This window comes from Callospermophilus lateralis, chromosome 11 (genome assembly GCF_048772815.1).
Source record: "Callospermophilus lateralis isolate mCalLat2 chromosome 11, mCalLat2.hap1, whole genome shotgun sequence".
NCBI lineage: Eukaryota > Metazoa > Chordata > Mammalia > Rodentia > Sciuridae > Callospermophilus > Callospermophilus lateralis.
The window spans coordinates 35,081,361-35,153,449 of record NC_135315.1 but is presented as its reverse complement, the minus strand read 5'-3'; the positions used below and the strand labels follow the sequence as shown (position 1 = coordinate 35,153,449).

Here is a 72,089-nt window from a genome sequence, read left to right as displayed (position 1 = left end):
GCTTGCACAAGGTCCTGGGTTCTAATCCCCAGCCCCACAAAAAATATATATTTAAATAAATAAATAAAATAGGTGACAGGAAAGGAGTATACAGATTTGGAAAAGAACCAAATAGAACTTTCAGGAATCATGGATCATTCTTGGCATCGTGAAAAGAAATAACCAGACATATGTGCTTCTAGTTAAACGGTATTCTTTCAAAAACATGTAAACCCAAATCTGATCAAATTTCCAGATCTAAGGGATAGTTCTGGGGAACTGAGTAGCATATTAATTGACACCTCAAGGGTAGAATTAACAAATTACAGATGATGGGAAATTGCAGAGAAAACAGACCAGTTACTTTAATAAATAAACTGCAAGGGAAAGAAGAGAATAAGGTGACTTGGGAGGCTGAGACAGAAGGATTGGCTTGAGCCCACAGATTTGAGGCCTGGGAAACAATATGGAGTAATCCTTTTTTTTTTTTTTTTTTTTTGTACCAGAGATTGAAATCAGAGGCATTCAACCACTGAGCCACATCCCCGGCCCTATTTTGTATTTTATTTAGAGACAGGGTCTCACTGAGTTGCTTAGCACCTTGCTTTTGCTGAGGCTGGCTTTGAACTGGTAATCCTCCTGCCTCAGCCTCCTGAGCCTCTGGGATTACAGGCATGCACTACTGCACTCGGCTATGGAGAGATCTATTTTTAAAAGAGAAAGAAATAAAAATTCAGAGATCAGAAGAAACTTATGAGATCAAATAAGATGAGGACTGTGTTTGCATCTTAATTAGAACAATTATACAAAAACATTTTTAATCATTTTGGGAAATTTGAACACAGTCTGGTTATTTAATAATAGAAAGGAAAAATTGTTAATATTTTTAGGAGAGTGATAGCATTCTGGTTATATATTTTTAAATTTCTTTGTGTTTTAGAGATAACAGTGAAATATTTGTGGGCAAAATAATATGATGAGTGGAATTTGATTCAAAACAATACAGTGTTCAGCGGCAGGGTCAAGGCATGATTAGACAAGGGAATGGTCATAAGATTGGCCATGTATTTATAAACTGGATGATGAATTCAAGAAGAGATCACTATTCTAGTCTGTCTGATTTTATGTCTGATTGAAATTTTCTATAGTAGAAACTTTCAAAGGATTAGTCAAGCCATTGCCTTACTTTTACTTCTAAAAGAGCCATAATCCTCCTGGTTTAAAACAGAATCTTCAGTCCTAATGTTTGACCTTGAAGTTTACCCCAACATAGACCTTTCCCCTCAGAATTTTTTTTGTGTGTTCTTTTCTTGCAGTACTGAGAATTGACTCCAGGGACACTTTACCACTGAGCTTTACCCAGATCTTTTAATTTTGAGACAAGGTCTTTCTAAGTTGTCAATGCTGGCCTCAAATTTGCAACACAGGATCTTTTTCTGTAAGTCAGGAGGGGTAAAAGGGAAGACTGGAGTCCAAATCATGGCTTGACCTTCAGATAACTTACACATTCCCAGAGAACTGTGACAGGTGTGTCAGAGCCATGGGAAGAGCTCTGGAGTTGGGAAAAGGTCATGGAGTAGACAGGATTGGTACAGGAGCATCACTTATAAGCAGGAGCCTCCTGTTTAGAGAGACACTGTGAAAAGTCAACCAATCAGGCCTGAAATGCTCACCTCATGACCAACATAAACAATGCAAATTAAAAGAATGAGATTCTGGGGCTAGGCTTGTAGCTCAGTAAAAGAGCCCTTACCTAGAACATGTGAGGCCCTGGGTTTGATCCTTAGCACCATATAAAAATGACTAAATAAAATAAAGGTATTGGGCCCATCTATGACTTAAAAAAAAGATTAATAAATGAGATTCTACTTTAATACTCTGGCAGTGGAAAAAGAAATCACGAAGTCCAGTGTTCATATGGGTATGGAAAAATACTCTGATCACTGTGCTGTAATCTGAATGGAAATGGTGACAAGCTGGAAGCACGTGTGAAAATCTAGAGTTGACCAGGAATTTATGATAAGATGAGAATCAGAGGTGGGCACAGAACTTTAGAGTCAAGAATAGTCATCAGAGAGATGTTTACAGTAGGCAAAAACGGGGTGGGGGAAGAAAAAAAAACCACGTGTGTGATTTCCTGGGGCAAGTCATGAAAACCATCTCTGTGTTGAATCACTCCTCCTGGGGGAAGTCAGTTGCCACAGCTTGGAAACGCATAGCAACCCCATGGAGAGGAACTGAGACCTTCTGCTGACAGCCTGTGAATGAGCCGATACCTGCCTCTCTGGATGCCATCTTCATGCAGCCTCGCTGCATTCCTGCACCAGAACCACCCAGCTAAATTCTAGATCCGTAGGAGTTGTTAATAAATGTTTGTTTAAATCATTAAGTTCTGGGGTAATTTGTTATGCAGCAACAGAGGGTGCGTTAAATAGGTATCCTAACAGCATAGTGGCATGTATGTAGTTATTAAAAAATAACATTTTTCATATATATTTAATAGTGTGGGGAAATGGTCATGGTGGAAAGAAACATGAATATATGAAACATGAATGTGAAACAAATACACATACTCAGGGGGGAAAATGACAGTAAGAAAAAGTGCCAAAATACTAAAAGTAGTTACCTCTTGGTTACAAGGTTACAAATATTTTTTTAAAAAAATAGTAATTAGCCAGGCTTAGTGGCTCATGCCTGTAGTCCTAGTGGCTCAGGAGACTGAGACAGGAGGATCATGAGTTCAAAGCCAGCCTCAGCAAAAGTGAGGTGCTAAGCAACTCAGTGAGACCCTGTCTCTAAATAAAATACAAAATAGGGCTGGGAATGTGGCTCAGTGGCTGAGTGCCTCTGAGTTCAATCCCTGGTACTAAAAAATGAATAAATTAATTTTTTAGTAATTTCCAATACAATTTATATACACTACCTCTGTGAGAAACAAAACAAAACAAAACATTTGTTCATTGAGTTTTAAATGCCAGTTTAGCATCCCCATTATGCTCCATGGGGTTAATTCCTTTCTCCTCACGCCAGCTCAGAGATGGGGTACATATGGCTAGGTTAGGAAAGGGATTCCATAGTCTTCTCTTGAGGGTATTCCTAAAGCTCATGTGACCTCTTTTTTAAAAAAATTATTTTAATATATATGTTTAGTTGTTCATGGACCTGAACTTTATTCATTTATTTATATGTAGTTATTAGCTGGGCTCAGTGGCTGAGAATTGTAGTGCTGAGAATTGAACCTAGTGCCTCACACATGCTAGGCAAGCACTCCACCACTGGGCTACAGCCCCAGCCCATCATGTGACCTCTTTTTAAAAAAATTTATTTATTTTGTTTTTTATTCTGATTTGTTATATATGACAACTGAATGTATTACAATTCATATTACATATATAGAACACAATTTTTCATATCTTTGGTTGTATACAAAGTATATTTGCACCATTCACATCTTCATACATGTACTTTGGAAAATTGATGTTCATCACATTCCACCATCGTTTTCTAACCCCATGCCCCTTTGTTTCCCCTCCCACCCCTTTGCCCTATCTAGAGTTTGTCTATTCCTCCCATGCTCCCTCTCCCTACCCCACTATGAAAGAGCTCAATGATGGTTATTTTAATGAATCATAATAATAGCCATTATTTATCAGATGGATAGTATGCGCCCAATACTGTTAAAACACTTCATGAACTAGATTTCTTTTTAAAATCATGTTTGCTGAGATATAATTTATATATGGTACAATTTGCTCTATTTAGTTTTATAGTTATGAATTTTGATAACACAAATATAAAAAATGACAACATACATATATGAATAAATAGTACTACCATCAAGATACAGAATATGGGGCTAGGGATGGGCTCAAGCGGTAGCGCGCTTTCCTGGCATGCGCGGGGCGCTGGGTTCGATCCTCAGCACCACATAAAAATAAAATAAAGATGTTGTGTTCACCAAAAACTAAAAAATAAATATTAAAAAATTCTCTCTCTTTTTTAAAAAAAAGATACAAAATATGTTACCTTGTTCTTCTTCTTTTTTTTAAACAAATATAAAAATTAATTTTAATATATTTCCACATAACTCAATGGATTACCAACATAATTTGCAAAGAAAATAATTATTAGTAAGATATTTCATGTTCATTTTCTTTGTCCTAGTAATTCTTTGGGATCTTATCTATTTGACACATAGCCCACCTCACTTCAGACTAACACATTTCAAATACTCAGTAGCCTCTTGTAACCAATGGCTGCCATAGTGGCTCCTTTCTCCATCTTTCCAAACTTTTGGTGAGGCATATACTGTAGGCTACATGATAAGTCCCCTTGTTATGTGGTTTCTTGTTGAGTTCCACCAGAAAGGGACACCAAAGAGATGAACTTAGAATATACAAGAGTAGAGCAAGGTGTTTTATTCCTCCCTATAAGACTCTATTAGACTGTGAGTTGGTTTCTACATGCTTTTGGTGGGAATAACTTCAGTTAGGTCACCTTCTCCTGCAAGTTTTTCATAATGGCTCTCTCTTACTTCACCTCCTACCTCTCCAAGTTTATGGAAGGAAAGGTGCTTCATAAAATTTGTTAATTTCCCTCAACCTTGCCCTTACCTTTATTGTTTAATACCTTATTAAACAATTTTTACTCTGATATATCTTTTCATCCTTGAATCTTGAATAATAGATTTTAAATTATAAGAGTATAAAATATACCTCATCTCATATCACAGGAAATATATACACACATACCAGATTAATTATATATTAAAATATAACATAAAATGATAAAACATTTAAAGAAAATATTTGTATAATTTTGTGAATAGAAATAGAAAAAAAATACAAAATAAACAAAAACCTAAAAAATTAGACGATATTGCAGCTTGCCTGGGATGTGTGCGGCCCGGGTTCGATCCTCAGCACCACATACAAACAAAGATGTTGTGTCCGCCGAAAACTAAAAAATAAATATTAAAAAATTTCTCTGGGGGCTGGGGATGTGGCTCAAGTGGTAGCACACTCGCCTGGCATGCGTGCGGCCCCGGTTCGATCCTCAGCACCACATACAAACAAAGATGTTGTGTCCGCCAAAACCTGAAAAATAAATATTAAAAAAATTCTCTCTGTCTTTCTCTCTGTCTCTCTCTGTCTCTCTCACCTCTCTCTTAAAAAAAAAAAAAATTGACAATTTTGAAAAGGAAAAAAAAATTCTCTCTCTCTCTAAAAAAAGCAGTTTTTTAAAAAAAGAGTTGAAAGAGACATAAATTGTATTACAGGTCATTTTTGTTTATTTATTTTTTTAAAATTTTTTAAAAAAATTTAAACTTTATTCATTCATTAATTTCTTTTTAAATTTTTTTTTGAGAGAGAGAATTTTTTAATATTTATTTTTTAGTTTTCAGTGGACACAACGTCTTTATTTTATTTTTTTTTGTGGTGCTGAGGATCAAACTCAGCACCCCGTGCATGCCAGGCGAGCGCGTTACGGCTTGAGCCACATCTCCAGCCCTCATTCATTTATTTATTTATTATTTGTATGTGGTGCTGAGGAAGGAACCCAGGGCCTTGTGCATGGGAGGCGAGCACTCTAACGCTGAACCACAACCCCAGTTCCTTTTTTGTTTATTTTTGATATTAAGCTTGACTTGATTTCTCCTTTGATTGGCTTTTCCTTTATTGTAGTTCTTTCCTTTGCAGATTTCATTGTTCTACCTTGTTTTTCATTTCCTCCTCAATGGAATATTTTGCCAAGAATGTTCTGTAGTGCAGGATTTCTTGCTGTAAATTCTGTTAGCTTTTGTTTATCATGGAAGATTTTTATTTCATCATCAGATTTGAAGCTTAATTTTGTTGGATATTGGATTCTTGGTTTGAATCCATTATCTTTTTGAGCTTCCAGGATGTTGTTCCAGGATCTCCTAGCTTTGAGTGTTTGGGTTGAAAAATCTACTGAGATCCGAATTGGTCTTCCCTTATAGGTCATCTGATTTTTCTCTGTTGTGGCCTTTAAAATTCTATCCTTATTCTGTATGCCAGGCATTTTCATTATAATGTGTCTTGATGTAGATCTATTGTAATGTTGTACATTTGGTGTTCTATTGGCCTCTTGTATTTGATTTTCCAGTTCATTCTTCATGCTTGGGAAATTTTCTGCTATTATTTCATTAAAGAGATTGTGCATTCCTTTGGTTTAAATCTCTGAACCTTCCTCTATCCCAATGAATCTTAAATTTGGTCTTTTGATGGTATTCCATAATTCTTGAATATTCTGTTCATGATTTCTTACTATCTTCACTGTGAGGTCAACTTTATTTTCAAGATTGTGTATTTTGTCTTCATTATCTGAGGTCCTGACTTCCAAGTGATCTAGTCTATTGGTGATGCTAGCTATCTATTGAGTTTCTTAATTGGCTTATTGTTTCTTTCATTTCAAGGATTTCTATTTGTTTGTTTGTTTCCAGTATCTCTATTTCTTTCTTGAAGTGATCTCTTGCAACTTGTATTTGCCCTCTTATCTCTTTGTTGATGTGATCGATGGTTGCCTGAATTTGTTCTCTTGTCTCTTTGTTGGAGTGATCAATTTTTGCCTGTATCTGCTCACTTAGGTCATTCTTTAATTCCCAAATCATTTTAGTTATGTATATTCTGAACTCCTTCTCTGACATTTCACCTACTGTGCTATCTATGGATTCTATTGTTGTAGTATCTTGGTTTGTTGGGGGCACTTTCCTCCCTTGTTTTTTTTCGTGATGTTTATGAGTCTTCCTCTCTTGCAGTGTAGATCCAAAGTATGACAGCTTCTGCCTTATTGTCTTATAGTGTCCCTATAGTTTACCAATACCTCACTTTTAAGGGAGAGATCAATATTACAGCAGTCACTGTACCCAACGTGCAACCATATATCAGTTAGCTTCTGTTTTTATATTTACAGTTTGTCATTATAATCAGAAATCATGAGTTCAGTTATCTTCTACTTTATAGTCAATAGGTTTGTGAAATGGTTTACAGTAGAATGGGGGGTCTGGGGAGTTGGCTGAGATGTTTATGAGGTAGAATGAGAGAATATGGAGGTATTGGATTATATGACAAATGATAGGGTAATCATAAGAAGTTGGCTGTTAGTAGGAGAAACAAGAGATAGGCAACCCCATGCAAGACTTTCTTTTACCTCAGTAACAGGATAATTGTTAGCACCCCTAGTAGAGAAACCTCTGGTGCAGCCACGCCCACAGGGACCTTGGTGACTTCTTACCAAGTCCTTATTGTTATCCCTTGATAGAAGCGGAGATATCCCAGTTTTGTGGTCATGGCAGCCTCAAGCCTATATGTACCCTGATGTTGGGCTGTGGAGCCATGCTTTGGTGAAGAAGGAACCCCAGTGCGAGGTGGCACACCACATATCTCCAGGTGCAGGGCAGGCAGGCTTTCCCTCCGGAACTCATGTGATCTCTTTTATATTTTATTTCATTATACACAAAGACACTTGTTGCCTCCCCACCCCCCAGCATAATTTCTCCAAGTGTAGAAAGGTAGCTTTCTAGGTTCAGGGCTGAGGGTCTGCAGCCAGAGAGCTCAGTGGTATCTATAATGCCTTTATGAGTGATCAGCTTGTCCTGCCAAAAATGTGGGTGTTTTCCTGCTAAGTGGCAGATCTGGGATTTTAGTCTAGTTCCAAATGTGTGCCCACATTCTGCCCATGTCCTGCGTGGGGGGCAGTGAGTAACTGTAAGAGGTGTGGGCTGGCTGAGAAATAAAAGCTACGAAAGTAATATTAAGAAATAAATAGAGACAAAAAATGAAGGAAATTAATTGAAGCAGGGGCCAGATAGGTGGATAGACCTGATGGGTCTGATCCTAACAAAGAGAAAAGCCAGCAAATGCTTTATTTATAGCGGTATCAGTAAGGAGCTTCTTCAGGAAAACAGGTTGTTTGGTGCTTGGCAGATCCTAGGGCTGTGAGCTAAGGCAGGGTACCAGTGTGATCTGGGCTTTCTTAAATCAGGGAATTTCACCAAGGAGTTCCCAGAAAAGCAGCTTCCCTGCCTTAATGCCTCAAACAAAATCCATAGCTCATATATGGCTTTCAATACCCACAACCCTACTAGAGATGGTTCTGGGATGTCAAGCCAAAAGAAGTTAGGAAATGATGGAGGATATCCTTAGGGCAGAGAGATCCTTGGGAATGTGGGGGAGCCTCAAACTTGAGTGGATCTGTCTATGCTATCCTTCTGATCTGGGTGGTGCTAGTGATCTGTGAGCTCAAAGGTGAAATTTTTCTCAAGACTTCTACACTGAGACAATAAACAAGTTCTTTAGAAAAGAAGTCCACGTGTGGAATTTCAGTGGTTTTAACTATGTGACTTTGATTTCCTAGGATTTCTCAGCATTTCATTCAGAGCTCTTTTAGAAAGTACAAGGGAACCACGAAGTGAAATGCAAAATTTGGTTGGAGTGGAAGAAGAAATTATCCGTTTCTGTTTTAGACCATACCTGTAACATCCAGCTCTCCCCTTCACACTCCTAACTCAGTACTCTGGGCCTGCTGCTATCAGTGGGCCATACTCCACATTCTCTGCACTTGACTTGGATTTTTACCTCAGTATAATTTGAGTTACTGAACTTTCCCAAACCTTAACTTCCTTTTGTCAGAGGAGGATAATGTCCCCCTCACAGGTTATTATGAGGATGAAGACAGCATCCACACACTACCAAACACAATACTTAGCACAGTTTTACTCCTATCTTCAGAAACTATCTGTTCAACATAAGAAAATTCATCAGCAAATACTCTGAGACCAACACATGAAAACTAATAGAGATTAACCTTTTTCTATTCAGGTGAAGACCCTTTTTGTTCATTTTCAGAAGCTTCTCAAAAATGTATGGTTGGCTTTGTAGGCTGCTTCCTTCATCTTCTTATTTAGTCTTGCTAAATTGCTGAGGTTGGCCTCTAACTTGTGATCATCCTGCCTCAGACTTCTGAGTTGCTGGAATTATAGGCATGCGCCACCATGTCCAGCTTCTTTCCTTTCTTAATAGCATTCATCACTAAGAAGTAACTTATGTGAAGTGACTTCCATCATTAGGACCAACCTGCCAAAAGACAAGATCCACCTAATTTAACCTAATCCTTGACACACCTGACCTGAAACTAAAGAGCTTATCTCAACCCCATATATTGCCAAAACCCTGAGTAATGGCTATACTTTTTTTTTTTTTTTAAGAGAGACAGAGAGAGAGAGAGAATTTTTTTTTAATATTTATTTTTTAGTTTTCGGCGGGCACAACATCTTTGTTTGTATGTGGTGCTGAGGATCGAACCCGGGCTGCACTCATGCCAGGCAAGCACGCTACCACTTGAGCCACATCCCCAGCCCAGTAATGGCTATACTTCTTGGTACCAGCTGAGTCTTACGGATGCCATTCTGTAAGACTGTAATGCCATTTTGGCAGAAGGACTCATCTTATCTATATATGTACATCATTCTGTGTTTAGTGAAACTGAAGTTTTGAGTATAGTTTTCCCTCATGCAAGAAAAGAACAAACATTTTCAATGTCTATAATGGACCTAGTACTGATCTCAGCATTGCGTTAATTTTAATTGACCTTCATAATTACCCGAGACAGGTCGTGCAGTTCACAGATGAGGAGCCAGATTCAGAAAAGGAATATTTGCCACAGGTTCCACTTATGATAAAAGGCACTTCTTCTGAACTCTGAAGCCCTCAATTTCATTGTAAATACCCTGCCTCCCTCTCTACAGCCTCCTTCTAATAAAAGCTACCTTTAGCTAGGTAAATCATATTTCCAAAAGCTGAAAGTCTTGATTTGAATGATCAAATAAGTACTAAATTCATTACAGTAAAAAAAAAAAAAAAAAAAAAAAAAAGGTTGGGCTGGGGATAGAGCTCAGTTGGTAAAGTGCTTGCCTTGCATGCACAAGGACCTGGGTTAACCCCCCCCCCAAAAAAAACCACCTAAAAGTCCTTTTTTATTAAAATCAAACAAACAAATGAACAACTTTTTTAGGTGTAGATGAACCCAAAACTTTTATTTATTTACTTTTAGGTGGTGCTGAGGATCAAACCCAGTGCCTCACACATGCTAGGCAAGTGCTCTACCACTGAGCCCCAGCCTCAGTCCATATGTTTTGTTTTTATGGTACTGGGGATTGAACCCAGGGCCTCTGACATGCTACACAAGTGGTTTAGTACAGAGCTACTTCACCAGCCCATAAAGGTAGTTTTTTAATGACCAATTTCACTTTTTTCTCCCTCTTGTGTAAAGAGTTTTGATTTACTGATACCAATATAGCAGATGCAGAATATGGGTCCAGTAACTGTCGCAGCCAGTACCAGGAAGGAAAAATAAATTACATATGCAGAAATGAGTTAAAAATAACTTGACGTTAGGTTAAGAAAGAATTTAAATGCAAAGCAACTTTGACAGTTTATATCAAAGCTCTGATTAAGTAAATCACTCTAGAGATTTATCAGGGCACTGTCTGGAAGTGATCATAGTCCCCCCCACCCCGCCCCTCACCAAACTATATGTATTGTGGGGTATGGTTGTGTACAACTATAATCCCAGAGACTTGGGAGGCTGAGGCAGGAGAACTGCAAGTTCAAGGCCCGTCTCAGCAATTTAGTGAGATTCTGTTTCAAAAAACAAAACAAAACAAAACAAAAAACCCCCCAATGTCTAGGGATGTAGTTCAATGGTAAATTACCCCACTGAGTTCAATCCCCAGTAATGGGGAAAAAAATTAAAAACCACTATCAAACTAAATGTATCGTGACTGACTTAACTGTCTAAGCAAATTGAAAGCCATTTGTTGTCTTTTCTTGAAACTGTGGTAGACACAAAATTTACTCCCTTATCCTGGTACCAGGGATTGAACTCAGGGGCACTCAACCACTGAGTCACATCCCCAACCCTATTTTGGATTTTATATAGAGACAGGGTCTCACCGAGTTGCTTAGTGCCTCGCTCTTGCTGAGGCTGGCTTTGAACTTGCAATCTTGCCTCAGCCAGCAAGTGCTGGGATTATAGGCATGCACCATCACACCCAGCTGCTTTAGCCATCTTTAGGTATACAATTCACTAGTATTAGTTATATTCACATTGTTAGGCAAACAATCTCCAGAACTTTCATCATGTAAAACAATATCCATTAAGTAATCATTCCCCATTTTTCCTTCCCTGCCAGCTTCTACAACCACCATTCTTTCTGCTTCTATGGATTTGACTACTCTATAGACACCTCATGTAAGTGGAATCCTTAATGGTTTCTTTGTATTTGGTTCATTTAAAAAAATATATTTTTTAGTTGTAGTTGGACACAATACGTTTATCGCATCTATTTATTTATTTTTAAAATGTTTATTTTTTAGTTGTAGTTGGACACAATACCTTTATTTCACTTATTTATTTTTACGAGGTGCTGAGGATCGAACCCAGGGTCTCGTACGTGCGAGGCGAGCGCTCTACTTCTGAGCCACAACCCCAGCCCGCAGTTATTTATTTTTATTCGGTGCTGAGGATCAAACCCAGGGCCACGTATGTGCCAGGTGAGCGCTCCACAACCTCAGCCCCTGGCTTATTTAAATTTTTTTTTTTTTTAGTTGTAGATGGACACAGTACCTTTATTTATTTATTTTATGTGGTGTTAAGGACCCAGAGCCTCATTTGTGCAAGGCAAGGGCTCTATCACTGAACTACAACCCCAGCCCACGTTTGTCTTTTTTTTTGCTTAACATAATGTCCTTAAGATTGTAGCACATGTAAACATTTCTTTTAAAGGCTGAATAATATTTCATTTTCAATATACACCACATTATCTGTTTATTCATTGACACTGGAGTTGCTCCCATCTTTGGTTATTATTATGTTGCTATGAACATTGGTATACAAGTATGGGTTTTAAGCATACTTTTAATTAATTTGGATATATACTTTTTTTTATTCCAGTACTAGATTTTAACCCCTGGGCTCTCTACCACTGACCTACATCCCCAGCACTCCCCTTCTTCCCTCCCTTTGTTCCTGTTTTTTTTAAGACAAGGTCTCACTAAGTTGCTAAGGTTGGCTTCATACTTGCCATTCTCCTGCATCAGTCTCCTGAATCACTGGGATTACAGGTGCGTGCCAATATGTCCAGCAATTTAAAAACTTCTGAGGATCTTCATACATACGAAACTGTATGTGTCACTGGGTGTGATACAGTGATGCATAACATATGACCCATTTTATATCTCCAATAGTACAGAAGAGTTATGATGTCTCTACATCCTTGATAATACTTGTTTTAGAATACCATCCTAAAAAAATGTTCATCTCAAAATATTTTGGGCAAAGCCACCCTTGGCAACTTAGCAAGGCCCTGTCTCTAAATAAAATATAAAAAAGGGCTGGGGATATGGGATGTGGTCAAGCCCCACTTTGGGAGGGAGGGAGGGAGGGAGGGAGGGAGGAAGGAAGGAAGGAAGGAAGGAAGGAAATTTTGGGGAAGTCCTGGAGATTGACTCCAGGGCCTCACACATGCGAAGCATATGCTTTATCACTGAGCTACCCTGTCACCCTGTCTTGAATTTTACAACTATAAAATAAAAGTGTAAGCATCCGGGAAATAATTTTTATACTGCAAGTTATATCACTATATAGCAACTGGGTTAAACTTTTTTTTTTTTTTTTTGTGGGCGGGTACTATGGATAGAATCCCAGGGTGCCTTACCACAGATCAACATCCCCAGGACACCCCCCATCCCTTTTTGAGACAGTTTCTCTAAAATGCCAAGGCTGGCCTTGAATTTAGGATCCTTCTGCCTCAGCCTGCCAAGTTGTTGGGATTTTAGGCATATGCCACTGTACCCGGCTTGATATATATTTTTTCTGTGCACTCATTCATTCTATCAATATCTATCTACACATAGTTTTCTAAACAAAAATAAGGTGATTCCACTTTTTACATCCCCCAGTACTGGGGACTGAACCCCTGGGTGCTCTACCACTGAGGTAAACCTTCAGCCTTTTTTATTTTGTACTTTGAAACAAGGTCTCACTGAATTGATGAGGCTGGATTCAAATTTGCAACCCTCTTGTCTCAGCCTCCCAAACTGGGTGGGATTATAGGCATGTGCACCTGCACTCAGCTTTTAGTAAAATGTTAAATTACTAAGAAATGGCAAGTCAAACTTTAAGGGAAAGTTCCCATTAGCCTTTGAGCTCACAGATGGATAAGACCTTACCTAGGAAATTGCATTCCATACAGAAGAGGAAACAGTTGTGTGCAGAGTTTCAAAGTCATGGGGGATGTAAAAAGAAAAAAAAAACAACTGAATTTAGTATTGCTGAAGCAGAATGAAGCTAGAGCTATTACAAACAAAGGTGGGATTTTGTCTTAAAGTTTTTTTTTTTTGTGGTGCTGGTGATTGAACCCAGGGCCTTGTGCACGTAAGACAAGCACTCTACCAACTGAGCTATATTCCCAGGCCTAAAATATTTTCTTTATAATATCTTAAAATGTAGCTTCATTTCCACTATCTGTCTCAGCACTTATTAAAATTTATGTTGGGTTGGGCACTGTGGCGCACGCCTGTGATCCCAGTGGCGCAGAAGGCTGAGACAGGAGGATCTTGAGTTCAAAGCCAGCCTCAGCAATAGCAAGGCACTAAGCAACTCAGTGAGACTCTCTGTCTCTAAATAAAACATAAGATAGGGCTGGGGATGTGGCTCAGTGGTTGAGGGCCCTAAATTCAATCCCCAGTACCAAAAAAAAAAAAAAAAAAAAAAAAAATTATGTTTATTCATGGTGCTTTTTTGGTGAGTGGGATCAGGTACCAGGGATTGAACTCAGAGGCACTATACCACTGAGTCACATCCCCAGCCCTACTTTGTCTTTTATTTAGAGACAGGGTCTCACTGAGTTGTTGAGCACCTTGCCACTGCTGAGGCTGGTTTTGAACTCGAGATCCTCTTGCCTCAGCCTCCTGAGCTGCTGGGATTACAGGTGGTACACGGCTCGTGGTGCTTTTTAAAGACCTAACTTGACCTTGTCTTTCATGTGAGGTGAAACACAAAGAGGTTTGTAATAATATAACACAATTCCTACAGTGCAGAGGAAGAGCTGTAACTGAAACTCCAAACTTAGGATTTTTCTCCTTTTCCAGCAGAATTTTCCCAGGTCTCTTTATCTCCATCTTTAGGCTTTTAGAGCTGGAAGACTAGGGAAGAGTGATATGGTCACTTTCTTAGAGTCTAAAAAACTTGTTTCATTAGTCATTTTCAAAGTGACTTCTTGAACACCATCTCCAGATGCTGTTACGAGTCTTTGCTGCTATACATCTTAATTTTCTTGAATATGAGTGCTTTTGTTCTAGTTCCAACTGTTTCTCTCACAATGTTCTGTAATAAAAAGTCTGCAAAATGTAAATAATCCTGAGTCCCAACCAAAAGCAATCACAACTAAATTGGAAACAGACTATGAATGCAGGAACACTATATTTATTAGGTCAATAATTTGTTTTTAGCAATACAAGTACAGAATATATCACAATGCTGGTTACAAACATACTTAGTATGATTTAATAATTACAAATAATGGTGGGCACTACAAGTCAGTGAGAATGATATGAAAGGTCATTCTGACACAATGAACTGTCTTCAAAAATCTATTAACCTTAGTTATTTCTATAGAAATTACTGTGGCACTAGTAGTGGGGACTTTCATGTAAAGAATGTTAGTGATTTGTTTTTAATTGTTCGTTAAGAGCTTTTTATTTTGAGGCTATTAAACTAAAATCCCCTGTTGCTTAATAAAGTATAAAAATAGTACTGACCTGGTAATATTTAATAAAATGTAGCATTCACTCACATCATAAAACTAAATTGAAAAGTTTTAGTTACCATAGCAACATATCGTTCCATAAAAGGAATATACAGAAATGAGTGATGTTACACAAATGGTACCTGCAATGGTTATTTAATGATCCAACACTTAACTGTGCACCACAAACCAAGTTTTCTAGATATCTATATATAGCATATATATATTTAATCTTAAATTTTACTTTTGAAAAACATGTGCACTTCAACAAACTCACTAAGGCCACTCATGCTATAGATACCTAGGATTGCAATTAAGAATAGTATTATTTAATAAGTCCTAAAGCACACTCCTTCAGATCAAAAGGGTAAAACCAGCTTTCCACCTAAAACATTCCTGAGATTTGTGGACAAAAGAATTACAAGTGTTCAAATTGGAATTTAATCCAAATATCATATTTAAAAAAAAATGTCTTGGTAACTTGAAGTCCTCCAAAGTCAAGAGGTGAAATATGCATTAATTTTTAAAGCAAAAATAAAATTCTTAAAAACAAAAATTCTTTAAAGTATTTTTCCAGTAGTAACTTTGCCATTCAGAAAAAGAAGTCTGAAAACAACAAGGCTACAAATCCTGGGGAAAACATAAAAATAAGTGCTAATTAACAATGCCTGCTCTTAGCAAATCATTTTTTTAAAGTTTGTAAAGTTTTGGCCAAAAGCTTTCAATCATGTTTTAGGCATGTTTACCGATCAGCTTTCCGTCTGCACTATAAAGAGAAGCCAAATGGCATTCTGATTATTTCTAAGATTGCAGCCATTGTACTTAAAAATGGGGGTTTTGCTGTGTTGCCCATGGTGGCCTGGAACTTGTAAGCTCAAGTGATCCTCCCACCCACCCCAGCCTCCCAAATAGCTGGGACTATAGGCATGCACCACTACATGTGGCTTTCTGTACTTAATTTTTGCAAGACTGTGAAATCCTACAGGTTATGAACAAAGGTCTCTTGTTAAATCCTTTGTTTTTGCAATGCAACAATATTTGGGCAGGGGTTACTACAAAGCAATAGAGAGTGCATTCTTAACTAAAGAACAGGTTTGATAGCAGTAAAGGTCTTTATTCTTTAGGCAAAGTCCATTTTAGGGACCCATAAATATTATGCTCTAAAAAACTGAATAGGCTCTATTAAACTGAAGTTGAAAGTGAGTGACCACCTGTATGGCATGTGTGTGAGAGCTCCCTGATGCCCTCAATTTGAATAGCACCAATCTTTTTGGGTAGAACTCAGGTAATGATGAGACCAAAGGCCCTTATTTAACATTACTTCATTAAGCTTCCAGAAAAATATTTAAGTTGGCCAAGGCTTCCTTACACTGGACCCCATTATATGTAAAAAAGTTTAGTTATTATGGGTATAATTTTCTTACTTTTAGTTTTATTTCTTAATGTCATAAATCATGGTGGCATTCATTTCTCAAATTTGCCCTCAACATCTTTACTAAAGGGATAAATCTTATACTTAAAAATTATTAGGATATTATTATTATTGATCAGAATCAGAATAATGCAATTATTAAGTCATATCACTAACAAAACAGCTAGAGTGTATGTTTTATAAACACTTATGGACTTAAAGAAAACTACATTAAATTATCGGTAAAAAGGCAAAACTGCCAATAATGACATGGGGTAGGGGATGACACTGGCTGCCAGCTGACATTATCACCCTGTGATCCAAGTCTTCTAAATATTGTGTCACTTTATCACTGAGTGTGAGCTAAGTTGAATTCAAACTGAGTTAGGGAAGATAAGGCTTTAAAGTCTTTTGCTTGATTTTATCTTAGGAAATGTTGTATGTGCACAAACCCCCCTGCCCCCCCAAAAAAAGAAAAAACAAAAAGAAAAAAAAGAAAAAACAAAACAAAAAAAGATAAAAAGATAAAAAAAAAGAAACTTCATGTGGAAACATAAGTTTCAAAATATTTATTGAAAAACAATGTACCACAACATTCCTATACCAGAAATATACCATAGGACTCTAATAACCAATAAAAGTATACGAAGCCTATCCTGAAAATATCTTTGGAGGTATTAAATATATAGATCCATGAGGATAGAGCTGAGTAACTTAAAATGTTAGTCCTTGGTCACACAGACTATTTAGTAATTAATAAAGGCTGAGTCTTGGCATAAGACTGCAATTAACTGGGAGGGGGACCAGACTCATAAACTGCAGGCATGCCAATTTATTCTTTCCAGAATTTAAAGAGAATAATTTGAGGGAAAAAAATCCAGATTTCTAAATCACAAAGTTATCATCTTAGGGATCTGGGCTTGCTTATCTCTTCAGGTATACCTCTGAATAATTTAAATGCACTGGCTCATAACTAACAAAAATTCAAATAGCGGTTTCAAACAAGGTTAAAGTTGGGAAGTTAAAAAAAATATTTAAAATTAAATCACCAATTAGTTTTTCTGTACTCTATGTGAATTCAGGTTTATTTCCCCTCTCACCCAACATGCATGTTAAGAGAAAAACCAAAATTCAATACACACTCACGCACAGACTACTCCAAGCATTAGCTTGGAATAACATCTCTAATGGCCAAGTCATGAACCCCTGAAAATAGGGGAGAAACCCAGATTCTTAACTGTAGAGGCACCAGATGGGCCACTATAATAAGAATTGAGGTAATAGCAAAAGACCTTTATTTCTTGGTTTGCTACATGTCATAACTTCTCAAATTTGAACATTACCTCAACATTAAATAACCCAACTGACTTAATTTAAAAAATAAGAACAAGAAGAACAAAAAGATGAAAAAGAAAATTAGAACCCAATAAATGGAAAGACAAATTGGTGAAATACAACTATCATTAGGGGATCTTTCCATTTGACTACTGGGTTTCAGATAAAATGATGCTGTTTTATATACCATAAAAATAAAGGAATTTCTTAGAAGACATATTTCTGGGCATTCATTTTCCATTATCCCCACAGATAACACAGTAACCTAAAATTTCCACCTGGACATGAGCTATTTCACGACTCTTAGCCAATATATTTGTTTATTGTGTTGATTATTAGAGTAAATTTTAAATAATGGTGGCAGTTGCAGCAGGCATTATAGACTTGCTTATGGCATTGCCATCTATGTACCTTGACTAAAGATGTGCCACTAAAATTGCCAAATTTCCCTAGTTCGGTATCTATTATATGAATGTAGTTTGTGCATTATCATTTTCCCTTATAGAGCTAAATGAAATCATTCTATTGATAAAAGTATATGCAGGGGCTAAAATAATAATCTAAAGCCTCTGGTCCAAATAACCACCTTTTCTATTAGGCTGGTCCTTTTTAGATCCTCCTGGTCCTGTTAGCAAACGCTGTTAGAGCATCTTGCACTGTTGTACCAAAAACAAACAAACAAAACAAAACAAAAAAAATGAGTTAAAACCGCTGGTCTATCATATTTTCTATTACTTACAGATCAACACTGGTCCAGTTCAGATGAATCTGACAGTCCTTCTCTTATAATATAGTTCTAGAGTGGTTGTATCCACTTCTCTGGGAAAGGTGGCCAAACCTAAAGTCAGGATGTCCCTCTTTTATTAGTACTTGTGTTAACTTTTCTATACTGCATATAAAGATTTTCCCCATAAAATTTCTTTACAGTACAGTATTGAATACCTCCACATGGAAGAATTTTATGTTAAAAAGTTGTTAAGATCATCCTTACATAATAAGAATGCAACTCTTTTAAACTCTTAAATAGTTTTATTTAGGGGTTCTTTTTTTTTTTTCCTTTCAGGCTTTCTGTAAAACGAATTATTTTTTAAAAAGAAAGAAAAAAAAAAAAAAGGGGGGGGTTTTCTGTTGTTTGTTCTACTAGGTTGAGAATGTGGGCCAGACTACTTATACATGCGATACATGCTGAATATAACTGAATATATGCTTATTCTACGGACACTCTGCAAGATAGGGATTACCCAAAATAGGGCTTTCAATGGACTGGACCAGTGTTTCAATGCAAATTCCAGCCCCCAAAAACAACATGGTTTTGATTTCACAGTATGAATTCCCTGGAATCTGGGAAAAGATAATTGGTTAACTGAGGTCCTCCCTCAGCAACTTGGTCCCTCAATATTCTGAGAAATCAGGAAGGACTGCACCACTTCTTCAGTGGACTGGGGGCTGGTGTTAACGTCTTCAAGAGCATCGGTCACTGAATACTGCCGATCTCGCAACCGGTTCCAGTTAGACAGAACATTGTGATATTCGAACACTTTCTCATAATTTCCAATGGAGTTGTAAAGTTTAATGAGACCTCGGTAATCATATTCTAGTCCACTGTAGCCTTCACCAAAAAGTTTCTTCCCTGAAAATAAAAATAAATAAGTAAAGGAAAATTCTAATAACAAAATGAAAGTCTTTCAACACAAACTAAGTTTAATTATTTAAATAGACTGGCTTGGTTTTATTCCCCTAAAAGGAATAGATACAATTCTTATATCACTGCCAGGCAAGTGGCACATCCCTGTAATCCTAGCTACTCAGGAGGCTGAGGCAGGAGGACTACAAGTTCAAGGTCACCCCAGCAACTCAAGTGAGACCCTGTCTCTATTTAAAAAACAGAAAGGTCTGGGGATATATTTCAGTCCTCGGTTTGCCCCCCATCCCGGACCCCCCAAAAAATTCAGTTTGGAACATTCTTCTATCACCCCTCGGAACCATTTCCACCCATGTGCTATCTGAATTTTGAAGGACTGAATTTCTAAAGAAATCTCAAAGAAGAATGGCAGCATTTCCAACAACAGAAAAACACACGTACATAAGGCTATGCACAACAACAGTGACTGTTCTGGCAAAATATAGAAACAAATGAAAATATTTAGAATAGTTCAATTGTGGTATGATCACTTAACTGGCATAATGTTAAGCTATAAGCCAAGGAGGAAAGTTTCAGCACTCAATGAGCTCATATGCAGGGATTTGTAGGGTATGCTAAGTTAAAGAAAAAAAAAGTCAAAAAATAGTATCTATGTAGTATGCTATATGTTTGTGTAGGAAAATAAGAAAGTACATATTTATCTTTTATCTACATAGCAGGAAGTTGGGAATGGATAGAAGAAATGAGGGAATATTACATGTCCCTGGACAAACCTTTCTGTATGGTTGTGATTTTAAGAACAGTAATATTTCACATATTCAAAAAATACTTAACAAAATACACAGGGAGGGGGCAAATGTAATACAAAAATAAATGAATCTAATTGTTTTTCAAATTAATAACATATCCATATTGAAGAGGGCAGTGATAACTCCATCTGCTTTTGAACATAGTATTCTGAAAATACACTACTTTCAGGTTAAAGACAAAGAAAACTGTAAACAATGATAGAACTCTAAGTAGCAGGTTTGTTTTTTACAGGTGTATGGGTTACCAATTCTGAAACTACATGCATTTGGGGACTAAGCAAGTAAGTCAATATATGATGGCTAATGAGGGACACATGTAAATATGAATACATGATTTATGACAAGGGGAAAAAGACAATCTTTTGAAGACATGGTCTTGGGTCTATTGTATGTCCATATGGAAAAAAATGAAAAAACAATTTTTTAAATTATTTTTTAAGTTTGCTGTCTCATACTATAACATAAAGGGCTTCTGTTCTTTAAAAGGCACCCTTAGAAAAACAAGCAATAAAATGAAGGAAGATATTGGCAATATATGTAACCAACAAAAAGGGTTTGTTATATCTACAGTAAATAAAGAAGTTCTATAAATTAGTAAGAAAATGACAAGACAATCAATATGGAAATAGGCAAGAGGTATAAAAGGCACTTCATAAGATCGCAGCCATGACATCTTATTTTGTAATACCTTGAATTGGAAACTATCCAAATCTTCCATAAGTTCATTAACAGTGGAATGGACAATGACACACTAATCCAATAAAATATTACGTTATATAACATGAAGTTAACAAGTGAGAGTGAAATGCCATAATAAATACAGATATATTTTACAATTAAGGTTCATTAAAAGAAGTCAGATATAAAAATATCATGTAACTCCATTTACATAAAGTTCAAAAAACAGGTGAAGGATCTGTTTTGTGACATTAAAGAGAATAGAAGGGAGGTGTGGGAGAGATGGGGCAGTAACTACACTAGTCAAAAGCAACTATTTTTACCTACACTTGACACTCTTATAATAAGAGTCACACCTCTTACTATTGCTTCAATATCAAACAAGCGCCATTAGCAAAGTATTCCAGATGATGTCCTGGTGGTATCTGGATATCCTCTGCAATTCAGTAATAGTATTTCCCTTTTACAACATATTAAAAGACATGGTGACCCACTGGTCTTTGAATCAAATGACTAAAGGAAATTTAAAGGTAACATACCAATTGCTATAGATCGCAAATAAAGTTTCTCAGCATTTTCATACTGATTCATGTCATAATTATACAAAGAAGCCAGATGTCCCACTGAAAGGGCTACTTCATAATCTTCTTGACCAAGAAGTTGCTCTTTAATCTGAATTGCTTTAATGTGCATTTCTTCAGCTTCCTGTAAAATAATTATGTTAATTAATATACTTTACTTATGTCAACAATTCTTACCCAATGAGCAAAATTCTTCTAAATGTCAAAGACAGTTTATGAAAAGTACCATAAAGTAATAAGATCAAAAAATACACCAAGCTATTCCAAGAGCTGCCAATGGAAAACATTCCTGGTTTTTGGAAACTGTGTACATAAGGTGATAACAGTGATTAGTTTCTAATGCCAAAAGTAAAATAGAAATAGAAAATTGTTAAGAAAAAATTAACAAGGCATTTAAAAATAAAATTTAGTTAATACATTCCTAGATTTAATAACACCTCCTTTAATAGGAGGTGTTAATTCATACAAACATACACTTTGTTTTGGGGAATTTTGATAGTTTTTATCAGGCAAAAAGAACATCTTTTTAAAAAAAATTCTTAGGTGTATATAGATACAGTATCTTTATTTATCTATTTTTATGTGATGCCAAGGCTCAAACCCAGTACCACACCAATGTGAGGCAAGTGCTCTGCCACTGAACCACAACCTCAGCTCAAAATTGAACATGTTAAACTCATTCTTTCCTTCCTGTAAGCTCAAAATGGACAATATTAATACATTATAAGCCATAATTCTAAAAGAGATTCAAAATCAAAAATTTTATTGCTACAATTAAGAATATTTAATTATTAATGAGTAATTATACAATTACCTCTTGGTATTAATACCTGTTATTTCTTGCATATCAATCATGTGTCAGGCATTCTGCTATGAGCTGGACATACTTAAGTTAGCAAAGGATTATGTTTGAAGTCTTTTTAAAAAATTTATTTATATATGACAGCGGAATGCATTATAATTCCTTTTACACATAGAGAGCACAATTTTTCATATCTCTAGTTGTATACAAAGTATATTCACACCAATTTGTCTTCATACATGTACTTTGGATAATAATGATCATCACATTCCATCATCATTTATAACCTCAAGCCCCTTCCCTTCCTCTTCAACCCTTCTGCCCTATCTAGAGTTCATCTATTCCTCCCATGCTCCCTCTCCCTATCTCACTATGAATCAGCCTCCTTATATCAAAGAAAACATTCGGCATTTGGTTATTTGGGATTGGCTAACTTCACTTAGCATTATCTTCTCTAACTCCATCCATTTATCTGCAATTACCATGTGTTTGAAGTTTTTCTGTAAAAATCATATCAGACTTTTTGATTTGACCTGTTTCTTTTCCATGGTCCCAATTCTCTAATTTTATTTTAACGATTATGTTGTTTTATACTCACTGTTTGCTAAATTACTTTGTGAAATTAAGTAGAAATATAATGAATCTATGCTACCTTATTTAAAATTACTGAACATTTATTATTTAAGGAGAGAAAAATATGAAATATGTTTCTACCTTAAATTTTCTCATTGACTGATAAAGTCTTCCAAGGTTACCATAGTGTTTTGCAGTCTGTACATTAAATTCCCCAAAAGCTTTTTTAGCTAGTTGAAGTGAAGACAGGTGCAAATCATGAGCTTCTTGAAGCAGCCTCTGTTCAGTTTCCTTATTATGACAGTCAATAGCAATCTCCTCTAAAATAAGTGCTGAATAGAAAGCAACAAATTAGTGTACTTCAAAATCATTTACTAAGCTAAAGGAACATCTAAATGAAAAAAAAATAATAGCAATATTTATTGACTATATTTATATGTAATTATAATTTAGAACTGGTCAGGATCATAGGATTCCACTTCAACTGTACATTTTTGCAGAAATCATTCTATTTTAGATAGTATATTCAATTCAAATTTAAGAAAAACAATGGTATAACTCAAATTATTTTGCAGTATCAGTTTCTACTTTAATGGACTGTTTTACTTTACTGATAAGTGAGTATGTGTGTGTATTTTTTTAAAATTGTAGATAGGCACAATACTTTTATTTTATTTATGCGGTGCTGAGGATGGAACTCAGTGCCTCATTATTCGAGTCAAGTGCTCTACCACTGAACCACAGCCCCAGCCCTTGGTAAGTATATTTTTAAGGTAAATGTCAGGAAGAGGCAAACTTTTTAATCTTATGAAACTGTATCAAGGAGTACCTAAGCACTTTTGAAATTTTTGAAAGCAGTCTTTATAAAACATGACCTTTAAGTAAACACAACTAGAAGAACCGGCTTCTTCCTAATTTACTTGACCACTAAGTCAGGCCAGAAGATATTTTATTTTCAAAGCTGCATTCAAAAATTTAAAATTCCATCTAAAATCTTGAAGAAAAATACACACACACACACACACACACACACACAAACATGTATCAATTTCATTTCTTGAAAAACTGTCTACACAAAGGTGGGTAAAAGATTTACCTCACTGTAGCAATATTGAACAACAAAATGTTAAAGATACAAAGCGTCAGTAACAGAGGTGAGGTTAAATACACTTCTAGAAAAAAGGGTAAACAGCAACATATATTCAAATGGAAAAACTTTCATAATGCATTAGGTGAAAAAAGCAGGTTATAAAACTAAAAGAAATACTTATTCACTTAATTATCTTATTTAAAGAAAAAAGCTGAAATAACATCCATCAAAATGTTGACAGAAATAGTGGGGTTTCAGGTAACTTTTCTTTTTTTTTTAACTTGCTTTTAGTTTTTGAAATTTTCATGTACTTGAGTAACTTAACTGTCAACCTCAAGGAAGAAAAAGTCCAGTTCCAGAAACAAGGTAAAATTTATCCAAAATGCATGAAATCACCCTATCGATGACCAACATGTTAGCAAAATAAATGCATTAAATCAAAAATCTTTGGTGGGCTGGGTGCAGGTGGTATATCCCTATAATCCCAGAAACTCAGGAGGTAGAGGCAGGAAGATCCCAAGTTCAAAGCTAGTCTCAGCAATTAGTAAGACCCTGTCTCAAAAAAAAAAAAAAAAAAAAAAGTAGTTCCTGAGGTAGAATTTGCCTACCATGTTCAATCCCCCAATCCCTAATACTTAAAAAATACCCTCCTCTATCCTCTATAAAGCTAAAGCTATAAACCCATAAACCCATCTTCAGTATTTTACTCATGACTATGTAATCATTGTGTAACTCATTATTCTCATAAGAAATGCTTGTATTAATTTCTTGCATGCAAGAAAGAAAGAAAGGAAGGAATAAAGAAAGGAGAGACAGGAAAAAGGCACCTTAATAATATTATATGAGAGAAGTGAACAATCTTTCACCAAGAACCACTGGAAACTGTGAAGTGGAGTTGACAGAATTGGTTATTTTAGAAATACGGAGATACAGTCTAATTCTACTACCTCTGAGAAAATAAACACCCCTATTTTATGCCACACATTATCATTCTAAAATTATCTGAGACTGGATTACAAAGGGTACCTTTCACCCTCTTTGAAGAAGCCAAAAGAAGATGATCTTCAGGTAGGATGTGGGTAATGATACCAATAGCTCTTTCTGCATGAAATCTGCAATACAGATAAATAATAGTCTGGCATTTCTTTTTAGTTACAAATGATTTAAGCATTTAAAAAAAATCATGCTATAATACTGATAGAAAGTACTTATAAAACTATGGTAAATAATCAATTTTTTGTTTGTTTCACATTTTCAATCTATTGTGGACTAAGCTTTTAACTCTCTTACCCCTCCATCCACACAGGCCTACTTGATTCCTAGCATAAAAAGCATAGTCTCACCCTTGCATGTGATTTATCCTCTCTCTGCAATGCTCTTCCCCTGAATATTCACACGGCTTACTCTCATTGAATAGGCCTTTCCAGAATAGACTATATAAATGTCCCTAAAAATAATCTACTATCATTCTCTAAACTCAGTCTTCTTTATTCTTTACAAAGTATTCTTATCTGATATGCTTGGTTACTTGTTTTATCACCAAATAAAAGGTAAGCTATTTGTCTATTTTATCTGCCAATTTTCTTTCTTTCTTTTTTTTTTTTAAATTAGAAGTTTATTAAAGGACAGCAGAAAAGACTTCTCCCGGAGGAAGAAGGGGATCCAAGAGGTGGAATCCTTATCTGCCAATTTTCAAACAACTCTAAGTCTCCTATCTCCATTTCTAGTAATTCTAAATTTTCTCAAACCTATCTTCAAATTCACTAATTATCTCTCTCTCGTAATTAAACCTGATGTTTAACCTGAGTTTTTTTTTTTTTTTAAATATTTATTTTTTAGGTGTAGATGGACACAATACAATGCCTTTATTTTTATGTGGTGCTAAGGATGGAACCTGGGTCCTGCCCATGCTGAGCCACAATCCTAGCCTTGTCTACTGAGTTTTAATGTCAATGATTATTTTCCATTTCTAGCTATTCATTTTATTTTTTATAATAGGTCTTTTCCTTATGAAGATTTAATTTACATAACAAGTTATTCACCTATTTAAATAAATGTGTAACTCAGTGATTTTTAAAATATATTCCATTATACAGCCATCACCATAATCAATTTTAGAAATATTTTCATCACGTCAAAAGAAACCCAGGTCCATTAGCAGTCACTCCCCATTTCCCTCCAACTCCCAGCCTAAGTAACATTGATTTACTTTCTGTCTTTATGAATTTGCCTATTCTGGACATTTCATATAAATGGAATTATACAAGATGTGATCCTTTTTTACAAGCTTCTGTCACTTAGCACAAAATTTTCAAGGGGTCAACTGTGCCATAGCATGTATCAGTTATTTTATTTTGAAATCTAAACTGAGTACTTGTAGTCCTAGTCTTCTGAAGGCTAAGGCAGAGTGGCTTAAGCCTGGGAGTCCCAAGCCAGCCTGGGCAACATAGCAAGACCCAACTTGGGGGAAAAAAGTAAACACAATATTTATTTTCCCTCCAAAATATTACTGATTTTTTTTTTAATATTAAGATTGGCAAACTTTTTTTTTTTTTTTTTTGGTACTGGGGATTGAACCCAGGGGTGTTTACCCATTGAGCCACATCCCTAGCCCAGGGTTGGCAAACTTTTAAGGGGCCAGATAGTAAATATTTTAGGTTGTGTTGGCCACACATTCTTTGTCCTAACTATCTAATTCTGTTGTTGTGGTATGAAAGCATTCACAGAAAACAGATGAATAAATGAATGAGTAGGGCTACATTCCAGTAAAATTTTATTTTGCCTGCAGGTCACAGTTTGCTAACCCGTTTTATATCTTTAATCATTAAAGAATACATACTTCATAATATTTTGACTCAAGTTCAAAGGGTTCCAATCATTATGTTTGTTGACCCTCACTTATAGAAAAATGTTTCCTTATGTATTTTGTAATTTTTGGTGGTGACTTCACTTTAGGTAGAGCTCTATCTATGACATACTTGTAAGTGTTTTGGGTTTTCTCCCAGAAGATATCCCAAGAGAACTAGCAGCCTCACAGTGCTCTTCAATGTTTTTCTCAGTCTGTAGGTTCCTGCATGCATAATCCCCAGGCTCCAAAGTGATATAATCTGTAGTTAATACATTCCTCTGTGGCACTCCTTTAGTTTACTGTGAGCCCAAGCTCAGATAATGTTTCCTTGTCATGTCTCTGCTGTGGGGTAATTTTTCCTTCCCATTTGTCCTTTTCTTGAGGTATACTTCTTTTTTGTTTTTTTAAGTATTTATTTTTTAGTTGTAGTTGTCAATACCTTTATTTTTTTTACATGGTGCTGAGGATTAAACCCGGGCCTCACACCTGCCAGGTGAGCGCTCTACCGCTGAGCCATAACCCCTATCCCTGAGGGTATACTCTTGATCCTGGCTTCATGTGAGGGTTTCATTTCTAACTCAACAGCCAGTTACAGAAATTTCTAAGCTTTCCTACCACCCCTAAATGGTTTACACCATAGTTTGTGCCTTTGAATTTTTAATGTCCATTATTGATTAAGGATTTATCCTCATTCTTGCAAGCTCAGTTACACATTTTAAGAGATGACTGTAATATTTTATTCAATATTTCTGTGTGCTTTAAGCAAGATGTTTTTAGGTTTTTAAAACGGTCTAATATTTAGCCACAGGCTGCTGTATTACTCAAAGAAAAATTATTTAAGAAAATAATCAAAAGATAAATCATTTTCTATATAAAAATGTCTCAATATTAAACTATAGAGTCTAAATAAATAGCTTATAAATTGGTATGATTTTAAAATAACTTAAGAAACATTTTAGGCATCTTCTTAATGCTCTGGGAGAGAAATTTAATCCATAAACGAAATTAAATACTATTGTATTGGGGAAAAAAAATAAAACAAACAAATAAAAAATGGTATTTACTAATTTACTGAGAAGGAATGTGGAACTTACAGTGCATTGTCAAATTTTCCAGAGCTATACTGGTGAACATAAGAAGAATAAGCCAAGTCTTCATGTGCAGTTGCTACATGGATATTTTTGCCACCAAACACTGACTGTCGAATATCAAGGGCTGCCTGAAAAAGTAATAAAAATATTTAATAATATTGTCAGCCTTTAGAAAATACCACCTATCTTAAATTAAACATTTTAATATTTTATATACCCAATCTCATAAATTTAATTTCTAAAACATTAGTTTTTAAGCCTTCTATGTAATAGTAAATTAATGAGTGCTCTATAAAAGGAAGGCAGGGCTCAAAGAGTTTATTTTGAAATAGTGATTTATATACCACAAACAAACACAAGTCGGCAAGTCAATTTAGGGTGAAAAGAAAAAAGAACCATCAACATACCTGATAAATTGCAACAGACTGACAGATATTATCTACATTGAGTAAGTAGAACCCATAATCTAGCAGTGTATCAGAATATTTTGGGTGTTTGGATCCAAAATGATCCCTATAAAAAGATGAAAAACTATTAGTATATAATGGAGAGTAACAATTCAAAATGACATTTGTAAAAGACTTAAAAACAACATACTACAGGGACACAGCCACATGAATGTTTATAGAAGCACAATTCACAATAGCTAAACTGTGGAACCAACACAGATGCCCTTCAGTGGATGAATGGATTAAAAAAATGTGACATATATACACAATGGAATTTTACTCAGCAATAAAAGAGAATAAAATCATGGCACTTGCAGGTAAATGGATGGTGCTGGAGAAGATAATGCTAAGTGAAGTTACCCAATCCCAAAAAAACAAATGCCGAATGTTTTCTCTGATATAAGGAGGCTGACTCATAGTGGGCTAGGGAGGAATTGATGAATTCTAGATAGGGCAGAGGGGTGGGAGGGAAAGGAAGGGGGCAGGGGATCAGCAATAATGGTGGAACGTGATAGACAACATCATCCAAAGTACATGTATGAATACACGAATTATTGTCAACATACTTTATATACAGCCAGAGAAATGAAAAATTGTGCAGTATACATGTAATAAAAATTATAATGTATTCTACTGTCTTTTTAAAAGAAAAAACCAATAAAAATAAATAAATAAAATGACATTTGAAATAACCACCACCTACCGTGCCAAATACACTGCATGTTTAATTAACTGTTCTGCCTTCTTAAATTCACGTTTTACTACACAAGCCTAAAGATGATAAAATGAAAAATTGTCACCTTTTAAACAGTTCATTAGTGTGCTAAAATAAATGTAGTTTATATATTTTAGTTATAGTAGTAAGAAAAAAAATCTTCAAACAGAAAGATTCTATTTATAATTTTTTTATTTCCAAGTTATTTATAAACTATTATACACAGATCTGCATATAACCTAAAAAAAACATAAAGTTTAAAATTTTTACAGCCTTTTTCACTGCAAAACCATGACAAAGTTTCCTAACAAAGCTGGTATAACTACCTTCCTTATTATTAAAATAAAATAGTAGGAGGAGGGCTTACTGTAGTATTTTCTAAGGTACTTAGAAAGGTACCTTAAAGTACTTATCCCAGTTCTGGAGTGGCTTACAATGATCTTTCATAGTTTTCCTGTAATATATTTTTTCCTAAGCCTACAGCACCTGGTATTCCAGGTGCTCTCCCATGCAAGTGCAACCTAGGCCCAACCCTCACCTTAAGATATCAGATGAGATGGGGAGTATTTAGGGTGGTATGCCTTAGACTCAACTAATAATTTTTAAATACACAGATTTTCAAGTTTTTCTATTATTTCTCAAAATATTTTCAACCATGAGGATTGTCAGTAGTTTTAAGACTCTAAATACCATTTGCATATAGGAATATAAATCTTACATATTTACTGTCTTTATGTTAACTGAATATTTGATGTTTTTACATAATTAAAAACATACTAAGATCCCTTTTATAATGCTGATGATAACCTGAATATTTATGCTGCCATTTACTTGCTCCAAAATAAGTGATTTAATATTTGCAAAAATATTGCAGTCTTCTAGGATCCACAATTTTGTAATATTTTTTTCCAATTGAATTTCCGTAAGCCAAACTGATAAAAATGGAATATTCAAATTTGAGAAACTTCTAGAAAGACTATATGCAAAAAAGTACATTAATGCTTTAAGGCTTCAGTGAACCAAAGCAGTAATTTTTACCCTCCCCCACCTTATGCATACTAGGAAAGTACTCTACCAATGAACTACATCCTCAGATTCTAATGCAATAATTTTTAAATGCTACTAAGTGGTGAAGAATTAATGCCTTTGTTTTCAGAATAAGAAGAAACTACAGAAAGATTAAAAAAATAAACAAAAAAAACTACCTACCAGGTCAAGTATAGCAAGGTGTCTTGCTATGAGAGTGCAATATTACAGTAAAACACTTAATACTAGGTTATCCTTAAGGAGAAAAGTGAATTTAGCCCATATAGTTTTGGCCTAAAGAATTCAGATTACTCCACAGGTTTAAGAAAACCAAGAACTCAAATCAGAATAACCCCAAAATACCATAATCTGTACTTCAGTGAACTGAAACAATTATTAAAATGAATTATATCACAAGTTTTCTCAAAAAAAGAAAAGTAATTAAAGTCCATGTAAGATAGTTTGGCTTAAATACCAGGTTTCTAAAACTTGGCACAGAAACTTAGAATTTAGATCTTGGTAGTATATACAGTATACAATAACTAAGATGTTAAATAGTAAGTTAACTAAAACAAATTTAAATCCTGATAAATCCTATAATTCATTCAATAATTTTAACATGATATTCACCTTAGATGCTTGTCTCAAAACATCAACCACAACTTTAACTGGTAAGCCTGCTGTAATCTCTTTCATTGCTTCAATGCACCATTTGTATGCCTAAAAAACAAAAAATTTTTAGAAGAAAACTGAACAATTTGATAATTCAATTGACAGTACTTAACAAAATGATTGCAGATTTTTCCAATAAGCTATCAAGTACATAAATAACACACCAAATATTTACACTTAAAAAGTTTTGTGAGTCTTCATTTTCTTGAAAGTATGAATGTTACATTATTTTTACTCTTAATTATGTACAGGTTTTCTGAATCAGACCTTGCAGATATATGACATATGTTCAAGAAATGAGAGGCATGTGCTCTTTTGCCCAGAAGTCTTTATACATATTTCCTCTGTCTTAGAATACATTGTCTCTTCCTCTAACTCTTTAACACATCTAACTTGTCTTTCAGGTTTCAGTCCTAGTCTAAGTTTCTTGTATTTTACTTCCCCTATCTTAACACTTATTATTTTATATCCTGATCAGCCACAGTGGCACACAGCAACCTTAGTAATTTAAAAAAGACCTGTCTCAAAATAAAGAGGGTTGGGGATATAATTCATGGTAGAGCTCCCATGGGTTCAATACCTAGTACCAGGGAAAAAAAATCTTAATTTCCTGTTTAGTTAAAATGCTTATGTTGTGCTAGCTATTGTTCATAAAGTGCCTGTACTTTATGTTACACATTCAATCGACAGAACAAGCAGTCCTTCTTGCTCTCTGCTCCAAGATTTTTAATATTCCAGATAGATGTCCTAAATAAACCATAATGGGTCTTGAAAAAAAAGTAAGCATACTGTTAAGTGCAGCTGTAGTCATCCCAAGTATAAACAAAACAACAAGCTTTTATTGTTACAAACCACTGTTATTTTGAGATTGATATTGACTCCAGACGGCCTACCCTATTGTGACTAATAAGAATTTGGTGATAATTCATCACACTATATCCTCAAGATCTGCACAGTTTCTTGAAGACAGCAATGAAAAGTTTATTTATAAAAGAATACACTGTCAAATTATCCAAGAAACAACAACGAACTTAAACATTCCTCATGAATGTGCTAAGAGCTGCAAAGATCAAGAGTAAGGCATCATTTAAACTACTAAACCCAAAGAAATAACTGTCAATTAAGTAGTAATGGCTTAAAAGGAAAGAAAATGGAAACTGGTAAATAAAAGTCACCTGAGTAAAGAATGGCACAATACAAACTATGTAAGACGTAGGGGTGGGGGATGGGGGGGTGAGGTGGGGGGACATGACTACAGTGTTCTGGAAAGCAGTATGAGGGAAAAAAGAAAAGAAAGGAAATGATGAAAGAGGAAGCAGAGATGGCTGAGTTCCTATGCAAACATATAAAAAGATGTTGGTGCATCTAAGAACTGTTGTTTTTTGTTTTTGTTTTTTAATTTTTAAATTTTTTTTTAGTTGTCATTTTATTTATTTATTTATATGTGGTGCCGAGAATCAAACCCAGTGCCTCACACATGCTAGGCAAGCGCTCTACCACTGAGCTACAACCCCAGCTCAGCATCTAAGACTTTTAAAGACAGGTATTACTTAATATCTATTGTTAACCTCACTCTCATTTTCCATGAAGTCAAGTATCTGCACAAAGATCTTCTGTGAATGGAGCTGTTTTCTTGTGTGTGAGAATTAGAAAAAGGGGCCAAGCCCTACATCTAAGTTGATAAACAACTATGCATCACTCATTGCACATAAGGGGCAATAAAACAATCCCCCCACAGAACAAATTTAGCAGACACAGGATTTCAACATCAAAAAATTACACATACACTTATTTCCCGAAAAACTATAGGCATGCTGATATGGATTTTAAATTTTTACATGTCAGTCTTAAGTATTCTTACATAAATATTAAAAAGGCACAAACATCCTTTTTCAACTATGAGAATCGAACCCAGTGCCTCACATATCACACATGCTAGGCAAGCCCTCTACCACTGAGCCACAACCCCACCCCTGTCAAATGAATTTTACACACACGCACACACACAAATACACGGGGCTGGGATTGTGTGGCTCAGTGGTAGACAGCCTGCCTAGCATGTATGAGGCACTGGGTTCAATTCTCAACGCTACATATAAATAAATAAATAAATAGATAGATAGATAAAGGTCCATCAACAACTAAATAAAAATTTTAAAGAAATCCATTTGATAAATATTTCTTTAATATTATCTTAAGTAAATTTAATATTATCTTAAGCTTTAAGTAAACTTAATATGTGAAACTGAGATTTATAAAGCATATGAGAAGACTATTTGATTTATCTGTTTTATGGGCAATTATTGGTCACACTGACATATACCTCAAAACACTTACCTCATCATAATGACTTTTTGCAAATAGGAGTGCACACAGTTCCCCATAGAGTGCAGCTTTGTTTGCTTGTTGGCCATGTTTTGACAGTTTATCCATATATGTCTGAGCTAACTTGAATGTTTCTTCACCCAAATGATATTTGCAGTTGCCATTTCGTACATGAAGCAATCTGTAAAACACAAATAACTGTCCTTTATTTCTGGTATTCCAGCACATATAACCTGATAACTTATAATTACTATGTAATGCTTAAATAACTGAAGATAGATGAAAGAAATGAGGCAACATCAGAAAAAAATTGGCCTAGACTAGGGTTAATTAAGGCCCATAAAAAGTATAATACAGGCCAGACGTGGTGGCGCACACCTGTAATACCAGCAGCTTGGGAGGCTGAGACAGGGGGATCACGAGTTTAAAGCTAGCCTCGGCAACAGTGAGGTGCTAAGCAATTCAGTGAGACTCTGTCTCTAAATAAAAAATACAAAATAGGGCTGGGGATGTGGCTCATTGGTTAAGTGCCTGAGTTCAATTCCCAGCACCAGAATAAACAACAACAACAAAAAAAGTAGAATACATGTTCTTCCAAGAAGCTTCACATAATTAACCCGATCCAATTTTGATTTCTTATCTTCTGTAAGTATTTTGTACACTTTGTGTACTCAGCATGTACTATTAAAAAAAAAATTACTTTTTTGGTTCCAAATCCAAAAGTAATAGTTTCAGTATAAGAAATCTGAAAATAGCCAGGTGTGGTGGTACACACCTGTAATCCCAGTGGCTCAGGAGGCTGAGGCAAGAGGATCTCGAGTTCACAGTCAGCCTCAGCAAAACAGAGGTGCTAAGTAACGCAGTGAGACCCTGTCTCTAAATAAAATACAAAATAGGGCTGGGAATGTGGCTCAGGGGCTGAGGGTCCCTAAGTTCAGTTCCAGGTATTAAAAAAAAAAAAAAAGAGGGCCAGGGATATAGCTCAGTTGGTAAAGTGCTTGCCTCGCATGCACAAGGTCCTTGGTTCAATCCCCAAGAAAGAAATCTGGACAATAGACCAGATGTGATGGCACACACCTGTAATCCCAGCTATTCCAGAAGGCAGAGGCAGGAGTATCCCAAGTTCAAGGCCAGTCTAGGCAACTTTGAGACCCCTGTCTCAAAATAAAAATAAAATGGACTGGGGATATAGTTCTCAATGGTAGAGCACTCCTGGGTTCAATTCTCAATATTGGGGTGGAGGGTCAAGGAAAGGAAAGGAAAATAATGAAGGAAACAAAAATCAGTCTGAGATACCATTACCCACCATTACTTTTCATTCTTATTTTAGTATATTTGCATTATACTTGGTCACTGATTTCACGAATGCTCATTTTTGCTTATTTTATCGGAAATAGCAGTATATCAGTTACTGCTAACCTTTATCCTTGGCGGCAGAAAATACAGTGTTCTTTACATAAAGTAACTGTACAGCCCATCAATCAACTAATGATATTCAAGAATACTAAAACACTTTAGATCAGAATAAAGTCTAAATAGCAATAGACTGTACATCTATATAACACATGAGCACAATGTTAGGACTAAATAAGCACAATGTTAGGACTAAATAAATATCTCTTATTATAATGATGGCTTGAACATTATGTCAGGGCAATATTATTTTCTTTGTATTAGGCTAATGCAAATTTCTGATGCTCAGCTTGAAAAGGAACGAAAGTATAAAAGATATTTTAAATGAAAGCCAAATGACAGGTTCAGAGGCACAAACCTGTAATCCCAGTGTTTCTTTCTGAAGCAGCAGGAGAATTACAGGCTTAATGTTACCCTGCTTAGTGAGACCCTGTCTCAAAAAAATAAAAGAGGCTGGGGTTACAGCTCAGCAGTAAAACACCCCTGGGTTCATTTGGCTTGGGTAAATATTTAGGAGTGATGGATGGGTTGGATTGTAAGCATAGGAACATAACTTTAGAAGAAATAGTCATGGGTATGGTCACACCTGCCTAATCCTAGCTATTGGAGAGGCTGAGTCAAGAGAACTCCAAGTTTAAGACTAGCTTGGAAAATTTAATGAAAAATAAAAAATAAAATGGCTAGGAATATAGCTCAATAGTAGATCATACCTAGGTTCAACTCCCAGTATCCCCCCCACCCCTGCACCTCACATACACAAAAGAAAAAAAAGAAAAGAAATCCAAGTGGGCTGAGTGTAGCTCAGTGATAGAGCACTTAACCTAGCATGCACAAGATCCTAGCTTTGATTCCCAGCACCAAAAAAAAAGGGAGGTCGGGGGAGAAAGAAGGGAGCAAGTACGGAAAGGTTGGGAAGCATTCTTCAGGGGTATCACAAGTAGAAACTTAAGATTTTTCTTTTTTAACAGGTTAATAACCCAAAATGAGAAAAATTCAATTTTTTCTCCTCTATCATTTCTTCCACAGGGAAACAGAACAACTTCAAAAAAAGCTAAGGACTACTGATTAGAAAGACATTTAATCAATAGGTGGTGTGTACACATACTATAGTGTAGTGCCAATAATCACCACATAGTTATCTTCATTTCAAAAAGAATAAAACCCTTATACAAAATAATATTCTAAGGTTATTCTAAAATTCCAAGTATCTCTTTTACAAGTCAGAGCCAAGTAAACTTGTAAAACTAATGGGTAACTCAATTGGATGGTTCCTTATCTTCAAAGAAAAATAGTGCTTGGGAAGGGAGTATTTCTTTTTATGGACAATGTGTAATCTGTACTTGATACCTGGCATTGGAGAGCTAGCCCAAAACAACACACTCACAACAGAAAACAGAAAGATGGAAAGAACTTATTTCCTTGATAATCTCCATGAATTCTGCATTAATCTGCACTCAATGGTGTATCATCTTTTTTTTTTCTTCCTCCTTTTTTGAGTTCAAACTAGGGATTGAATTTAGGGGCGTTACTGAGTCACATCCCCAGCCCTATTTTGAATTTTACTTAGAGACAGGGTCTCACTGAGTTGCTTAGCACCTCGCCTTTGTTGAGGCTGTCTTTGAACTCCTGACCCTCCTGTCTCAGCCTCCAGAGCAGCTGGGATTTCAGATGTGTGCCACCACGCCTGGTAACACTGTATTATCATTTTATCAAATGCTTTGTATTTTGAGGATGCACTGCTATTTGTGAATTACACAATCTATTATCAATATCCCTTTTGTACCAACTAAATCCCTTTTGTTTTTATCCTGAATTCTTCATTGTCAACATTATTGTTTTGGTGTGTCTCCTCTTAACAATATATGGCTAGATTTTATTTTAGCCCTTTTGGCAATTTGAGGAACTAAGAAGATTTACATGTATTATAATAATCATTATAAATGCTTATAATCTTTTCATCTTATTTTTATATATCATACTTAGTCATGTCTATATTTTCTTTCCTTATATCTAGTTGATCAAGTTTCTAATCCTTTTTTTTTTTTTAATATTTATTTTTTAGTTTTCGGCGGACACAACATCTTTGTTTGTATGTGGTGCTGAGGATTGAACCCGGGCCGCACGAATGCCAGGCGAGCGCACTACCGCTTGAGCCACATCCCCAGCCCCAAGTTTCTAATCCTTCTAACCCATGCTCCCTCCACTCAAAACTGGTATTTGGACATTAAATAATGATGCCCATTCCTACTTTCCCCACCAAGATGACACATTTATAATGCTGTTACTTCTCTATTCTCCCAAATGTATACTTAAAGAAATAGGCTATCATATATGCCTAATACAAGTAATTTCATTTTGCATCCAAAAATATTTTTGGTATCCTTGGGGGTCTTAGAACCAACTACTTTTGTATACTAAGGAAATAATGGCATAGTAATTCTGATTGTTTCTGGGCAGTGAGATTATGTACAACATTTATTTTATTAATAGTTAATAGTTTCTGTATTTTTAAATTTGTTTGGCAATAGACATGTATGAACAAAAAACTACAACAAAAACGAGTAAAGGGAAATAGGCAGAGTTTCAAAGGAATAAATAAAAAAAAAAAAAAACTACTTAAAAAAAAAAATGGTACCAAGTTTAACTACAGAAAGACCAAGAAGGCTCTCTGACATCTGCTCTATGTTTCAATGCCAGCCTTAGATTAGAAACTGACTTTATAATATTAAATTGAAGAACACACTTTACTCTTGCATCAAGCTCAAAAACCCTGAGATTAACCAAAGGATTCCATTAATATCTGTTCTGAAAAACATTTCTTTTCCAATTCAACTAAACACATGGTCAATTAAAACCCCAAATTTTCCCAAGCCTTAAACACATCTAAATTAGAAAAGTGTAATCTTTTTTTTAAAATTAATATTCAGTAGATGATTATATACTACATACTAACTATATTATATATACTTATATTGATGAAGAATTTGGCAAGGATAGTTGTGTAGAGGCAAATTTTTATTTTGAAATTTCTTTCAAAAAATATTTTTTAATATCCATATAACTTTTAGTTGTAAAAGGACATAATTCCTTTATTTTATTTGTTTTTATGTGGTGCTGGGGATCAAACCCAGCGCCTCACACATGCTAGTGAAGTACACTACCACTCAGCTACAACCCCAGCTCTGAAATTTCTAATTTGTAAGTACAAACTCACTTGTCCTAGTACACAGACAGTAAGCTGAAACTATAAATGCTATTGTTTCTTAGTCTAGACAACATTCTAATTTCCATGTGCTTGTTCCAAAGATATTATTTACTGTATTTTTAGCTACCTATTCACTATCCTCTTTCCTTTCTTTCTTAATGCAGACCCTGAATTCATTCAAGGTAGCTATATGCACAATTAAAAATGTTTTACTCCCTAGAACACCTTACATGGGTTAAAGAATATAATGAATCCTAGCTTTCCCGTTTAAGAAACAGGTAAGCAAAGGAAAGAAGGAGAAAGAAAAAAGCAGACTCAGCTGGAATGAGCCTTCTGCCCTTCCTTTTTCTCCTGAGAGAGAAAACCCCTTGCAACCCTAAAGATGTGAGCTACTTGCTAGAAATGACAAACAAGGAAGGAGAGAAAGTGCCCAGGTCCTGCAAGAAAACTAACCCAGTGTGTTAGGCTAAAGTAAAATTTATACAAAAGCTTTAAAAATTAGAAAAATTAGGTTATCTGGATGGAATAGATCTTCTGATCCTGTGAATAAAAATCAAGCACATGAGAAAAAAAAAATGTTAATAGCTTTTCTATTCCTAATAAACTAGTTCATACACATAGAAATATTCAACTTCCCACACCACTATGAGATGGTCTTATCTCCTATTCTTAAAAAGATAAAATAGGCGGAAAAAGGCAGATGACAGAAAGATTGTTTTCATCAGTACTACAGATTATAAACCCAAACACTAATCCCTTTATAGTTTCTGCACACAAATATCCCTATAATTTATCATATAGTACTTCTAACACACATATGGGCAATTATAAGCTTCCAACTTATATTTATAACTAAGATTGCAAACTAAAAAGCTAACTTCAGGATTTGAATGTCTCCATTACACAGGTAACTATATAAACAGGACAATAACATCCTTAAAAGACTGGAGGAAAAAAAAAAAAAAGCCAGGTGTTGTAGCATATGCCTGTAATCCCAACAGCTTGGGAGGCTGAGGCTGGAGGATTCTGAGTTTAAAGCCAGCCTCAACAACTTAGTGAGGTACTTAGCAACTCAGTGACATCCTATCTCTAAATAAAATATAAAAAAGGGCTGGGGATATGGCTCAGTGGTTAAGCATCCCTGAGCTCAATCCTCAGTACCAAAAAAAAAAAAAAAAAAGCGCTGTACTCAATTTTAGCTTAAATCAACAATGGATTTAATATCTAGACTGTATCTATATTCTAGCTCTGAAGGGGTTTGGCTTTGCTAACTCATCAGCTCAGTGGTAGGGTTCAATCACCAATATACTGAAAAAAATAAAAGAGAAAAAAAAACATTGAGTGGGCTGGGGTTGTGGCTCAGAGGTACAGGGCTTGCCTAGCATGCGTGAGGTACTAGGTTTGATCCTCAGTACCACATAAAAAATAAATAAATAAAATTTAAACCTATAACTAAAATATATATATATATATCTTGAGTTTCCTAGAACCCATTGCCTAGCACAATTCCTAGCACATAAATCTTCAATAAATGTTTGTTGAATAAACCCTATGAAAAAGCAAAGAGATATACAGATTCACATTCTGGTTCATAATGCTGAAATCTAAGCTAAGACATCCATAGCAGATTCACTATATTCTGGAGATGGAAAACAAGCCAGATTAATGAAATTATGACATAAAAATATCATCTCACAGATTTACACAGATGTTAGAGCACACTTACAAGAGCTAAAATTGTAGAAGACACTGTATACAATCAGTGTGTAATTACAGAATCTGTTCCAACTTACCTCACACAACATTCTACTGCACGAAACCAATGAAGCATCTCATCATGTAAGGTACACAACTGAAGGCAAGACAGAAAAACTTTCTCAGCATCACTGTACCAGCCTGCATCTGAAAGAAAACCACCTGTAGAAAAAGAAAAGTAACTTTAGACAATTTAGTAAATTGCCTGAAAGCTAAAATGACATGATTACAGTGAATATTATCTCAACTAAAAAACTAATATTTTCATCTTGCAGTATACACATAACATTTCAATCTCCATGGGCCTTATTGCAAAGACCAAAGGCTCTTATAAACTCATTCTTCTTACTCATCATAGATGAATATACACATAAAAGGGATGGTGATGCTTGTCATCTCATTCTCTTGGCAAGAAACTAATTTACTGACTAGTAATAGCTTTAAAGTATTAGACAATTACCTCAAAATACCGTCCTTTTTTTGTTGTTGTTTTGTTTTTTGAAGGATCCTGATCTCAAAAAATGGCTAATGATGCATTTTACTACACTGCACAAACTACTTTGTATCATTATGGTAACCTTTCCACATGAATTTTCTTATCTAATCTTCACAAAACACTTTCAACTTAAATGCTATTATTGCCCCAACTTTTTTTCTTAAATATTTTTTAGTTGTATTTGACACAATACCTTTATTTTATTTATTTATTTTTATGTGGTGCTGAGGATCGAACCCAGGGCCTCACACATGCTAGGTGAGCACTCTACCGCTGAGTCATAAACCTTATTGCCTCAACTTACTATAGGGAGGGAGGGGGACTTCAGGCTGAGAAACCAAGTTACAAGTTGATAAGTAGAAAGACTCAAATTCATACTATGTGACTTCAGAGGCTAAATCTATATCTGCTATTATGAAGAACACTTTCAAGTTGCTACTCAGCATTAGTTAACAATAGCCAGAAAACAAAACTACTATATTTTTCAATCCTAAAACACATACTTTGCACATTTTTTATATTTTTAATTAATTAAGGTACTAGGGATTCAACCCAGGGGTAACACTAAGCTACATCACCAGTCCTTTTTATTTATTTATTTATTTAATATTTTTTTTAGTTGCAGACAGACATAATACCTTTATTTATTTATTTTTATGTGGATTTTAAGGATTGAACATAGTGTCTCACATGTGCTAGGCAAGTCCCTACCACTGAGCCACATCACCAGCCCCTTTATTGTTTATTTTAAGACCAGGTCTCACTAAGTTGCTGAGGTTGAACTTCAACTGTAATCCTTCTGCCTGCTTCTCAAGTCACTGGGATTGTAGGCATGTGCAAGTGCACCTAGCTCTTTTTGAATGTTTTAATATCTTTAAAATTAGGACAGATCATAAAATTGGTGTCTAACATTAATAGTGGTAGCATTTTTTTTTCTTGGTAGCATAAAATATATGGTGTGTCATTTTAATAATGCTAATAATGAGTCAGCCAACAACATATATTTCCTCATACCCATGTTTTATGTTTTTTAAAAAATATCTTTAATTGTAAATGGATACAATACTTTTATTTATTTTTATGTGGTGCTGAGGATCAGACCCAGTGCCTCACACATACTAAGCAAGCACTCTACCACTGAGTCACAACCCTTCCCTGTTTTATGTTTAATTAAAGCAACATACAACTAAATATTATTTCATTAATTGGAAAGAATTGTGCTTTAGAACATTTTAGGGCCCTTTCCAAGAGACTAAACTAGAATAATAAGATTATTATAAATATTTGTACTAAGCAACCTTCTACTTATCGTACCAATGTACTATATAATGTGCTGGTTATCATGCTGTCTCTCAACTTCAAATCTCCTTTCTAGACTTTATGATGTTGAGGCAAGGATTCTTCAAACCACATTTCTCCTTCTTTACCTGGCTCCCTGTTGGGTTCTGCCAATAGGAAGTGCTAGAGAGCAGGGGCTCCAAGACTGAAAAAGCAAGTAACACCTTTTCCTATTGCTGACAGGAATATGTTTCTTCACTCTGGCAGTAACAGTTCATTGCAGTCAACAGCAGTCAATTCCACTTGGAGTTTTCCAACACTTGCAAAACCAGTTTCATAGCACACTATCAATAATACCAGCAACAGCTAGCCTGTTGCTAGTTCCTGGACCCCCTTTCCAGCGCTTTGAGGCACTGGTATCAATGTTGCAGCATTCCAGTTCCTCAAGCTTTAAATTTTCACAATTAGGTAGGCATGGTGGCAAATGCCTGTAATCCCAGTGAGTTGGGACACAGGAGGATAGCAAACTGCAGGTCAGCCTTAGCAACCTGGTATGACTTTCAGCAACTTAGAAAGACCTTGTATTCAGATGTTAAAAAGCGGGGATGTAGCTCAGCGGTAAAGTGTCCCTGGGTTCAATCCCTAGCATCAAAAGAATTCCCCTACTATCCTTGAATCAAATGTATGAAAGATGAAAAATAAAAAAAAATTAAAACAAAACAAAACCAAAAAAACCTATTTGTTTGGTTCCCTAAGCCCAAATGTAGTAGCTGATTCTTGAAGTTGCTAATATTCATAATAAAAACATTCCAGGGATTCCCTTTTTATATTTTCAGTGCTCTAATAAAAATTTGTGATATCAGGGCTGGGGTTATATCTCAGTGGTAGAGCTCTTGCCTCGCACATGTGAGGCACTGGGTTCAATTCTTAGCACCATATAAATGTAAATAAAGTAACAATATTGTGTCCATCTTAAAAAAATCTTTAAAAAATTTGTTATATTAAATTCTATCTCTACAACAAGGATAAGCCTTGACAACATTATGCTATCTAAAATAAGCTAGTCACAAAGACCCTATGTTTTATGAGTCTATATGAATAACTTACAACAGGTAAATCTACAGAAAGAAAAAGTAGACTGATACTGGCCTGGAATAAGAAGGAAATGAGGAATGGCTGTTAAAGGGTATAGGTTTCTATTGGGGTGATGGCAATGTTCTAAAACCTACTCTGATGATGTCTATAAAATCTGTGAATATATGGGATATCACTGAAAAGTACACATTATATGTTCAAATTATACTGTTTAAGAATTATGTCTCAAAAAGGTTGTTATTATTTAAAAAATCTTTACTATTGTGTACTTCTGGCATAAAGTTTCTTCACTCTCTGAATGATTTCATAATTAAGTCTGATGATATGATTCTGAATTTGCAAGGGCTTGGTTCTCTCCAAGACATCTATCTAGCACATCACAATGCCCAGGTTGGTGTACATACATGTGGATATGACAGAAAAACTCAATGAATATCACCTTTCCTGTCTTTCACCTTTTTTGATAATAAATTTTTTTCTATAGCAATTTTCATATTACCATCTGGAACTAAAGGGATGTCACTGTTAACATCGGTCAAGATCATATATTCTCTATTTTCAGAGACATTCTTTAAACAATCCTTTTTTTCCCAAACTTCCATGAGCCAATTCAAGGATAAAAGCTGTAGGTTCTTTTCAGAAAAGAATGTTTTGAAGTTCGCCCAGCAAACTGGAAAGACCACTACGAAGAACTGTTTAAAGACTGAAGGAAATGATCTTGAAAACTTGCTGGCAAAAAATATGTGCACACAAGAGAGAGAAAACATGCCCAAGTTAATTTTTTTTTAATATTTATTTTTTATTTTTTAGATGGACACAATATCTTTATTTTTATTTATTTATTTATTTTTTTGTGTGTGTGGTGCTGAGAATCGAAACCAGTGCCTCACGAATGCTAGACGAGCGTGCTACCACTTAAGTCACACCCCCAGCCCCTCAAAATAAGTTATATTTTAAAAATAACTTTTCATGGCTGGGGTTGGGTTCAGTGGTTGGGTTCACAGTGCTTGCCTAGCACATGTGAGGCCCTGAGTTTGATTCTCAGCACCATATAAGAAAATAAATAAAATAAAGTTATAGGCTGGGCGTGGTGGTACATGCCTATAATCCCAGCAGCTCGGGAGACTGAGGCAGGAGAATCACAAGTTCAAAGCCAGTCTCAGCAGTGATAAGGCACTAAGCAACTAAATAAAATATAAAATATGGTTGGGGATGTGCTCAGTAGATGAGTGTCCCTGAATTCAATTCCCAGTACCAAAAATAAATAAATAAATAAAGTTATAAACTAAAAAAGAACACATGCTTTAAAAAATAACTTTTTCAAATTGGGAAAGAAGGTAACAACAATTTAAAGCTTGAAACATTATTTATCTATATACATTTGTGAAATGTTTACAAATAATAAAGAATATTTTTCTGTATGTATATCATGCAAAACTCTTCCAGAATGCTTTTACATTTATGTTTTCATTATCCTCATAACATCTCCATGAAGCAATTCAGAATAACCCTCATTTTAGAGACTTGAAAACTGAGCCCCCAAAGGATTAAGTCCCATGCCACAGCAAATACTAAGCAGGTGAAAGAGTTTGGAAGCAGCATGACATGACAGAAAGATATGTGCTTTGTAATCAATCATATAGACACAGGTTCTAAACTTAGCTCTTTACTAGCTATGTGACTTGATCTGGTTATTCAACTTTTCTATTTCCTCATATGTAAAAGGTTAAAGTACTTCACGACTGGGGCTGTAGCTCAGTGGCAGAGCACTTGCCTAGCATGTGTGAGGCACTGGATTAGATCCTCAGCACCACATAAAAATAAACAAACAAAAAATAAATAAAAAATAAAGGCATTTAGTACATCTACAACTACAAAAAAATTTTTTTTTAAAAAATATCATTACTTCACTGGAACGTCATGAGGATTTAGGATAATGCCATTTAAATACCTAGTGTAGTGCTTAGCACAACATTAATATCCAATAAATTATACCTAATTCTTCTGATATTTTCCTCATAACTTCCCCATATAGACTTTGGGAAATTCCTGGAGAAATCCTTTATTGTTGGGTTTACTATGAGTTCATAATAGGATAAAACTTTCCCCTATTTACTATTACTTACCTAAAACAAAGCCAACCTGAATGGCTTTTTCCTTTACTGCAGCATCAGATTCTGCTATGTAAGAGCACCGTCTACTAAACGAGTAGGCCAAGACTGAAGCAACTTTAACACCATGATCCATCAAAGCCTGAAAACAATGATGAAGCAAATGTCTGAAAAAGAAAAAAACATTTAATAGAGGAATCTTATTTCTTTCCTTTTAGAAAACTAGTTGCTTTTCTCTATTAATATTAGTGTCATTATTTTCCAAGACAAAATGAGATAGAAAGCATTTTGCCTTATGAATTATGAAGCTATAGTAAATTAAAAATTTAGCCCATCATCAGGTATACCAGTGCATGCCTATGATCTCAGTGACCTGGGAGACAAAGGCAGGAAGATCGCAAGTTCAAGGCGAACCTCAGCAACTTAGAAAACCCAGTCACAAATTAAAAAAAAAAAAAAAAAAAAAAAAATTAAAGGACTGGGGAATATAAATATAGCTCAATAGTAAAGCCCCTGAGTTTAATCTCCAGTTTAAAAAAAAAAGAGAGAGAACTCAATTAAAAATGGGCAATGGATTTGAACAGATATTTCTCCAAAGATCTATCCACAGTCAATAAACATTAAGATACTTAATATCATTAGTGATAATGGAAACGTAAATCAAAATCACAATGAGAAACCACTTCCCATCCAAGAAAAAAAAAAAAAAACTTTTAAGTACTGGTAAGATGTGGAAAAACTGGAACCCTTATACATTAGCAATAGGAATGTAAAATGGTGCAGCTGCTCTAATAAAGTCTGGCAGCACCTCAAAAAGCTAAACAAAGGGTTACCATATGTATACACCCCAGGCATATACCTCCCAAAATGAGAATATGTCCACAAAATCTTATCAATGAAGGTTCACCACAGCATTATTCATATTAACTAAAAAATATAAACAACCCCATCCATTCATCAATGGAAGACTGGATAAACAAGAGTATTATCCATATAACACAAAATTATTCAGTCCTAAAAAAGGGAAAGTAGGAACAACATAAATAATAATATCCCTGAAAATATTACACTAAGTGAAAGGGTCAATCAAAAAGACACATATTGTATGATTCCATTTATATGAAATATCTAGAATAGGCAAATCCATAAAGACATAAAGATTAATGATCAGCTAGGGATTAAGGTTAAGAGGAAATAGGGAGTGACTTAACATTTTTTCCTTTTGGAATGATGGTATGTTCTAAAATTAAGATAATGGTGATGGGAGTTGTGGGGCTGTAGCTTAGTGGCAGAGCACTTGCCTAGCACGTGTAAGACCCTGGGTTTAATCCTAAGCACCACATAAAAATAAATAAATAATTGTACATTGCTGGTGGGACTGCAAATTGGTGCGGCCAATTTGGAAAGCAGTATGGAGATTCCTTGGAAAGCTGAGAATGGAACCACCATTTGACCCAGCTATTCCCCTTCTCGGTCTATTCCCTAAAGACCTAAAAAGAGCATACTACAGGGACACTGCTACATGGATGTTCATAGCAGCACAATTCACAATAGCTAGACTGTGGAACCAACCTAGATGCCCTTCAATAGATGAATGGATAAAAAAAAAAAAAAATGTGGTATTTATACACAATGGAGTATTACTCTGCACTAAAAAATGACAAAATCATGGAATCTGCAGGGAAATGGATGGCATTAGAGCAGATTATGCTAAGTGAAGCTAGCCAATCCCTAAAAAACAAATGCCAAATGTCTTCTTTGATATAAGGAGAATAACTAAGAACAGAGCAGGGAGGAAGAGCATGAGAAGATTAACATTAAACAGGGACGAGAGGTGGGAGGGAAAGGGAGAGAGAAGGGAAATTGCATGGAAATGGAAGGAGACCCTCACTGTTATACAAAATTACATATAAGAGGAAGTGAGGGGAAAGGGGAAAAAAAAACAAGGGGGAGAAATGAATTACAGTAGATGGGGTAGAAAGAGAAGATGGGAGGGGAGGGGAGGGAGGGGGGATAGTAGAGGATAGGAAAGGCAGCAGAACACATCAGACACTAGTGTGGCAATATGTAAAACGGTGGATGTGTAACCGATGTGATTCTGCAATCTGTATACGGGGTAAAAATGGGAGTTCATAACCCACTTAAATCAAATGTATGAAATATGATGTCAAGAACTATGTAATGTTTTGAACAACCAATAATAAAAATTAAAAAATAAATAAATAAATAAACAAATAAAATAAAATAAAAGGTATTGTGTCCAACTAAATTAAAAAAAAAAAAAATACAGACTATGAGGAAGGAACCTCGTAGTTCTTATCCACTGCTGAATTTTAGCATACTGAACAGTACCTGGCACATCCTAAGCATTCAACAAATATTTATTTAGTTAACTTGCTGAACAAATCAAATAATTTGGCAATATTCACATTCAAGATCAGCAATGTTTTGTGAAAGTACATATTCTCTCTTTTTTTGAGGGGGGGGGGGCGGGGAGATACTGAGGGCTGAACCCAGGGGTGCTTTTATCACTGAGCTACATAGCCAGCTCTTTATTTTGAAAAGGAGTCTCACAAAATTGTTGAGGCTGACCTCAAGCTTGCAATCTCCTTACCTCAGCCTTCTGAGTATCTGGGATTACAGGAGTGCACCAGTGAAACCAGTTTGTGAAAGTATATTCTGATTTCTTTAGAAATGTGGATTAGGGCTGGGAGTGTGGGTGCACTGTAATCCCAGTGTCTCAAGAGGCTGAAGCAGGAGAATTGATAGTTCAAGGCCAGTCTCAACAACTTAGCAAGGCCCTAAGAAACTTAGTGAGACCCTGTCTCTAAATAAAAAATATAAAAAGAGCTGGGATGTGGCTCAGTGGTTAAGTGCCCCTAGATCCAATTCCTGTTGTGAAAGAAAGAGATAGAAGAAAGAAAGAAACAAAGGAAGAAAGGTTAGGTGAAAAAAATTGCAGTTGAAGCGAATTCATGGAAGAGAACAGCAAGTATAATCAAAGACCAGATTATCTCTCTGTGGCTCCTACTTCATAATACCTATAATGAGGGCTGGGGATATAGCTCAGTTGGTAGAGTACTTGCCTTAAATGCACAAGGCCCTGGGTTCTAATCCCCAGCACCCCCTCCACTCACCCCCCTATAATGAGGAGGCTAAATTCTTGAACTCAAAAGCTGAATTTACAGAGTATTAACTTTCCAAAGAAGATGGAGGCAAGTGAACAAATTCTCATTGTCACCAAACTTGTTTGGATTGTACAATTACTGTGATCATTTTCTTCATCATGCTAGCTGGTCTTGAGTTGTAGCTCTTAAAATGCTTTCATATTGTACTTCCAGGTATATCTAATAGATATGCATATATGTTCACCAAAAGACTTGTACATGGATAAATGTAGCAGCAGTTTAAAATAGCTAAAAACCAAACAGCTCAAATATCTAACGACAGTATAAGTAATGACATATAATGGAACATTATACATATTTAGCAATGAGAATGAACAAACTATAATAAGTAGGTGATTCTCATAAACATGATGTTGGGGTGGATGGAGAGGCAGACACAAAAGTGTACATACTGTATGAATTTACCTAAAACAAGCAAAATGAACCTACTGGTTTCCCAATTTATAAAGGCAATTTTATTTCATTCTAAGTTTTCTGATATGATTATATTTAAGAACTACTTTCTCATTACATAGACTTAATTTTAAAAAGTCAATTAAAATGAATTTATGGTAAATAACATGAATGTTCCTCAAAATATTTAAAATAGAACTACCAGTGATCCAGTGATTCCACTTGGTATACTTAACCAAAGACACTGAAAGCAAGGATTTGAAGAGTTATTTCTACACCCATGTTCACAGAAGTTTTATCCACATTAGCTAAAAGGTGGAAACAACTCAAATATCCGCTGATTGATGAATGGATAAACAAATTGTGGCATATATACACAATGGGATATTATCAAACTTCAAAAAGGAATGAAATTTTGACACATGTTACAACACAAATGAACCTTAAAAACATTATGCTAAATCAAATAAGGCAAAAACAAATGAACAAATACAGGATCCTACTTATATGAGGTACCTAAAACAGCAAACTCACATAGACAGAAAGTAGAATGGCAGCTTCAGGGCTGAAAGAAGGGAATGGGGAGTTATTCAATGGGAACAGAGTTTTCATTAGGGATGACGAAAATTTTCTGAAAATGGATAGTATTGATGGTTGCACAACAAGGTGAATATACTCACTGTCAGTGAATTGTATACTTAAAAACTGTTAAATGGTAAATTTTATGTTATGCATATTTTACTGTAATTTTCTTTAAAAAATTTACCTTTTATCCAAAGCTCTCAATACTTTAGCAAAAACTTCCAACTCACAAAATTCACTGCCCAGTTGACATAAGCGTCCCTGTTGGTAAAGCTGAAATAAAAATGAAAAATAATTTAAAATTTTTAAATTTAATTTTAATTTCTACTTTTAATTATATTGATAAAGTTAATATTTGTGGTTTTAATGAGTAAGATTTGAAGTCACAATAATTACAAAATACTATCAGGAAAGATGCTTACAATAAGAAAAATGGAATACTAATTTAACAAATTCCCATAATTCATATAATAACAGTTCACTAATTTTATGTAAATTTTAAGAATCAATATTTGGAGGGCTGAAGCTTTAGCTTGGTGGCAGAATGCTCGCCTCACACATGTGAGGCACTGGGTTCGATCCTCAGCACCGCATAAATAAATAAAGGTATTGTGTCCATCTACAACTAAAAAAATAAATGAAATAAATTTTAAAAAAGAATCAATATTTGGAAAACACATGCTAGGGAAGTAGTTCAGGAGTTTTCTATCTTGCCCAAGAACCTCAGTTCAATCCCCAATACCTCATTTAAAAAACAAACAAACACCAAAACACTGTAGTAGTACCTAAAACATGGTAAGCATTACTAAGTGCCATATAATAATATTTTATATTGGCGCACGCCTGAAATCCCAGTGGCTTGGGAGGCAGAGGCAGGAGAATCATGAGTTCAAAGTCAGCCTCAGCAACGGTGAGGCACTACACAACTCAGTGAGACCATGTCTCTAAATAAATACAAAATAGGGCTGGGGATGCAGCTCAGTGGTTGAGTACCCCTGAATTCAATCCCTGATACCTCCCCAAATTTATATAATATTATATATTATGATATTTAATATAATAACATTAAACATAAGCCCATTATTCAAGAAACTTAAAACCATAACTTTTTTCCTTAATCCATCAAGTCCAAGTTTTTAATTCTGTGAATATTTCAACAATAAAAGTGCATTAAAATAGGTTAATATTTATTGTTCAATTAAGGTTTTTTAGGTGTTCCATACTGGGATAATGAGACAAAATGGGTTTATCAAAATTGGATAGTTAAATTATAAAAAAAAAAGGGGGGGGGCTGGGGATGTGACTCAGTGGTACAGCATGTGTCTAGCATTGTACAAGGCCCTGAGTTCAATCCCCAAGAAAAATAAAATAAAATAATAGTAAAGACAGTGTCCAGAAAACACAGCTGTCAATATGCTCCACTAGAAGTTCTTATAACCATCTAAAGAACCTTAGTTTACTTCTGGACATGATATCTTCACCAATACCCTAGGAGTATGGCAGGATTTCTAACTGTCCAACTCATTTATACATTGATTTTTCAGAATTGTTATTTTAAAGAATATTTCTAAAAATATGTTAAAATTTTTCTCTCAAATAATACATGCACATGGTCAAAAAGAGACAAATACATCCTCCAGACCCTGTAACAAATACTTTTGAATTTACATATGCTATATAAATAACATGGACTTTTTAGAAAGAGTTCATAATGACTGCTATAAAAAAAAATCCATGACAATTGCTGGAGGAAAGAAGGGACAGATTATCATGTGATTAAATTCACATAATGGTTAGATAATTTATATTAACATTAAAACCTTCATGAGGAGCAGGGCACGGTAGCGCATGCCTGTAATCCCAGCAGCTCGGGAGGCTGAGACAGGAGGATCAAGAGTTCAAAGCCAGCCTCAGCAATGGTGAGGCACCAAGCAACTCAGTGAGACCCTGTCTCTAAATAAAATACAAAAAGGGGCTGGGGATGTGGCTCAGTGGTCAAGTGCCCCTGAATTCAATCCCTGGTACCTTAAAAAACTTCATGAGGAAAGATTTACTATTTGGGGGGATTATTGTTTTCTGCTACAGAAAAATAAGGTTCATAAAATCATTGTAATATTTTCCTATTAACCAATACAGAATAATTCAAGGAAAATAAAACTGAGAATTTACAACCAAATTCTTATTTGTAAGCTACATAATGTGATAATCTTCTGATTTGGGGCAGAACCACAAATATAGTTATCAAGATAAATATACAGGGGCTGGGGTTGTGGCTCAGTAGTAGAGCGCTTGTCTACCATGTGTGAGGCACTGGGTTCGATCCTCAGCACCACATAAAAAAATAAACAAATCAAAGGTATTGTGTCCACCTACAACTAAAACAGAAATTCTTAAAAAAAAAAAAAAAAAAAAGGGCCGGGGTTGTATCTCAATAGTACAGTGATAGCCTTGCAGTGTAAGACCCTGGGTTCGATCCTCAGCACCACATAAAAATAAGTAAGTGAAACAGAGGTATTGTGTTCAACTACAACTAAAAAATAAATATTAAAAAAAGATAAATATACATATTCCAAAAACACTAAGGTTAGCTTAAGCTTCTTACCAAAATGACTGACTCATCATTACCCAACTTTAGGCTTAGAATTTCTTTTATAAGACAGAAAAAATGAAAACAAGTTATATAACCATTTTGCCTGTATTCACTAGTTGAAAATACATAAATTCAATTTTATGTGTTCTATGACTTACAATATCGCTTTGATGATTGAAAATTGGTCTATTCTACTAAGTGAGATTTGAAAATAGAATTTAGGATAATTGCTGCCTTAGTTACAGTTTCAAAATATTCCCTATTACAAGCACCAACATTTCTATATACTGAAATTTAAATTTTCTAGGTAAAAATGGGTTCACATTTAAATTGAGGGAAGAGGATAATAATTTTTTTATTAAAGTTTAATTGCTTCATCCTTACCAAATTTAACCAATAAGTGCAAATTAATACAATGTATGACCTAAAGGTTTTTTTTTTTTTTTTTTTTTTTAAATAACAATCTCGTATAAAAACAGCATCTAGAGCTGGGGTTATAGCTCAGTGGTGGAGAGCTTGCCTAGAATGTGTGAGGCCCTGGGTTTGATTCAACAACTAAATCGCACTTAATTATTATTATTTTAGTTGTCAATGGACATTTATTTTATTTATTTATATGTGGTGTTGAGAATTGCTAGGCAAGTGCTCTCCCACCAAGCCACAATCCCAGCCCCTAATTCTTATAGAGGTCTTATATGAGACAAGGACTGTTCTCAGTGCTTTTCGTAAGTCAGTCATTCTGTCCTTTTACAGACGTGGAAACTGAAGCATACGAAGTTAATTAACATGCTCAAAATCATACAATTAAGAAATGTTAGGCAAGGCACTGTGGTACTTTCCTGTAATCCCAGGTACTAGAGAAGCTAAGGCAAGAGGATCACAAATTCAAGGCCAACCTGGGCCCTGTCTCAAAATTTAAAATAAATAAATAAATGACACACTGACACACACACACACACACACACACACACACACACACACACACATTTCTTGTTCTTTTCTTTTTTTAAGGGGCTGGGGATGTAGCTCAGTGGTAAAGCACCCTGGGTTCAATCCCCACTGCCACCAAAGAAAGCAATGCAGGAATCTGACCTCTGGCGGTCTGTTCCTACATCCATATTCTTAATACCTTACAATAAACTGCCTCTTGAAATAACGAAAAATAAGAAAACATAAAATGGGAGATTTTAAATCTTTTAATAGAAGACCTAAAGATTAACATAAAGAAGGGGAAACTGAGGTTCTAGGTTCTAGTAATGATCCTTATATCTGATTTTTAAAAATAGACTTATTTTAGTTCATTATTCTGATGTTTATATTCTGTATCTACAGAGTAATAAAGCTATGGAAGGGTTATTTTGAGTATTTCTAGCTTAAGAAAAATAAAAGTCAAATTATTCCTTATTCCTAGAAGTAGTCTAGATGTAGTAATACCTGCCACCAGATAGAGAAACAAATAAAACATACTTTAGTATATGTAACAACATATGACAAAGGCATTTTAATTGCTAAAAGAAAAATAGTTAATAGCAGCACATAAAAGAGAAAACAAAAATACCTACCTGATAAAATATATACCAGATTTATCAAAAATTTAAATGTAAAAAAAAAAATTCAGAGCTGGGATTGTAGCTCAGTTGTTGAGCGTTTGCCTCGCATGTGTAAGATGTGTGTGAGGCACTGGGTTTGATCCTCAGCACCACATTAAAAAAAAAAAAAGGTGAAACTGAGATATCATGTGCAATAAGTGCAAATTAATACAATGTATGACCTAAAGGTTTTTTTTTTTAAATAACAATCTCGTATAGAATTTTTTTTAGTTAAAAAAATTTTTAAAAAAAATTTAAAATATTAAAAGTGCTCTACCACTAAGCCACACCCCCAGTTCTAATATTACTTCTTTTAAACACTGATTATGGGCTGGGGTTGTGGCTCAGTAGTAGAGTGCTTACCTAGCATGTCTAAGGCACTGGGTTCAATTCTTGGCACCACATAAATAAATGAATAAAACAAAGGTCCATCAACAACTTAAAAAAAATTTACAAAACAAAATATCACTGATTATATCACAAATAAAAATCATCAAGAAGCTAGGCCTGGTAGCACACGCCTGTAAGTAGTCTGGGAGGCTGAGGCAGAAGGATCGGGAGGTCAGAGACAGCCTCAGCAACTTAGGCCCTAAGCAACTTAGCAATACCCTATCTCAAAATAAAATATAAAATGTGCTGGGGATATGGCTTAATGGTTAAGTTCCCCTGGGTTCAATCCTCAGTAACAAACAAACATACATCAAGGAAATTGATTGTACAAAAACCTAAAATGTTCACGAATATAAAACACTATTAAAATTCAACAATATTACATAAAATATTAATAATATATGTGTAAGAGTTATTTTCATTAATACACAAAGGGGTCTAATAAAAAAATGAACTGCCTAGTGATGTTTTTAGAAGCAAAGGTTTCCAGGATCTAAAATAAAAATCTTGAAAGAAAATTAAAGCAACTATTCCCACGGCAATGCAAGACAGCCCAAAATCCAGAGAACTCTTTGGGAGATAAAGGTGCAAATAAAAATCTCCGAACATTTTCAACTGGCATAACTGCTTTCCAACTCATTTCAAAATTACCACAAATTAAGAGTAAACAGCATAATCTTTTTTTTTTTTCAAGTTGCAAATAGCTCTTTATTCTTTTTTTTTCTTTTTTTTTTTATTGGTTGTTCAAAACATTATAAAGCTCTTGACATATCATATTTCATACATTAGATTCAAGATGGTTATGAACTCCCAATTTTACCCCAAATACAGATTGCAGAATCACATAGGTTACACATCCACATTTTTACATAATGCCCCATTAGTGATTGTGGTATTCTGCTACCTTTCCTATCCTCTACTATCCCCCCTCCCCTCCCCTCCCATCTTCTCTCCCTACCCCATCTACTATAATTCATTTCTCTCTTTGTTAATTTTCCCATTCCCCTCACAACCTCTTATATGTAATTTTGTATAACAATGAGGGTCTCCCTCCATTACCATGCAATTTCCTTTTCTTCTCCCTTTCCCTCCCACCTCATGTATCTGTTTAGTGTTAATCTTTTCTTCCTGCTCTTCCTCCCTGCTCTGTTCTTAGTTGTTCTCATTATATCAAAGAAGACATTTGGTATTTGTTTTTTAGGGATTGGCTAGCTTCACTAAGCATAATCTGCTCTAGTGCCATCCATTTCCCTGCAAATTCCATGATTTTGTCATTTTTTAGTGCTGCGTAATACTCCATGGTGTATAAATGCCACATTTTTTTTATCCATTCATCTATTGAAGGGCATCTAAGTTGGTTCCACAGTCTAGCAATTGTGAATTGTGCTGCTATGAACATCGATGTAGCAGTATCCCTGTAGTACGCTCTTTTAAGGTCTTCACTTAACAGCAAATTAGCAAATTAATTAACAAAGTAATCTGTTTAATTCATAACAACAACAACAAAAACCAGAAAGATTTAGAAAAAGGCATTCAAGAAATTGAGTCCAAAACTATAATGTAAGAAAAACTGAAGTCACATAGGTGCCCACATGCATGCACGCACATATGGAAACTCATGCATCTCACATGTTTGTAACTGTTTGCAAATCACTGAATCATTGAAAAAAAAAAAAAAGACTTTCAAAAAATGAAAGATTATTATCAATTAAAATGACCATGATAACACAAAAACTGAACAAGTTCCCAAAAGGTTTGAATTAATATATTTTTATTTTGGTTTTTACATTGTGTACCTATGTTTTATATGCATAATAGTTAATAAAATGTTTATATCAATGGTATAGGATTACTATCTAAAAACTTTCACCTGCACTGTTTTCATCATCTTTAACCTGAATTACTACAAAGGTTTAGTAGAACTGGACTCTGCATTAATACTCTTAATTTTTACTTTAGTATTATTTATTTTTACAGTATTGGGGATTAAATCCAGGGGAGCTTACCACTGAAGTACATCCTGAATCTTTTTTTTAAATTTTGAAACAGGGGCTTGCTAAACTACCTTAAACTTGCAATCCTCCTGCCTCAGCCTGTTCCCCTTTAATCAACTGTCCACACAGTAGCCACTATTATCTTTGTAAAAAGTAAATCATACCATGTCATTCCCCTGTTTAAAACCTTTTAATGGGGCTGTGGCTGTGGCTCGGTGGTAAAGCTCTTGCCTTGCATATGTGAGGCACTGGGTTCAATCCTCAGCACCACATAAAAATAAATAAAGATACTGTGTGTTTATCTACAACTAAAAAATAAATGTTTAAAATAAATAAATAAATAAATAAAACCTTTTAATGAGTCAGGTACCTTCCAGTGATCTTAGTAACTTTGAAGGCTGAGATAGAGAGATCTCAAGTTCAAGACCAGCCTCAGCAATTTATGGACTATTTCAAAAATAAAAAATAAAAAGGATTGGGGTATGTAGCTCAGTGGTAAATGGCCTAAGTTCAATTCCCAGTACTCCCCATTTTTTTTTTTTTTTTTAAAGTAAAACCTTTTAATGAGTTGGGTGCAGTGGCACATTGCCTGTAATCTCAGAGAATGAGGTTAGGGAATTGAGGCAGGAGGAATACAAGTTCAAAGCCAGCCTGGGCAACTTATCGAGACCCTGTCTCAAATTCAATTCAAAAATAAATAAAGAAGAAAGAGTGGGGATGCTCAGTGGTACAGTGCTTGCCTAGCATGTGTGAGGCCCTGGGCTCAATCCCCAGTACTGCAAAAGAAACAAATAAATACCCTTCAATGGCACCCTAACACACTTAGAACAAGTCCAAAATCTTTGACCAATAAGTTCCTGTAACTTATCTCACCCCCACCCATCATTCTGACCTCACCTTCTATTGTTCTTTCACTTTCTTCAGTATTCCTGCCACCTTAAGTTTCTTTTAGCTCATGACTTCTATCTCCTTACCATGATTCTTTGCCTGTTAATTTGTAATTCAAATTATCTCAACTAATATTTCACTTTCTCAGACCTTTCCCTGACTCCCCAATCTAAACTGTCTCCTGTTATACTTTCCCACAACACACTGTGCTTTCCCTTCATAATAGCAATATGCATTCACTTAAGTGGATATTTGTTAAATGTGTCACTCCATTACACACTACTCTATGAAGTGAGCATAATCACTACTATAATATCCCCAGAACCTAGCACAATGCCTAGCAATAGATATGAATTCATTATTTTCAGAATGAATAATCCAAATTAGTAGTTATCTCCTTTGGCTGGCACTCAGAAGAAACAACAAAAAATGCAAGACAATTTCAAATCTGAAATTTATAATTAGTCAACCACATATTGGTACTATTATTCTATTTATTGATACCATCCAGAGGTTGGTAAATCTGACATAAAGGGAAATACTCCAATTGCATAAATTTTTTTTCTTTTACAATACTGAGGCCTGAAGACAGGCACACTGTACCACTAAGCTACATCCCCAGTTCTTTTAATTTTTTATTGTGAGACGAGATGTCACTAATTTACTCAAGCTGGCTTTGAACTTGGGATTCTCCTATCCTCAGCCTCCCAAGTAGCTGGTATGATAGGCATGTGTCAACAAGCCCAGCTCACATACAATTTCTATTGTCTCCACACCAGGGTGTAAACTTATACACTTGTTTTTTGTTTGTTTGTTTTTATACTGGGGATATAACCGAGGGGCACTTAACTACTGAGCTACATCCTCAGCCCCTTTTAATTTTTTATTTTGAGGGTTTCGCTAAACTGCTGAGGCTGGCTTTGAACTTATGGTGCTCCTGCCCCAGCCTCCTGACTTACTGGGATTACAGGTGTGTGCCACCATGCCCAACTGGTATAAACTTAAAGACAAAAATTTGGAGCCAGGCACAATGACACATGCCTGTAATCTCAGCAACTCAGGAAGCTGAGGCAGGAGGACAGCAAGTCCAAGGGCAGCTTGAGCAGCTTAATGAAGTCCCAGGCAACTTAGTGAGACCCTGCCTCAAAAAATAAAAAGGGCTGGGGATGTGGCTCAGTGGTAAAGCGTCCCTGGGTTAAATTCCCAGTAGCCCCTATAAAAAAAATAAAATCAAGAATAAATTCTAGGGGCTGGGGATGTGGCTCAAGCGGTAGCGCGCTCACCTGGCATGCGTGCGGCCCGGGTTCGATCCTCAGCACCACATACAAACAAAGATGTCCGCCGAATAAAAAATAAATATTAAAAAATTCTCTCTCTCTAAAAAAAGAATAAATTCTAAATATAGCTGCTTAAATTTATAGGCAAAAATAGGGGTTTCCTATTTTAACATCTTTTATCAAGTACCCTATATTCATCACACAAAATTCTTTTTTTTTTTTTAATTTTATATTTACTTTTTAGTTTTCGGCAGACACAACATCTTTGTTTGTATGTGGTGCTGAGAATTGAAGCTGGGCCGCATGCACAGCCCCCATCACACAAAATTCTTATCTTACTAAACAACTTGTTATGTCTTTGTGATTTTCATATCAAAAGCAAAAATACAGGGTTGGGGTTGTAGCTTGGTGGTAGAGATGCTTGCCTAGCACACATGAGGCACTGGGTTTGATCCCTAGCACCATATAAAAAAAGTAAATACATACAAAAAAGCAAGAATATAGGAGGGTACAGTGGTGCATGTCTGTAATCCCATCGGCTCAGGAGCTGAGGTTGGAGGATGGTGAGTTCAAAGCCAGTCTCAGCAATGGTGAGGTGCTTAGCAACTCAGTGAGAACCTGTCTCTAAATAAAATACAAAAAAATAAGTCTGGGAACATGGCACAGTGGTTGAATACCTCTGAGTTGAATCCCTGGTACCCACCCCCCCACAAAAAAGCAAGAATATTACAACTAAGAATATTCTACTTATCGTTTTATTTATTTATTTTTGGAGCTGGGGAATAACACGAGTCTTTCATGCTAAGCATGTGCCCAGCCACTGGGCTAAACACACCCCACCGCCATTTTTATTTATTTATTTTGTGGTGCTGGGGATTAAATCCAGGGCCTTGTGCGTGTGATACCAGCACTCTACCAACTAAGCTATATCCCCAGCCCCGCCCCCACCATTTTTATTAACTTAATAAATATCAGGAACATCTGCACAAGGTACTATGCTAAGTTTTAATAGTGGTGACTATAATCACCACAGCAATAAAGTCAGTAAAACTACTCCCTGATCTAAAAAAATTAGACAATCTATCGAACAGAAAAATGAAGTTCACAAAATAATGATGAAAGTAGCCAGAGAGCCGAAGGAACACAAATAAAATACTTTCTTCAAGAAAGAAATTCAGTTGAGTTTTGCAGAGGAATGGGAGTAAAACTTCTAGAGATATGATGAATAGAACAAACACAGACAAACCTTCTAGTCCTTTTTCAAATAGGAAAATACAGAATATAATGTCACAAAATAAGTTATAAACAGCTGTGTTTCAAGCCTAGAAATCCCACAGTTGCCAAAAATTAAGAAAATATAAACTTGAAAACAGCTGGGAAGAAAGAAATAGAATACTTCATACGTCTGAATGACTTCATGCTAGAATAGCAAAGATCAGAAAAGAGTTCACGTAGCATATTCTATAAGCAAAGGAACGTAAAAATTAACTGCCTGCCCAAAGACAGGAGCAAAAAGTCCCCCATGAGAAACTGAAGCCTACAGATTTAGACTCATGAGTTTGCAGCAAAAATTCATATTATCTAGATGATTTACCAACAATAAATGCAGAAACTGGCATTAACAGTTGGTCAGAAACCAATGAAACCCATAAAGTCATCACAGACAAATACAAAAACGCCAGGTATTGAGGGGTAATGAAAATGTTTTATATATTCATCAGTGAAGTTTAGATTGTGGGAAACTGCAGAGTTTATAGGACAAAGGAAACTATTTCTTCAAAAAATGAATTGCTAAGAAGACAAAACAAAAATTAAAAGTGAAATATAAAGAGAAACTTCAGCAATATAGCAGTTGGGCTAGATGGTGCACACCTATAATCCCAGCTACTTGGAGGCTAAGATATGAGGATCACAAGTTTGAGGCCAGCTTGAACAATTTAGCTGTCTCACAATTTAAAAAAAAAAAAAAAAGGGGGGCCACAAGTGAAGCCCCATTGTAGAGCAATTGCCTAGCATGTGCAAGACCCTACGTTCATTCCCTAGTATCGCAAAAGAAACCAAAAGATAGACAGATATACTAATCGCTTAAGGTGTGGAACTTACCTGGATCCTTATCCAAACAAGTAAACTGAAAAATACATACAAATTTGACATCTGAGTCAACTAAAAATTTGGACAATGACTGGATATTTAATAAATTATGGAATCACCATTAAGCTTTCTCAGGCATAATAGTATAATGGATATCAAAATATTTACAGATGAAATGATATGGTGTCTAGATTTACTTACAAACACAAGAAAGGGGGAAAAGGGTGAAAAAATAGATTCAGTGACAAGACTGGCTAAGAACTGGTAATCTTTTTAAGCTCGGTGGTGGATAAATAAGAATTCATTATTCTGCTCTACACTGGCATATACTAAAATTTTTTCCATCAACATTTTTCTTTAAAGCCTTACAAAATATCCTTTATCTCTATAATAAAGTAATATTTTAATAAGCATGTTATCTTCACTTACAAGATTCTTTTATTCTTGTGATCTAATCTCCAAATGTTCTCTCTCAGGCCATTTGTATTTTCTTACAAACAATTCTTTGTTGTTGTACTAGTAGTAGATAGACAGCATGTCTTTCCTTATTTTTATGCAGTGCTAGGTGCCTCACATATGCTAGGTAAGCGTTCTGCCACTGAGCTATTGCCCCAGCCCTACAAACATAATTTCAATAAATAATTTTTATTTATTTTATCCATAAATTTCAGTAAGTTAATTTTTTTCCTAAAACACAATTTCTGTCTGATTAGCATGGCATTAAATAAGTTATTTTACATTTTAAAAAGCTATTCCACGATCTATGAACTGGGGTTGTGGCTCAGTGGCAGAGCACTTGCCTCACACATGTGAGGCACTGGGTTAGATCCTCAGCAACTAATAAAAACAAATAAAAAACAAACTAAAGGTACTGTGTTCATCTACAACTAAAGAAAAGAAAATTTAAAAAAAAAAAAAGCTATTCCACAATTTAAAAAGCTATTTTTCTCCTTCCTATTGTATCAATAGTTGTTTGCCCTTCCTAATTTTAGCTTGCTTTCTTTCACCATCCTAATTTTTAGCTTTCTCATACGTTTCTTTATTTGGCTAGCTAATGAATTAAATATTAGATAAATTACCTATTTTTAAAGGACTTAGTTCTCATTCATGCTGACTTTAAAAAAATCAGTAGTCAGGCTATTTCCCTCTTAGTACAACTTTGTGTCCAAGATAACTGACCTCCCTCCTCCCAATATTGAATCCACGACCTCCTGCAGATTAAGACATGCTCTATCATTGAGCTACATCCCCAGCCCCAAGATATTTTACTATTAAAAATTCTACTTGTCTTTTTTGGTACTGGGGATTGAATCCAGGGGCTCTTTACCCTTGAGTTACATCATTAGTCTGTTTTATTTTTTATTTTAAAACAGGGTCTCGCTAAAGTGCTGAGACTGGCCTCAAACTGTGATCTTCCTGTCTCAGCCTCTTGAATTGCTGGGGTTACAGGCACATGCCACAGCACCCACCTACTACTTTCTTTTTTTAAATACATTTTTTTCTGCTTACCAAAGTTAATATATGGCCCCCCAAAAATCCAAGTATTAGAAAAATATATTTTAAAAGTATATATACGCACATTTCTAAAAATGACTGCAATCCTATACTTGAGTAAATATTAAAATTTTCTTGTGTTCCTCTTGATTTTTCAGCACAGAGTAACATACATATTAAAAACACATAGCAGATTATGCTTTCATATTACTTTACAACAAGTAAATTACTTTCTATTTTCCCCAACTGCTCTGTGCTCTGGCATCTCTAGTCCAGGATATACAGAATTCTCATTTTTAAAAAATTTTTATTCTAATCTGTTATATATGACAGCAGAATGCATTATAGTTCATATTACACATATAGAACACAATTTTTCATATCTCTGGTTGTATACAAAGTATAGAATCCTCATACTTAATGCCTACAATACAATATTCCATTTCTAATTGATTAGAATATAGTTGTCTTTGATTTCTGCTGCATTGAATAAACATCAGTCACATTTTCTGTACTCTCAACAAACATTTCTACAGGAAAATTCTTTAAATGGTATTGTGGATTAAAGTGTATGAGTGATTTGAATTTTTAAACCTTGACAATCTGATAGGTGAATACTGAATACTATTTTTAAAATATTTTTCTTTAAGCCCAACACAAATACAAAAGAGTACACAACTCAAATTTTAAACTCAAAGTTTAATAAATTTTCACAAAGTAAATACACAGCATCCAGATCAGAATCCCCAAGGTCTCCCCTCATGGTCCTAGATAGTCACTGTTCTACCAGGGTAACCTCTCCTAACTTCCAACACCTTAATTTTGGCTCCTTTTGAGAGTCTATAAATGGAATCATAAAGTATACATATACTCACAGTTTCCAAACGATGCAACAAGGTACCTTGGTGCACTGTAGGACATTTTAGATCTGAGAGAAATAATATTCAACATCTGTATCACGTTGTACCAACTCAGACTGTTACCCTTACTTTCATTGATATCTTTAAGAAGCTGTTTTCAGTTATTGCTGTGATAAAAATGTGCAAAAATATGGAACAGGAAATGAGTGTTGATGTTCATCTGATTCTAAGGTTTTGAGATGTTGTACAGTGCCCAGCAATCACAAACATCCCATTAATAATTGTGATTGTTACCCCCCCGCACACACACACATGCACACACAATGTTTTGTTTCCATATGTCCTGTAGAATTGCCACATAGTACAAATTAATCTGTCCTTCATGTTTTATACCTGGGTGCCTCCTTTCATCACTACTCCTGTGTTTGGGGGCTTTTATTAAATAAGATAAAGGTTACTTGAACATACGCACTGTCATATGGGATATTCTATTTGAAAACTGGGATAACTACTAAGTGCCTCAACGGTAGCATATACAATATGGATACACTGGTCTATGAGGTAATTCACATACAATGGGACGAAGCTGGACATGGAGAGATTTCACTGTACTATTCAGAACAGCAAACTATTTAAAATTTATGAATTGTTTACTTTTGGAATTTTCCATTTAATATTTTTAGATCATGGCAGATCACAGGTAACAAAAACCACAGAAAGTGAAATCTCAGAGAGAGACTACTGTACTGTGATTGATTTATTTTACTCGCTAACATTTGTGAAACTTGTCTATCTTAGTTCAAGTAGTTGTTCATTCATTTTCAGTGTATGACTATTTCAGAATTTATTAATTCTCCTATTGATGAGAATTTGGAAAATTTCCACTTTTTGGTTATTATGAAATTTTGCTATGAAAATTTCTACGTATGTAGATCTTAAAGTGGAATTAATGAATTATAGGATGTATATATACAGGCATATACTTTCAGTTTTAGTAATGTTAGTTATCCAAAATGATATATCAATTTACACTCCTACTAACACTATACAAGTTTTTATTGTTCCATATCAACAATTTTTTTCTTTCTCTGTAATCATTTTGATGAGTGTATGGTGAAAAAATACTTCCCTGAAGATGAAATGAGACTAAGTAACTAATTGGCCTTTGAATATTCTCTTTCTTGAATGCCTATTAAAGTTCTCTCAGTATTTAAAAAAAAAAAACAAAAAAACTTTTTTTAAAAAATGAGTTATTTTTCTTTGCTATTAATTTGTATTTCTTTAGATGCATATGGCTCCTGTCAGATATATGTACTGCAAATATCTTCCACCATTCTGTGGTTTGGCTTTTCACTTTCTTAAGGTATTTTTTGATGAACAGATGTTTTGGATTTTAATATAGTCATTTTTTAAAAAAACTTTCTTTACAGTTAGCTGATTTGTATTCCATTTAATAAATCTCTGATGACATAACAGAAAATTTTTTCTTATAAAACTATTAGCCAGGTATGGTGGCGCATGCCTGTAATCCCAGCTCCTCAAGAGGGTGATGCAGAAGGATCACAAGTTCAAAGTTAGCCTCAGCAACTTGGTGAGCCTAAGCAACTTAACAAGACCCTGTCTTAAAATAAAAAAGGGCTGGGGATGTGGCTTAGTGGCTAAGCATTCCTGGATTCAATCCCTGGTTTAAAAACAACAAGAAAAACAAAAAACTCAAAACTATTTTATTTTTCACATTTATATCAGCAATTCATTTGGAAATGATTTTTTTATATGGTGTGAGGTAAGATTAAGATATCTTTTCTCTCCTCACAGATACCAAACTGACCAACACCATTTCTTTGACCTTCCTTTCCCCATTGTACTGTGTCTCTTTTATCATAAAGCAAGTGACATATCAGTCTTTTTCTGAACTATTTTTGTTTCACTGCTGCCAATACTACACTATCTTAATCTTTTTTTCATACTTTTAAAAGTATTACTGCTAGGTATTTGGTGGTGTAAGTCCCACAGATTTTGTTCTTTCATCTTTTTGACTGCCTTGGCTTGATCTGGCATTTGAATCTGCATTTCAGTTGTGCATCCTTTGATGATTACTGAGCATTTTTCCTCATATAAGCTAGCCAGTTCAAGTTCTTTGGACATGAGGTAGTTTGCCTTTTTCATACTGATTTGATCTTTCTGTATTAGGAAAGCTGTCTTTTTCCTGTTAAATCCCACCTATTTTTAAAAAAAAATGTATTAAAAAGTATCAATTTTATTTTCCCTTCTTGGTTTTTAGTTTCATGCTTAGAAAAGTCTTCTCCATGCCAAGATGGCAGTACAATGTTGACAAGATAAGTAGCAGAGGTATTAACCTCTTTATAAATTTTTTAAAATGCTTTACATTTTTATAATTTGTAAATTACCTTAAAAACAATTTGTTTCAAAGCTGGGCCCAGTGGTACATGACTGTAATCCCAGCAACTCGGAAAGCTGAGGCAGGATTGCAAATTCAAAGCCAGCCTCAATGACTTAGCAAAACCCTGTCCCAAAAAAATTAAAAAGACTGGGATGTAGATCAGTGGTTAAATGCCCCTGGGTTCAATCCTGGTACCAAAAAAAAAAAAAAAAACCCAAAAAACTTTCAAGAAGACATTTCAGCCATTTCCCTCTGTAAAATATACTGACCCAATAATTTATTCTAACACTTCCAAGGTTTCAATAGCCATATTTATTTATTTATTTATTTTTGAGAGAGAGAGAGAGAGAATTTTAATATTTATTTTTCAGTTTTCGGCGGACACAACATCTTTGTTTGTATGTGGTGCTGGGGATCGAACCCGGGCTGCACACATGCCAGGCAAGCGCGCTACCGCTTGAGCCACATCCCCAGCCCTCAATAGCCATATTTAAATCTTTCAATTCATGTGGAATTCATTTTGGTACATAGTATGATACCTCCAAATTTGTGACAATCATTTTTTGCAAACTTACCTCTATACCCTGGTTGTTAACTCTTTCCTTCTGTTCTCAGAGAAAAGATGTATTTCTTTCCCCAATGTCAAATTAAGACTAATTCCTTAATTTATGAATGATGAAAGAGGAAAGACCAAAAAGGTCCAAGACTCATTATTTAATGCTTCTGCTCCTTAATCTATTTTCTGCCTAACTAGTATATTCAGTCTCTCACTCTCTTTATCTCTCTCCCTTCCCTTCTTCAGGAGCAGTCAACATTCCTATTTCTTGACCTTCTATTCACTGCACAGCCTTCTTTACTAGTATTTTGCTACTATGCCTTCATCTGAAACTACTGACCAAAATTAATATTGTGACATTGGAATACACCAATCAAGAACATAGGGAGGGGTTGGGGTAGCTTAGTGGTAGAGCACTTGCCTAGCATGTGTGAGGCACTGGGTTTGATCCTCAGCACCATGTAAAAATAAATAACGGTATTGTGTCCATCTAAAACTAAAAATATTTTCAGGGCTGGGGTTGTGGCTCAGTGGTAGAGCGCTAGCCTAGCATGTGTGAGGCCCTGGGTTCGATCCTCAGCACCACATAAAAATAAACGAAAAAATAAAGGTACAATACCTTTGTGTCCAACTACAACCAAAAAATGCATATTAAAAAAATGTATTTTTAAAAAAATATGGGGGGGGGCCTGGAGTTGTGGCTAAGTGGTAGAGTGCCTGCCTAGCATGCAAGAGGCACTGCATGTTCGATCCTCAGCACCACATAAATGTAAAATAAAGATATTGTGTCCACCTAAAACTTAAGAATACAATATTAAAAAAAAAAAAATAGGGGGGTTGGAATTGTGGGTCTGTGGTGGAGCGCTTGCCTTGCACAAATGAGGTACTTGGCTTGATTCTGAGCACCATATAAAATAAATAAATAAAATAAAGGTACTGTGTCCATCTACAACTAAAAAAAAAAAAAAAAAAAAAACCACACACACACACACACACACACACACAAGGATATTCCCCCCCAGAGGGAAATTTTTAAAAATATTTTTAATTTATCAATGGATCTTTATTTCATTTATTTATATGTGGTACTGAGAATTGAACCCAATGCCTCACACATGTAGCCAAGCGTTTTACCACTGAGCCACAACCCCAGACCTGAACATATGGAAATTTTTTATTCCAAAAATACTACGGTATTTTGTCTATGACTATGCCTACTGATGGAACTAGGGATTATAGAAGAGAACTGATTTTTTCTTTGGCTCTTAAGTGGAGAAAACTGTAAGCAATTCATTTTCTAAAAGTTCTACAAGTTGGGCAGGGAATGAGTATCTATATTTATGTGTGGACTTAAAGTGCTTAAAAAATGTATTATGTGTGAGTACAGTATTTAAATATCCTTCTTATATCTCCATTAAAGAATGGAATCCTGAGCTGGGAATAGTGGTGCAGGCCTGTAATCCCAGTGACTTGGAAGGTTAAGGCATCAAGTTAGAGGTCACCCTCGGCAAATTAGTGAGGCCCTAAGCAACTCAGTGAGACCCTGACTCAAAATTTTAAAAATAATAATAGTAAAAAAAGAATGGAATGCTGATTGACTTTCTCTGTATTTCTATAGGTGTTCATAAAAAATTAGTTCTATAATATCTTCCATTAAAATAAACTACTACCTGAAGATACAAATTCTTTCCAAGCAAAAAAGCAAAGTACTCAGAAACTAAACCCTAGATTTGAGAACTTGACTCAATTACTTAACTTTCTCAGGGTCATACTCTACTTCACACAGTTTAATTGTGAGGCTAAGACAATATAGGTCAAAACACTTAACACAGTTCCAGGCACATATCAAATACCTTCGTTCACTTTAGCACAGTACCATATTCACAATAATATACAACCAGTAAGGAGTAAAGTGTGACTGGCATGGAAGTGCACGCCTGTAATCCCAGGGACTCACCTGTAATCGTATAGCAACTTCAAGGCCAATTTAGGCAATTTAGCAAAACCCTGTCTAAAAAAATACAAAGGACTGTAGAGGATAGTGGTAAAGCACCCTTCGTTCAATCCCCAGTTGTTTGTTTTTTTTTTTTTTAAGGAGTAAAAGCGTACCCCAAAGAAGCAATTTCAAAACTTTGTGAACTATGTAAGACAGAAAATGTGGCAAAGCACCATCTGTTCATACCAGCTAATAATAATCTTCAAAGGAAAACCTTCAATTAAAAGTAAAAGTTACTAAAAATGCCCAAATATTTTGAAGACATTCAAATAGCAAAACTAAATTCCCAGTGATTTCCTCTAAAAAGTGTACATGATATGAATACACATGATTTAATAAAATGGACAGAGACAGCACTCACAAAACTGCAGTTGTCCAGTTTGAGAAAGATCTAATTTGTTCTTGGGGAGGAATTTACCTTAAATGAACAGAATTTCCTTACCTCTATACAAAAGTAAACCAATGTATCAAGGAATTTGAAAGGAGGGAAATTTTCCTCTAAATCCAAACATAATAATATGCATAGCCAAAATTAACCTTCTCCAAATAATGGGGGGGACACATTTTAATTGTTAAAATTAGGACAAAGAGACTGGATTTAGCAGAATGCAGTATGCCAGCTGCTAATCCTGAAAAAATATTCCGAGGGTGGAGAAAGAAGGCAATCTTCCCAATAAAACTTCCATAACACACCATACAGATACATGAACATACACATCTGTTAAATATCAGTTTACACTGTCCCAGCCAATTCACAAATCAAGAAGAAGTATAATCAAGAAGTAGTATTTAAGATTTAAAAAAATAAATCCTATTCTACTTCTAGTTACATTTTTGCGAGGCAGCTACTGGTGACTAGGGGTTATCCATGCTGATTCAAGGCAAGCACTGAATAATAAATCCAGTGTTCACATTCAAATGTGGAGGGGCAGAGGAAAAGGGAGGCTCCGAGTTCATAAAGTTCTCCTCCCTCTGAAAACACTGCAAAAATTGTCTAAGAACACTTACCCTTGAAACTCCTTGGAGACTTTTTGTTCAGAGATTTTTGAGGGGGAGCGACATAGGAATGCTGCACGATTGCAACTTTCAAATACATAATTTAAATTTCTAAAGTTTTTTTTTTCTTTCAGGAAATTTCACCCCTTCCTTTTTAAAGAGTGGATCAACACTCTCATATTAATAAAATCCCCAATTCAACACCAAATGTCAACCAAAAAATTCGGAGCTTTAAAGTACATGCAAATAAAGCACACAGACTATTTCCAATACCCAACTCCCTTCCAATTGGGATCAAAAAGAAGAAAGGAAGCAACGCGAGGCGTGGGGGGGGGGGGGATACTTGGGAAAGAAGGGCAATGGAGGTGAGAAAGTGGAAGGGATGGGGAGGAGCAGAGCAAAAACTCCAGCTGATGCTGATACTTAACTGAAAGAACAGAATGGAAAATATCTGAAAATACAGAAGAGGAGGATGGGACAGAGGCGCAACAGAGGAAGTCCACGCAAAAGGCCTACTCCAGGGGGCCACTGTGTAGAAGGGAACACCAAAATGGGGTAACACTCATTAGGAAGAAATATCAAGACTCTAAAGTTTAGGAGAGAGAGGATGAGAAGAGAGAGTGTTTCCTGTATTGGAATCGTGGATACCGCATCAGACGTCTCGGCGGCTAGCCCGCTACGAGGGGTGAGGGGTTAACTGCGGGGGTTCGCAGACGTGGAAGGGGGTGCGGCTCCAGAGGTTGCGGCAGGAGAGCCCGGAGCAGCCAGCGGTCCGTACCTTATAGTAAACATCGAACTGGATGTTCTCGGGCAAGGAGCGGATGTCTCGGCGGGAGCGGATGTAGTTGTCCACGACCGCGGAGATGGCGGTGTTGTACAGAGTCTCTGGGATCCACTCTAGTTCCACGGCCGCCATCTTCCTTCCCTCCTCCTCCGCCTCCTCCGCCTCCTCCTCCCGAAGGCCCCCGCCTCCCTCCGTAGCGAACTCCTCTGCGGCCCCGGAGGATTCGGAGGGGCGGTGGCAGCCACGCGGGCACACAGTAGAAGGGCACGGCAGCCCTGGCTCCTAGGGGGCGAGCTGCAGGGAAGCGGCAGCAGACGCAGGAGCGGGTAGAGAGCGGGACAGGGAGCAGCAGACAACCGGGCCGAAGCCTCACATTCCGGGTTTGAGAGGAACCCGGGTTCCGTCCCAGCGCCGATCTCTGCAGGGGCGGGACTGCGTGTGCGGCGTCATGACGTCAGCGCCACGCCGATGCGCTGGAGGGAAGGAATGCGGCAGGCGGAAAACTTGGGAAGAAAGAGCAACGTCCCTCCCACACACATCCTACTTTTTGAGGGGCCTGGGATGAGGGTAGATGCGAAACTCTGCCCAGGGATAAACTATTACAAGTTTTTAACCCTCCATTATGAATCACTCGAGTTCTTCAGCAAAATTCTGTATCGGGTTTCTTGGACGCGGATCCTTTTGAGTTTCAGGTAAAAGTTTGGATCCTCTCCCTAGAAAAGTACACAGTAATCCATACGTTGAAAATTATGCATTCAGGGAATTCACAAATCGAAATCCTTCCTTAGCCAAAGTCCTAAACCCAAGTTAAGAAACCGCTGTCCAGGAACTAGAGATTATGAGGGAAGGGATTGCTTTTGATTGTATGACCTATTCGCCCCGTTGGAACTTTTATCACTCTTCTTAATCCAAATAAAATTTACAAAAATAAAAAAAGAATAGGAGTCGCTCTAGAAGAATTGGGTAGAAAGATTATCCTGATTATGGCTGACAGAAAGACAACTGTAGTGGTAAGATTTTTAAAAAGGCTCATTCGTGTCTATGAGAGGACTTAATGATAGAAATTAACATTTCAATCTTCTTCCAGGATTAACAGTCTTTAAAGGATTATCGAATAAATGGGAGTCCTTATTTCAGCTGCTTTCCTTCCTCCGCCTGAAAGTCTGCTATAAATGTAGTTTAATTTTATAAGTCTGTGATTTGAAGAACTTGCAACATCTTTCTGTTGTAGGAATTTAACAAGGAAATTATTGCCATTGCTGTGGATGACACTATCTCATAGTCACTCTATAACAATGTAAATACTGAAGCCAGCAATAATAATAACCTGATATTTAGCTGTAAAAGAAATGGAAGGGGTTCTTTAAATTTACCCTTCACCCAGGTATTTCAGTTAATAACAGTGGTTAGATAACTTAGTGAAAGAAAGAAATATGCCATGCCATAGCACAGGCCTTAATCCCAGCTACTCTGGAGACTAAAACTGGAAGATTACAATTTGGAGGACAGCCTGGGCAATTTAACGAGAGACCCTGTCTCAGAAAAGATGGGGGGGTGGCCACGGAGAAGCTGCATATAACTCAGTGGTATAGCACCCCTGGGTCCAATCCCCAGTACCAAAAAAAAAAAGAAACACATTTAGTCTTCAGTCTATACTAGTTCTTACTTTATAATCCTAATTTTATGAACCTAAAAAAGATGGATGGCAAATGTAGCAAGAAAAAAATTATAAATGCCAAATTACATTTTAATTTCAGATAAACAAGTAGTTTTTAAATATAAATGTTTCCATTATGTTAAGCCAAATAAGCCAAAATTAGAAGGTGGAGGGGCTTAAATTTTCTCATATGTGGAAACTAGAGAAGGAAAAGAAAGGTGTGAGGGGATGTAGCTCAGTGGTAAGAGTGCTTGCCTATCATGCTGTGGGTTCTGGGCTCAAAAAAGAGAGAGAGACATTGTCCTTTAATCCTTAATCCTTTCTTCACTGCTTTGAGACTGAGAGTTATTAAAATGTGTGAGATGGACTTAGAAACACTGGACAAGATGAGACAGACGGGCCAAAATGATGAGGCCACTGAGAAACAATTTACCGGGAGGGTTAAATGAGTCAGGAGTATTAGACTGGCATCTATACAGAGGGCCAAGGGTCAAAGGGGAGAATTAACTCCTGAATTAGAATCCATCTGGAGGCTTAGACCCTTGAGAACTGGTGAAATGAGAAACCAGTAGAAATTAGGCCATTTTTATTGTAGACTGTCCTCAACTGATGGAAGAAAGGTTGTCCTTTGCACTCCAGAAAATTAAGTCTGCCAGAGCTCAGATTTGAACTCAGTCATTATACTGTGCTGTTGTTCATATTTTGAACTACAGCATAGAATCTGAGTTTCTGGTGATCAGGACCAGATCAAAAAAGGGCTTATTATGCTGCAAGTGGCCTTGGACTTTATCTTGGAGACAATATGGAAGTAAAAGAATCAGACTTGTGTGTCAGAAAGATGACAAGTCAGGTGTGGTAGTTCATGCTTGTAGTCCCAGGTACTGGGGAGGCTGAGGCAGGAGGATCATTTGAACCCAGGAGTAAGGAGACACTACCTCAAAAAAAAAAAAGAAGAAAAAGAAGCCAGGCATGGTAGCACATGCCTATAATACAGTGGCTCAGGAGGCTGAGGCAGGAGGATTGCAGGTTCAAAGCCAGCGTCAGCAACTTAGTGAGGCCCTAAGCAGCTTAGTGAGATCCTGTCTCAAAATAAAATGAGGTTGGAGATGTGGCTCAGTGGTTAAGCACCTCTGGGCTCAATCTCCAGTACCAAAAAGAAAAAAGAAAGAAAAAGGAAGGAAGATGGCAATAATCTATGACTAGCAGAGAAAACCAGAAGATTTAGAATTATGTATTCCCAGCTCCAGAAGGAAAGAATACACAAGAGGCCTGCTAAACTATTAAGCTGTCATGGCTTTTTTTAAATTTATTTTTTATTATTTTTTAGTTATAAATGGACACAATATCTTTATTTTGTTTACTTAAATTTATGTAGTGCTGAAGATTAAACCCAGTACCTCACATGTGCGAGTGAGCCACAACCATCATCTGCCACTGAGCCACAACCCTAGCCTCCTGTCATGGCTTTCTATATATTTTTGTGCACAAAGGAACTTTGTGTTACGCACTTGCACAGTCCACTAAATTCCTCCTGGTATCTTCAAATTTGGCAGGAGGCCTTGCATGATACACATATATATGAGGACATGTCCCTGGTCCAAAAGGATTCCTGAGGATCATAAGAGGCTATGATATCCATTGTGACAGATTTTAAATGGCAGTTTCTTTGAAGCTGCCATCATTGAGAAATGGAACCTAAAAACTTCCACTTGAATCTGAGGGGTTCTGACTGTATTGACCAATGGAGTGCAGCAGAAATGATGCTGCATGACTGCTGGAATTAGATGCGAATGGCCAAGAAGAGTTCACCTTGTTTTCTGAAATACTCTGATCCCTAAGGCACCATGTAAAAAATACCGAGTATCCTAAGGCCACCATCCACTGAGGCAACACAAGCCAAATGGAAGGCTACATGGAAGCATTCTGGTCCAAAGTCTCAGAATCATTCCGGCCCAGCTACCAGATGTTTTGAACAAAGAACCTCTGAATAATTCCAATTCTAAGATATTTTTGTCACCCTCAGTTTTTCCAGATGAGGGCATTATGGAGCTGACACAAACATCCCTACTGTGCTCCATCTGAATTCCTGACCCACAGGGACATTATAAAATACTTGTTCATTCATCACTAAGGTTGAGGTCATTTATTATGCCATAG

The 72,089-nt window shown here is 35.7% G+C and overlaps 1 protein-coding gene across 2 annotated transcripts; it reads right to left on the bottom strand.

The window, feature by feature from the left end:
• Window positions 1–14,464: 14,464 nt before the first annotated feature.
• Window positions 14,465–68,691, bottom strand: Appbp2 (amyloid beta precursor protein binding protein 2). Of its 2 annotated transcripts, none has more exons than XM_076869647.1 (13): window positions 68,270–68,691; window positions 48,554–48,642; window positions 44,222–44,373; window positions 39,265–39,388; window positions 32,866–33,034; window positions 30,487–30,576; window positions 28,819–28,886; window positions 28,074–28,179; window positions 27,670–27,794; window positions 24,754–24,839; window positions 22,779–22,969; window positions 21,221–21,386; window positions 14,465–19,182 (listed from the first exon to the last, which is right to left on the bottom strand). In XM_076869647.1, the coding sequence occupies exons 1-13, from the start codon at window positions 68,405–68,407 to the stop codon at window positions 18,929–18,931; spliced, it is 1,758 nt and encodes a 585-aa protein (XP_076725762.1). In that variant the 5' UTR covers window positions 68,408–68,691; the 3' UTR covers window positions 14,465–18,928. The 2 variants fall into 2 exon arrangements, with proteins under 2 accessions (XP_076725762.1, XP_076725763.1); XM_076869648.1 differs by lacking the exon at window positions 68,270–68,691 and adding an exon at window positions 67,504–67,539.
• Between the last annotated feature and the right edge of the window lie 3,398 nt (window positions 68,692–72,089).

Bases quoted from the DNA above. Each gene is read 5' to 3' on its own strand.
- Appbp2 (XM_076869647.1), bottom strand. From the start codon at position 68,407: ATGGCGGCCGTGGAACTAGAGTGGATCCCAGAGACTCTGTACAACACC. The intron at 33,035-39,264 runs GTAAGTTGGAAC...TGTGTTTTACAG, and splicing joins GCAGTAGAATGTTGTGTGAG to ATTGCTTCATGTACGAAATG. The intron at 22,970-24,753 runs GTACCCTTTGTA...CTTTCTATTCAG, and splicing joins TTCTTCAAAGAGGGTGAAAG to CACTTATTTTAGAGGAGATT.